The following is a 68690-nucleotide window of genomic DNA, read 5'->3' as shown; positions in this document are numbered from 1 at the left end:
CCATGTGTTCTGCCATCCAATCAGCTTCCTGCTCATGTGCTGTCCATGCATTCTCAGCCAATCACGATCTCAGTTCCAGCTGTCACTCAGCTGATTCTCTCCTCCCTCCTATCTCCTCTCAGCCCTCAGCTGATTTCCAGCGTCCAGCCTGCGGCTGTGCCTTTCCACAGGGCCTTCTGCTGAGCGTAAGCTGGGACCACTTTAACAATTATAACCCCACATCTTCCACTGGAACCCCTCCAGGTGTCTCCAGGTTACAATAGACTCTCATAACCCACAGTTTGCAAATGGTAGCCTGCAGCCATAACAAAAGGCTTGCGTGATTTCTTGATTTTGTTCAAGAAATAAATATGCAATGTGCTTTTCTCTGTGGAAAAGAAAGCGCAAAACCACAACAAACAGGAACAGACAACAACATTTGGAGATAACACTGCTAAAATAGAGACAAGTTGCAGCCTGAGGGCATTAACCTGCTTTCCCTTAAACTTCTGCTGTGTACAGTAATTGCCTACAGGATCCGTTTTGCCAAACTTTTTAGCATCCAATGATCATTAGATGGACCACATCAAACCAATGATGACCAAAGGAACTTTTATACTTTCTTCGACCTTGGCTTTCCCTGCACCATAAATGAAACCAACTTCTACCATCCATCTTTTATAAACTTACCACTTTCTCCTCTGTGTAATTTATGTATTGCACCAGGATTTTCTTTATTTCTTTTCCCCTCCAGTAAGTTTAGAAGCACTTTACAAAAGGAAGAGGCAAAGGAATAAAAGAGTGGCATCTGAGAAAGCAATAATAAAACTGGGTGGCAACTGGAAAAAAATAATCACAAAAATTAGGCAAGATTTATAGCTACTGAAAGAGAACGTGACTCCACTGACACCAACAATCTAAGAAATGTGTGCAGATATGCATTTTTCCCTTATATTGCTATTCACAGCAGCAGCACTGCTAAAGGAATCTCCTGACTTTCCACTAACACAGTGCAATTCTGTTTCTCTCATACTACCAAATACATTTATATCTAAATCATAGAATTCATTCCTTTATATTTCACTTTCTGACACATAGTCATGGCTGATTCCTAGAGTTACTTCTTCTCTCAGCAAAAACCATATTAATATCCCTGCAAGTGAATATCTAGTGAATTTATTATAAAAGGAAATGGTTAGACACATACAAACCTCAGAGCAATTGAATCCATGCATCAAAATACTTACAGTGCTGAATAAACTGAAAATGGAACGTGTGATACAGATCTGTGTTTGGAATAGAAGCAAAGAAAGACATTCAAGTAGTTTTGCTATCACAAATTAAAGTACTTAAGATTTCTTAATTTGAAGCTATAAAAAAATCCTTCCTGTGGGCACTGCAGAGCAGTACATTTCTTATAATAAGCAGCTTGAAGTTCTATCAAATCAGATTTGTTTTGGGTTTCTTTTGTCATTATCTTTTTTTCCCCCAATCAAATTAGAAATGCAATGCATTGGAGGGGAGATAGTATGCTGAGGCTTCAGTGAAGCAGCAGAGACATGCAAAAATCTTGGTTCAGAAGTGGGATGGGCTATTGATACCAGCCATCCTGAAACAATATATCATTTACTCCTTTTGAAGATGCTTAGACTTCCCCATTTTATCACAAAGTCCAAAGTGTGATCTGCTAGGATTGAGTTAAGTACAAAAAAGAGGAAAAATTAATTACAAGGTTTAAAACCTTAAACTTGCGTGCTTGAAATAGTTTTACCTTTATGAAAAAGCCCCAAGCACAGTAAAGCTGAATGACTACTCACTGAGATTTCTGAGAGACTTTCTCTGCTCTACTAAGAGCAGCTTAAATGTGCTTTTTTAGTTTTCTTTCAATGAGTCAGAAATTGTCCTTTTTATAACCTGAGGCAGCATTTACTGCTCTTTTAGGTGGTACAGCATTGTTATCTGTCTAGATATGGTGCACAAATGCCATGTCATCTACTAAGGGAGCTGTCAGCACTGTGAAGTTTGGGTTTATTTTTTACTGTAGCAAATTAGTCTTTCACATGCAGGCAAATCCCAAAGCAGGGGGTCTGGCTGCACACAGGTAATTCACTCTCAGAAATCCCAGGTCAGCACAGGAGTCTGGTATCAGCAAAGCCAGTCCCACCTCATGCCTGTGATTTAATCAGGGACTAAGGGAGAAGGAGGCTTCCCCTGCTGTTTGCTCAGCTCCCACCCCTCTGCTGTCTCAGATCCCAAACCACTGCAGTAGCTCAGTGGCAGAAGTGTCACTCAGCTCCCAGGGATGGAGCTCCTGTGCTGGGCTGCATGGTGACATTGCAGGTGACATTGCAGGTGACATTGCAGGTGACATTACAGGGGCACTGCTCATATACAGGGACTCACTATGCAGACCTGCCCATTTAAGAGAAAACTGATATGTCTTCAGGTTGCTAAAACACAGTACATTAATAACTACAATAATTAGATAATACAACCCTATTTTCAAAGGTGTGCAGCCACTATCTTTAAAGATAGCTGCTTGATATCTGCAAGTACTTAAAGCACTTTGAGGATTGGATTCTCAGTGCAGATCCACACAGCTCTTTGAAAAGTGGACAAACTGATAGTGAGCTCTCTGGATCCCTGGTGAGACACAAGATCTTTTAAAAAATTGATGCCAGATGAAAAACTGGTTTTGCCTGTAAGAAAGCTCTATTGGCAAACAAGCAGGGGAAAAAAAAAAAAGTACAAAGTACATGCACAGTACAAGTACATCCTCCTGCCTGTCTTCCCAGTTCCTTCCAGAAAGCCTGAGCAATTTCTCTGTGCTCTGAGGTAACACATCCTCATCTTAATGCAGGAATGTGAATACAACAGTGGAAATAATGGGGGTACATCCAGATAAACATTCTGGATCTGTATCAGTTCTTTGTGGATATTTTTAGCTAGTGGAAATCTATTCAACAATGTTCAAAGCAGCAGTTAATTTTGTGTTTTCTGTTATTTCTTTTCCAGAATGCAACATATTTGCATAGCATCATGAATTCTTCTGGGATTTGGTATAGAATTTTCTCCCTTCCACTTTAAATGCCTTATTGTTTGATTTTGGTTGTTGCCTTTTTTTTTTTTTTTTTTTTAAGTGAGAAGCAGAAAAATTCTTGATGGCTACAATCAGTATTCTGTTACCCTTATATTGATTCTTTAGCTTTTGCCTTCTTACAGAACTGTTACACCATGCAAGCAAAAGTAGATTTACTGGTGACAACAGTAAACCATGTTCAAATTATAGTGCAGCATTTTTCTGATGAAGAGTTTCCCATTCAAACAACACCAAGGATTTCATAGAGCTGCTGAACCTGTGCAGAGTTGCCAGACTGCAGTAGTGGCATTGCCTCTGCTCAGGACACTAGGGTGAACTGGGGAGAGCTGAGGGTGTAAAAGTTTATGTTGAGGGCTAAATACTGGATGACTTCTGTGACTATGTAAATGCAAAATGTTAATGAGCTCTCATTCCCATGAAATCATAACACAGCCTCAGCATCTGAACCAGTCCAGACACAGCTTCCAACCTCCAGCTGTTTTATTCTCTAGTGCTTTTAACATTTCTACATCTGCATATGATTTTGTGTCAAGCAATTATTAAAATTATTCTTATGAAAAAGGTGCCATATAAACCGGTCCCACTACTGTTACCATTAAAAAAGTATGAGTTGTAATTTCTTCCCTGAGGAGAATTTAATGCACAAGAAAAATACAACTTCCCTGAATGTGACTTTAAAATTTATAAGGACTGGAAAGCTTTTGTCCAAGTATCTTATATTTACAACAATGTGAGCTGTTGCCCAGTGTGATTAGCACGTACCAGATCTACAGCCCTGACAGGGCTGCTTTGTTCATTTCTTAAAGGACATAAACCATCACTAACATGTGATTAACATTCTTTATCTGTGTCCATTCCTGTGAAGTCACCCTGCATAAAATGCACTCAGCCACACAGATAGAGGGGCTTTAGTCTTCTATGGTGTTGCATTGGCAATCTAGAGGATGAGGAAAATTAAAACCCAAAATATTGATCCATGTCTGTTTTTGCATTTATACAATTCAGGGTATGAGTGCTGTGAGAGTGTTGTATTTCTTGGTATATGAATATTTAAACCAGAATAATAGCCTTTGTATGCAGAGGATTTAGTACCTGGAATTCAAATGAGAAAGCAAAATCCATTCCCATTGCATTTATTAGGTGATGAAATTGTATTGAATTATGTCAATTGCTCTTCGCTTGTTTCATTTCAAATAACATGTTCTGTTTTAAAAGGGTAAAGAAGTGTCAAATGTCCAGAACTAGCACCCACTACTGAGCAAATGGAGAGCAACAAAGTGAGTGGGCTTGAGCTGCTGGTTAGCTGTCTGGAGTAGAGGTTTCAGTTATTCCCCTTTTTAGCAAACATGTGAAAAGGATTTTGAAAAAGTTTCTCTGAAAAATGTATCTTTTTGTGCAAGTATAAACTTGCCAAAGAAAACATCAGTGTGGAAATAGGAACATGCAAATTTCCCATTTACACATGGAAAAAAACAGACTTTTTTTTTTTTTTTGCACACTTAAAAAGTGTGTATTCCTAGGAATTGTCTCACAAAGAATGAATTTGAAGTGCAGAAACAATACTATCTGATTATAAAACATAGAGGATTAACCCTTATTGGCAATCAGCTGGGAGGGTAGAATTCATTCTCACTTTCTCAGTTCACATCACTGAGAAATACATCTGCAGAAAATCAAAGCCTGTGTTGATGATGCTCAGAAAAATAGATAATTTTATTAGAGCAAATAGCTGTAAGTAGCCAAGTGATTTTCAGCCATCTACAAAAGAGGCATTACATTTTTGAACTACGTTACTCAGCTTCTCTCCCAACCCTTTCATCAAAAATCTCATCTCAATCTACAGGAATCTTTTGCTCACTGACTGCACTTTTAAATGACCAGCAATCAAGATGGTTAAGCCACATTACAAATCTAGCCTTCTGCTTATGGATTTTTAATTACTCTCAATTGCTCCTTCTCTTTTTTGATCCCTTATTACTTGTTTTTGCCAAACATGATCCCGATCCAACAGCCATTCAACTCAGCAGGAGTCATTCCATTAATGAAGTTTTGATCTGTAACAGCTTCTTTCATTTGCACTACAGACTGTCAGGATCAAATCACAGCTGAATGATGTGGTAGAGCAAATTGACTCATGAACAGTGTAAATTCTGGCTTCTAGATAACTCCTGTCCTATTACCACCCCCATCCCATTTCCCCCAATAATTCCCATTTCCCCACAGCTCTATCACAGTAGTTCTGCCCTGCATATTCCCAGTTCCCCTGCTATTATTCTCTTCTCCCACAGCAGCTCCCTCTGGTCCCCAGGCCTTTCCCTGCCACATTCTCCATCAGAGCAGCCATCCTGTCATGCTGATTGCTCTGCCCTGTGCTGTGCAGGCGAGGAGTTGGCTGAAAGGCTGTTGGTTATGTGGCTGCTATAAACTCAGCTGAGAGCAAGGGAGTGCTCCCTGTTTATTTCTCACTAAAGGCTCTTTGCCATGTAGCTAGCTTTCAATTTTAACAGAATATTTAGGAGCTTAACACCTTTCAGATCTCTCTGTGCTATGACAGTAGTGGATATTTGCAAATTTGGTTGGAGTTTGCTAAAAAAATATCAAAAGCTGCTAGGAGTAAATGACTCACAGATGGACAATGTCATCACGAGTTGTGTTCCCTTAAAAAGCCAGACTAAATGTTCTCAGAACAAGGTAACAGTCTTATAAAATCACAGACCAGGTATGAATGATAGTGCACTGGCAGCCAAATCATCCATTTTCAAGAGCAGGGTCATAAAAGAAGAGTTCGTTTACTCAAGAGAAGTAATTCTGCTATGCATTTGCAATAGAGTGAGTAAAGCTCTCAAGGTTACTGAATCTGCAATGAGGGAAGACTTATTTCCAGCTCCCAGCCTGCAGGTCACTGCAATCCCAAACAAGTGATCACAGTTAAACAGCTAATCCTGTTTATTCTAGAGTTTAGCTTGAAACAGAACAGAAAATCTCAACTACCCTTGAATTTTTTTACCTGGAAACTGAACTGAACATCACTATGTAGGCTTATGTCTTTGCAAGACTGAATTGCATTCTGAAATTTGAAATGCTCAGCTTTAGGGGCACTAATTTTTATTTTATTTTATCCACAAAGTTTACTTCCCCCTTCTGCTTTTGTATCAAAAGAAAGTGAGCTTTGCTCACCAAGAGAGCTCATGCAGAATGTCAGACCATTGTCCTCTAGCCACACATTCAACTGATGTTTACATCTGCAAGTTCCACTGGAGAAATAAAAACACTGAGCACAACGTTGCCATCAGTTAAAATACCAAGCTGCCTCTTCACAAGACAGGCCGTGCATAGCTAAGCATCAAAATATGTTCCCGGTACTGTTATTATTACGATATGACAAAGAGTGTTCACATTTTAATGATGTTATCTTCTAGAGGGATGATAATAATTTAACTTGCTTCAGTGGAGATAATAAAAATTCCTGTGCTTTTATACATCTCCCTGCTGTCAATACTGGACTTTTTCCACATATTTTTCTTTATGTGGAATGAATAACCATTTACCAAACACAAATAGCAGCTAACAAGCTGAGATAACCCCATCAAAAAATGATTACTGTAAGATCCTTGACTTTTTCCTCTCTGTCCTTCAAAGGAAAACTCTTAAAAGTTAACAAACTGAATTTTCTTTTTGACAGAAACACCAAACAATGCTTGAAATGCTGCCCACATCTGTGAAACTATAGCTAATCAAATTCACGCCTGCATTGGTTGCCTGGGTAACAATCAGACAGTTGCTCCTACAAACAAACTGCAAACAGCAGAAGGAAATGTGCTCTAACTGGAAGCACCTACTTCTCTGAGCTTGAGCCTTGTTAGTTTAAGAAATAATCATATATAATATGATCTTATTCACAAGGCAGTGGATGAATGGAGGAGGGATATTATAGACTGATTGGCTCACTCAGGAGGGTAGGAAGACAGGAAAGGTTGTGAGCAAATGAACATAAAAGCTCAGCTCCATTTTTATCATTCTCTCCTTTTATTCTCCCTAAGAAGCACAGCATGGCATTTGGATGTAACTATATGTCCCTGCATAAAAGGGTGATTCATTACTTCTTTTTCAGCACATAGCTGAAGTTATTGTCTACATTTTCCCCTCGCAGCACAGGCCCCCGATTGATGGGCTCCGCGTTAGGCTCCTCCTCATGACACACAGAAGAGATGGCTCTTAGGGACATATAGAGATGTGATAGGCACTGCAAAGGCCATCGTTTCCACAGCAACGGGGATCATGCAGGAGCTCTGAGCCAAACTTCTTCTCCACCCCATTCCTCCCCCCTTAATCTGACCACACAGGTTTCCTTCTTCACGCTCACCACGGGCGCTTCCGGGGGAATCCAGCCACGTGTGGACGGGTGAATGTCCCTCACACACTGAAATGTAGGGGCTGTATAGACAAGTGTTGGCTTCGGGGCTTACATGATTTTCAAACAAGTCAAGTTTGTTAGCTTCAAGCATTCAAAAATTACGTTTTAATAGGTAATATTTATTTATATAAAAGCTTGAGATTTGACTAATGAGTATCTTTGTGTGAGGTTTAATTTGACTTCTGGGTTATAAAACTTAAGCTTGTTTTCATACTAACGTTGGCTTGAAAGTTAGACAGGTGTTTTTCAGTGGTGTTGTTTTAAATTAAAAAAGCATAATCTGCTTCCAAAGTAAGTCATACCCAGGAAAAAAGGACCTAACAAACAATCATTATGATAATATTCATAGTGGCATGCTATAAATTAGGCGTATTGCAGCTGTCCTGTAACACTGGTTTAAAAAAGGGAAGAAAACAGAATTGTCAAAGGCCTGCTCCTTATTGAAACCTGAATAAATTACCTGCTAAAAGTAAGTACTGCAGAGGAACATGTTCTGCAGATTCCCCACACTGCTATGTACAGGCTAAAGCCGCTAAATAGTGTCTTACGTCATGAGTTGCGAGTTGGTGGGTGTAACTGCAAAACTGAAATCATCACTAAACAACAAATATAAAGATGCCAACCTGACTTCCTGGCCACAGGAGCAGAACTGGCAGAAACAAAAGTAGTGTGGGAAAGGTTCAGCAGCAGCATGGTTATTTACTTTGCCAGCAAATAAGCCTGTTGCAGCAGCAAGGATTAAATGCTGGCTGCTCCTCATGGTCAGTTTTTCCACCAGATTCACAGCTCCGCTTATTTTGGGGAGTTTGCTCTGCAAACTTTTTTTTTTTTTGGAGCAGCAGTAGCCACCCATTACCTAATGCTGGACTGGCTGTATATGGCACAGATGAACAGAAACCAGCTCTGCGATTAATGTGTTCTTCATCTTTACATTTGTCGTGTTTCTCTGGTAGAGAGATTTTGTACAAAAAGGCCTCACCCCTGTGGATGGGTTTGCAGGTGTGTGTGCACAGGTGCATTCTCACTCCATCTAGTGCAATCAGCTGGCAGGGAGCTCCAAATTCCCTTAGATTCTGGTGTAATTCCAAGTCAAAGGGAGCCACTGACCATAGGGTGTTTAAATTCCACCCAACAGAGACCTTCTAAAAGGTTGGTAAAGAAAAGCTTCTTGCTCCCTCAAGCTTTGAAGCAAGTCTGTGACTGGGCTCTGGAGGGAAAGGGGAATTTCTGTTTCCTGGTGCCTTAGTTTAAAAAAATATTTTTTAAATTAATAGCATGTTTTTAATCAGCAGAAGCTGTCCAACAACTCCTCATCTTTTTTCTCCTTCTCAGACCACAAGCTACTTATTTCTACATTAATCACATTGTAAATGGCATGCCCAGGACTGGATCATCTCCTGCAGATACTGCCAGCACTGGCCTTCCAGCTACTGCAGTTCCAGCTTTGAACAAATGTCCTGAAGCTGTTGACTCTGGTGGCTGTTGCTGATGTGCGTTTCCATATCGAGTCAGATACGGAGGAAAACGCGCCACAGAAAGTTGTGAACAAGAGCAAAGAAATAACAAATGTGCCGTAATAGCAAGAACAGCCTCAAGTCCCCAGTATTAGAGCATCCACCATATCAGCCTCTGCTGAACCTAGAGGGATTTGCTATGCAAGATGAAGAAACTGTCATACGTACTTACAGAAATTAGTAACATACTGAAGTATTGGAATTTTTAAGGACTGCTATTTGTTATCTGTTTTTTATTCCAACTCTGGAAAAATGGTGGGCAATCTTCAATTTCATAAATATTTTCCCTACAGGCTTTTACATACATATCAACCTGAAGCAGATTATCTGTTTTCAGCACTGAAAAATGAGATTCTTCCCAGTGGTTTAGCAATAAACACTTAGAAATTATTTTAAGTTTATTGCAAAGCAAAACACTTTAGTGTAGTTTGAAGAGCACTTTCTTCCTGAGAAATATATTTTTTATTCATTCCCTGCCTCCATAGTGTGGTTTTCCAGTTCTAGAAAAAGGTCACGATGATATTGATGTACTCTTTGGGAATGCATCAGGGAAATGAAAGTTGCCTATTGTGACTATTTTTGATGAGAGACCTGGATTTTTTTGTTTGTACATCTTTACTTATTGTTGAGACATTTTATAGTGTTAGCTGGGCAGAGTTTCTAAACATTTCTTGAAACCGAATGGTTAAAATGAATGAATGAATGCGTGAATGAATGAATGAATGAATGGGTGAATGAATGAATGAATGAATGAATGAATAAGACATTAACCTAGGAAGTAGAAACTGAGGCAGAATATGTGCACTCTGAAGCAATACAGAAAGAAAAAGATGCCACTAGAGTCCTAGAACTCATCATAGTGTCTGAGATGAAAAAAATCTCAACATATTAGTGCTTAATTAAAGATACCTTTAGGAAACTGCCTTATGTCGGGAATTGCGTTAAGAGATAGCATCAATAAGGAGATAGGATAGAGATAAATGATCAAAGGCATGATACATGCACATAAAGTTTTATTTTTAAAATCATATTTTTGTGGGACAGTTTACTACTTGCACTTACAATAAGGGACATTTAGTACCAATATTACAAGTTTTTCTAAACCAATTAACTCATAACCTGATAAAATATTCTTTATGAATACAAGCTTCTGTCAGCAATTAGTTGCCCCCCTCACACCTGACTTTAAATATGAAATTGGGCCATCAAAGTCTGCCATGGCCATCCAAGCCACAAACCCACAGCCATCCATCTCTACTATAGTCACAACAACTGAAAGCAGAACTTACTACAGAACACTATTTCATAAAGGTGGAAGAGCATTACTTTTATCTTTTATCTCCTGCACATATGTCCCAGGGAGATTTCACAATCTGTGCTTCCCATTTCTGGAAACAACGCACTTTACTTTGTAAACACTGGTCATATGCATCACTTAGGTATCCGTGGTTACATAGATGTAAAGAGCTCTTGAATTACATCCTACTTGTTTTTCAGCTTTTGTGCCTGTGAGGGTTGCTGCAGCAGCAAAAACCGTGGGTCTGAACCAGAGTCTACCAAGGCTGACAAGGAGATGACATTAAATATAAATCTGAATATCTGAATAAATTAGGCAGCTGGTGCAACCCTAGTTGGTCTTAATTTATATGCAGAGTAAGCAAGGAAAGAGAAGGAGGCATTAGAAACTACAAAGCGCTTTCCAAGCCCACATCATCTTTCCATGGTATCAGGTGGAAAAACCTGTTACTTGTTCTTCCAGAACACTGTGCTTCCATGGACACCAGTGACACTGCAGAGCCTGGATCCACTGGAAAGGTCATCCTGGGGCCACTCAGGTCAGTGCAGCTCTGCTGGTCCCACCAGATGCAGGAGAGGCTACCAGAGTGTCTCCACGCCAAGCCTCCCTATCCCATCCCCACGGTGAAGCAGGGCTAGGAACAGCCTCCTTGCCAGGGGCATTCCCCAATACACATCCAATGAAATTCAGGAAGATGTTCACTGCTGCCCTTTAAGTGGGTACAAAGAAAGAAGACTGGCATTTCATAGATACCCTTTGCTGCTCTCTGGGTTAAATAAAGAAACTTCACCATTCACATACCAGAGTTAATTACCCAAAAAGAATAAAGTGCTGTTCAAGAAGCTGAAATTCACTCTTTTTACGGAGGTTAATACATTCAATGGCTCATAGCATTCCAAGCTATGTTGTTCTAAAAATGAAGGTGATCTGTGTTCTGCTACCACATTTTGAAAATTGCTGTTTAGTCTTGGATCAGAGAAGAGCTTGATGACACCTTGCTGTAAGAAAAAAATGATAGATTTGGGTCTGCATTTTACAGTCCCACAACACTGATCTTTGATATTTCTTAGGCAAACTTTCTATTTGAGGTTTGGAGACGGTTTTATTGTTTTTTCTCTCCTAGAAAAGGTTTCTTGCTCATATTCAACCTCTAAAATCTCTTGCGTACTTCCTGTCATACTATTTTTCAAAAACAGCATTTGATCTTGTGAAATAAATAATATGAATATTTCATGAGAAAGACATTTTAAAGCCTAAATTCTACCCTTCCTTTCTTCCTCTTATTATTTTTTTCTTTGGCATTAAAGCTATTATAAACAGGAGCATTTTGGTAACAAGCTAGACTGCCTGTGGAGAGCAGGAGTATCGTTGGTTGGAGAAGCAAAACCACGGACAGAAAAAGACCCCTTAAATATAACACTGGAACAATAAATACTACCAGGACAGTATTGATTCAGCATACTCTTGAAATATGTTAAAGCTTTTAATTCCATGGTCTCTCACTCTTTTTCCTTAAGACCATATTACATTAAGTCACAGACCTTTCTGAAACCTTGTACTAGAGCATTTGAATGTGACTGTCAGCATTAGCAACATTCTCAGGTTTGTAAACAAAAAAACCAAAAATACTGTAAAAATATATCTTCACAAATCTGTGTTCCTAAGTTAGAAATTTGTTTCATTAATATATTTTATAAGCCATTATTTAATACTTTCTAAAAGTATGTGACATTGCAAAACCTTAAACTTACTGCATTGTTTCATGAGTGACAGACAGTGGTGATAATTTTATACCAAATTCTAATGTATTAACATCAGTTTTCAGAATCTTTCAATCCCAAAGCATGTCTGGCTGCTCTTTAATAAAAAGGAGTGGTTTTAAGGATCCATGAACAGTTCGTGTCTCCACTGGTTCATCAGAAATGCCACCAGAAGAGGAGCACACATCTGTTTTGAACACCCTACAGCACAGAGGGTGATAAGCTAGAAAAAGAGCTCACTGTACACAGCCCAGGCACAGCTGTTTCTTGGTGACAAATGGGGGAAAGCTGATGCTCCTCAGTTCTGTTCCTTGCAGGTAATTGACATAGCACCGTGGATGAATAGTTGGCGTGACACTCCTTGCAGAGAGGCTTGTACTCTCGCCTGGTCAGTCTCCAAATCTACAGACTCCCGGGGAACATCTAGTGGCCTGCAACCACTTAACTCTCCCCTCACTATCTTTGGAATCCACCTTTCATCAGGATTCCTGCTCTTACAGCTCTCCTGAAGTCATGGAAGAACACCAAGGTAAATTAGCCCATCTGTTTTCATCTGGCAGGCATTCAGCAAGACACATTTTAACAAAGTACTTAAATAAATGCTTAACCTTAAGCTCGCTATTAAAGACCTAAGGAAATACTTTCCTGGATTGAGAATGAAAACTACTGAAAAATGAAGATGTTCATTGTCTGCAGCACAGAGGCCTGACAACAGAGAGAGAGAGCTGCTTTCAGGATTGCCAAGATCTGTGTGGGATGGGACAGTCAGCAGAGATGGTGGCCATGTGTGATCACAGAGCAGGACACAGACTGTGGTGTGGAGCTTTCACCTGCCATCTTCATGAAAAAAACCCAAAAAATAGGGGGAGGATTGCACAGCACTGCTTTTTGACAGTGTTTAAGCTCTACTGGCTTGTGTCTTGGGCCATATCACCCTCCAGATACTAGAGCAGCACAAGTCCCAGGGACACACAGCAGCAAAGACCTGAATTCCCAGGGATGCAGAGATAGCTGTGCTGCCCATAGGTGCAGGGGGCAGTGCCCTGTGCTGTCACCTCACACAGCCATGGGAGGTAGAAACAAGCACCTCAAATTCTCTGTGATGATGGGGGTAGTGAAGATCCAGGTGGAAGTTCCCTACAGGTTCATAATAGCTCTCCCTTTGCAATACAAATACTGCCTGCAGGTGTTTACTCCTGCCTTTTTGCAAACTAAAATGAGACAACACGTTTGCACATGACTAATCTTTGCATAATGCATTTTACCTCCTGCAAACTGCTTATAAATGTAATTATTTTTCAAAAGACTGAGAAATCTGCCAGATCTTTATATATAGGTCCTTGTGGATGACACAATCCATCACCTTTGCAATAAAGAACCATACAAAATTAAATATTTAATAGGTGATAAATTAAATATTAACGGCCAATGCATCACAGACATCTCCAAATGTTTACATGACTATGTAAGTTAGAGTGCTTATTTTTGTAGCAGCTCAGTCTGTTCCCACCTATCTTGCCTGCTAACTGCTTCATAGGCCTCTAAGCAATCTCATGGCCCCAAAGTCACCTCTAAGTAAAAATTCCAGCTCCAGAAGTTCAAACCCAAGTTATTTCAGTTCCTCCTTCTGCATCCCTCTAATATCCCCCTACCTTACCACAGGCTTCTGGGCATCTTGGCTTGCCTGTGTCTGTCTCCATTAGCCACACTGAGTCATGGTGGCACAAACAGAAATCATTTACCCCTGCTTTCATTCACACAAGAACAAACCCAGCATCTTCCTCTGCTGGGGAATCTGCAGAGGTTCTGTGGGAAGTTTTTGGCAGAGGAGGGGAGGCTGAGGAGGCTGCTCAGACAGCTGGAAGCTGCTGTGTGAAGAGCAAAGCATCCTGCTGGGGTAATTATAGAGTTCCTACCAGATTTATTCCAAGATCAAGGCCCTAAACTTATTTAGTTATTTAACTCCCATCTCTTTGAAAAGCTGCACTTACAATACCAGACTGCAGGAGAAGTACTCTGGCAACTTGAGAGAGGAGTTTTGAAAAATTCGAAATTTTCCTCCCCAGAATTAGTTTGCTGACAAAGAGCATTATGTTGTCTTAGACAGATGCTGTCTCTCATGGAAAACAGTGGGGTTTTAAATCCTACAGTTTTTTCTCAACACCTGAAAAAGATCCCCATTGTGGCAGTTCATACAGATTCTTCACTGACTTCTCTTTAGCAAGACAAAGCAAAAGTAAAGTAAAGTTTCCATTTTTAATCCCCTTCAGCTCAGGCATGTGTGATGGAAGTAGCTGTGAGAGGTAATTGCTGTACAGTGGCCCAATTACTCACAGAGTTCAAAACAACCCAAAACTCCCACCTGCTATGAGTGAAGGACTTAAAAGGTGTGGGTTATGAAACAGATAGAAGCATCATTTCAGACCTATATAAATATCTGTTTAAATTTGTTTTTCTTTATTCTTACTACATATTATCATTAACCTAAATGTGACTGTTACCACTAACTGGTGTTCTTTGTGTGTGGTTGATTGTTTCTAACTTGAAGCTTCTGTTTCAGATGAATTAAAGCCTCCAATCTCTATAGGAAACTGAATTTTGAAAGATTTGTGTAGTTCAACTAAAACCATAAAGCCCTCCCCGCAAGGTTCATTGGGTTTTTAGAGACCTGCTGTGGTCTTCATATGCCTTAACATGGCCTGTAAAGGTTACAGACATGAAGAAATACCCAGAATAGGAAGGATTTTCTTTGTTTTTCTTGATTTTTATTTTTTTTTTACAAAAGACCCCCTCTCATTATGATCAACTGTAAACTATTCCACATAGTTTGGGTTGAGTTGGAGTCTCCTTGTTATAAGTCCAAGTAACAGAAACCCTTCTTCACCCTTAATTACAGTCGATGTGTTGGGTGGTGCGGTATTAAACTGACCTTTGGCTTTATGTTAACTGTGCTAAATAAATAAAAAAATCACAATTTCCCAGTAACAAACACAAGCATGTCTTATCATTCATAGTGTGAAGTTGTTACTACAGTGCCATCTTCAGTGCGTTACATAAAGTGGAGTTTTTCTGTGGAGGGTTTTTTCTTTGTTCTTTATGGGTTGGAAATGGATTAATAGAATTCCAACTGCAGAGGAATAAGTGAAAAAAAAGAAGATGAAAGCCTTCTCTCTTTGTTAAAAAGAGAGTGTTGTTATTGAGAAAAAACTATTATACAAGAAGCATATGTAATTATTAGACAAAGCAATCTGAATCTGGCCACCACAATAGGTTTTGAGGTAAAAAATGGGTGTCCTCATTTACTGCCAGCGACACTCAGCAATACCACATGGAAATGCAATTTTGTATGTGCACATGCATTATGTGTATCACATTACCAAACCATGAGAACTGTTAATGCAAGTTTGACTGTATCCTATTTACAGACAGGGAAAAACATGTATCTGCACACATCTGATAGAGAACCTGGGCTAGCTGTACTGTGGGGAAAATCTCATTTGTCAAACAAGTTCTTCCTACCCAGTCCCCAGAGTTTAGACTGGAGCCAGCAGTGAAGATTACTTCTCCTGCTGCAAAAGAGACCACACATTGAATAGCAGACAGCCAAGAAGAGTCTCACATTCTTGATTACAGAGATGCTGTCTTAGTTTTCATCTCTGTAATGCTAAAACAAGGATGTTACTGAGCTCTGCTACAGCCTTGTTCCTTGGCCCAAGGATGTTGTGGGACGTGGCACAGGTGTGCTCCAGAGAGTAAAGGAGAAGGCATTTTGGCAAAGGTCACTGCCATGCTTCTGATGTCTCTATCTAGCTCATGATAACTCTAGTTCCAGCTCATTGCAAGTGCCTGCAGTGGGTATGAATTCAGGTTGTTGCTTCAGCCCTGTACAGCACTGAAAAACACTCAGGCAAACTGACCTCGTCCGTGTATAATGTCAAAGGGAATACTCGTGTGGAGAAAGGAAAGCAGCTGAGGCCAGCTCCACTTCTCAATCCCACAACTTGTCAGCATAGCAAAAACGGCCAAAGGTGCCAGTGATGCTGGAAAATGGGAATGATTTTATTATTATAATGCAGATGTTCTTTTGGGAGGGAATGGATTTGCTTGTCCTTTTTATGCTTCTGTATTTTCATGTGGGTGGCTCAGAGTTGTACTGCTCTGTACAGAGTAAACAGGTCTATTTAACAGCTAAAGAAGGAAAGTCTACAAAGAGGAAAACACAGCTTATCCACTTTCAGTGATATTTCTCAGTCTGAACAATAGACCACTGTGCAGAGTACAATGGTACTTCCCTTTTGAAATGTATTGTATGCTGATAATACTCATCACTTGCATGCTGCTTTCATTTTGAAAGCACATCACCAATGTATAGGAATCCTTACCAACCCACTTTACAATTTATAATCCTTACTATCTTGGCTGTCATAAGTGGTAATTGACAATGCTACACAGACAAAATGTGTCACACTGTTGTTTTGTTGACCAATACAACAAAATCATAAAATCATGTTCACGGCACAGCTCCAACAGCTGAATTGAAACTCCAGATTCTAGGGGAAGCTAATTAAAAGATAAAACCTCTTATGGCATCCATAGCTTATATTCTTGTGAAAGGATTGAAAAATAGGGGCCTTGTTTGTTGAAACAAACCAAATTTTCCCAAATTAATTCCTAAATATTTCACTTGTACTTTCTGAATATTTTACTTTGTTAAGGCAAAAGTAATTTTCATTGGACAAAAAGAAATCTTAAATCTAGGTTATTCACGATGTTTTCCATCTTTATTTTCTTAAACAAAACCACAAGAATTAAAAGCAAAGCCTTTTTTTCTAGACATTTGGAGCCAATTTCCTGATCACATTTGTAAAACCACTGATTTATTGAACTGATCATAGAAGTAAAGATCTTCGTAAGTATAAAACAGATATTTAAGAAGGAAACTATACGAACCCCAATTATTTCAATGTGTTAACCCCATCCAAAAAAATCACCCCTTGTATGACATTTGTACTCTTGTTGCCAGCCAACTTCATCAAACTGCAGGCACAACTCAACAGGAGCTTGAGGTCTGGTCCTGAGGAACGCCTGCTGATGTAACTTCCATTAAAGCAAACAGAGAGGGAACATTCAAAACCTTGCATTTCGTTTCTACCACACAAAAGGCAGAAAGACATTGAGGATGAATCTTTTCAACTAAATTGTGCCCTGAGCTGCACATGCAAGTCCCTTGGCATCCAGGGGCATAGTCTAACCCCAGAATGGAAGCTGAAAAGTTGCATGCTAAAAATATAAACACATCTGCTTTCCTCCTCTCTCTCTTAGAAAAATACTTTAATAGTACGGATATTAACCAACAATGTGACCATTCTTTAAAATACCTGTATTTTTCTTTTTCAGTCTGGAACAACTCAAATTCATCCCATTTTGCTTTTCAGACAAAAAAAAAAAAAAAAGGAAAGGAAAAAATAAAAAAAGGAAGTTATTCTCCTACCCTTCTCCATGAAACTATTTTTGGGTATAAGCAAACACAGACTGCACATACACGAGACTGGTGACCTGGAGCCTTATTTACGGTGTATAGACAAGAAAAATACCCTGCTGAGAAGGACTCACAGGGTCTATGAAATCCTGCCAGGGAGCAAGAAAATCTGCTGTATGGTACATTCTTTCCTGCAGTTTCTTGCAGTGAAGAGCTCAAAATCTGTCAAAACACGCTGCCCTTTGTGACTCTGCTCATTGAGATGTACATCCTGTACAGTGTCTCATATTCAGATGTGAGCACTAATGCAGCACATGAGGAGAGCCCCTACCAAATTCACTGCTCAGCAAACGCTGGGCACAGACTGACCCCCAACGCAAACAGCTGCCAGTGTGCACAAAAATGTATCCACATCCCAGTTAAAAGCATCCCTGAGAAATCTGTACCATGTCTGGTTTAACCTGAGTAATTTGTGCAAGACTTTTCAGTGAACAGTGACACCAAAGCCTAGCTCAGGTAAGTGGGTGCAGATGTCTGCAGGATTTGGCCACAGTCTGTCAGGATTCAATTGACTCAATCACATTGCCTTTGCACTGCACACCTTACAGTCACGGATTGTCCAGCTTCAAAAGCCCCAGCACAAAACCCCCCAACAGAAGCTTAAACCACTTCCTACATTTCGGTTTTGGATCATACACCATCTGAGGTGACTCAGAAACCATCCAGGACAGGTTCTTTGCCTTTTTTAGCTGTTTTCTAGGAACTGAAAAATCCCACTGTCTTGTGCCTCTTTGGAAAGTGCCATCAACCCAAGCCTAGAAGAAGCTCCAGCTGTAAAGGACTGGCTCACTGACGGCGACATGAGAGCATGGAGTGGGAGGATGCTCTGGAAGGTCATATCACATTTCTGGAATTTAATGAAATTAAACCAAGAAGTAAAATCCTTGTGGATGAGGAAAACTTAGGAATATTCTTTGTTAGCCTGCTATTACAAAATGATGACTAAACCATTTAGAGATCACTTTCTGTTTTCTGGTTAAACAAAGACCAAAGAGAAGAGAGGTACTACCTGTCACCCATCAGTTGTACCACAATGTAACCACACTGTGTTAAGCCTTCACATACACACATACGAAAAATTCAGATATAGTAACAGCTAGGTCTTTTTTTTCTTACCTGATCTTTATTTGTGCTTTTGAGGAATTATTTATGGAATTATTACTTAGGTAATGGAGATTCAATATAACTCAGTATCTGTCTGTTACCAGTGACTGGTATTTTAAAAATAACAGGACAAAATGTTCTGCTTTCAGACAATGAATTAATTATCTCAAGTATTGCTAGTGAATACAAATAAAATTAGCAGTAAAACAAAGATATTTGCAATAAACTCTCTACTTAATGCAAAAAAAGAGCAGAGAAACTTTGCTCCATTACAGGGAGAAAGTAAATTGTATTGTTAAGAAAGTGTTTGTATTTTATGTGAGATCTACCCCAAGTGTATGTATAAACCAGCAAATTTATATAGTTTTGTACCCATAGTACAGCTCTGGGATGTTCACAGCTCTTGAATCATTGCAGAATTCCACTGACATCAGACACAGGACTGCACTAGGTCTGTGCTCTCCCTACAGCCATTTGAAAATAATAACAGCTTTACCACACAAATCAACAGAGTATAAAGCAAGATTATATTACATTTCAAGTCAAAAAATATTTTTTTTTATTTCAGTGATGGATAGATCTTGTACTTTCTGCTTTTTTTGTTCACTAGGATAAGATGGATTTGACTCCATTGAAGTCTGTTCAGTCTGGATTTACACTGGTAAATTTCTAAGAGTTTGTCCCTGAGCAACAAAATTCCTATTTTTGTTTTCCAACACAGCATCAATCATAGTACATAATGATAATAATAATAATAATACAAATGAATTGAAACTGGAAATAAAGACTAATAATGACAAAAAGTATTAATAGAAAACTCTCAAGTTCCTCTGCATTCAGGAAAGCAGTGCACACTTATTATCAAAACATGAATAATTCTTCGTTCTTAGGTTTTTCTTTAGAAAGAAATTATATGGAATATTATATGTAGGCCTTTCTCAACTAATGTTGTGGGTTTGTTCCTAGAAGTGAAAAAATCTGTATCAAGTCCCAATTTTCCACTCCATATCCTATTCTGATCCTCATTCACTGCCATTATAATGCATGTTAAACCCTGCACAACAGGGAATGTTTCATCTAAATGTAATTCTGTTCCTGCTCTTCTCCCTTGCCACGAAAATTTTTATGAGGCTTTGTAACCATTTTAACTACAAAATATAAATTTGGAAATTAAACTACCTAAAGATGTCTTTGCAACTTTCAGATGTAAAACTAACCTAACCAAATGAAATGGTAGATGGATTGGTCGTTTTGCTTCTTCTGAGGACAAATTAACTTTTCTTTCCTCTTAAAAATTGTTATTGAAAATGACTAATAAGAAGAGAGAAGAATCAAAGCAAATGCCCCTAACATTATATAATTGTTCCTCTAAGCACTTCTGGGTTGAAGAACTGAAAATCCAACTGAAAACTAAATTCTGCTTGTGGTAGTAATGGAAAAAAAAAAAAAAAATCAGTGACCTTGGAGGGATTATTTGCATAACAGGGGAAAGGAAGATTTTGTTGGACAACAGAAGAAGAGAAAAACTTTCTAAAATACAACAAATTGTTGAGGTGGTTAGAAAACATTACTGCATAACTGCTTTACAGATTCTCTCTCATCCATATATAAATAATCCAAAAGAGAATATCACAGGCACTTAACAAAATCTAGTTTCAGAAATACAATAGTACCAAACAATTTTATTAATATTTCATACAAATTTTGAAGTCAACACTGACTAGTATTTAGATGTTGATGAAGGCAAACAAAATTAATGAACAGTAGGTTTCTGTGTTTTACATTGGACTGGATGTCGTAAGTAATTGCCTTAATTATAAACTAACCTAAAATAGTAATGATCAAAACAGGGTAAAGCCAATACATTTTGTTTTCTTTACTTTATTTCAAAATAGAGTGATTATAAATACATTCTTGTTATATTTCCTTCCTAACTCTTTGGATGCAACCAAAAAAAAAAAAAGTCTCACTGTGCTCATTTCATACAATATCAACATACAAATCATGCAAAAGATATTATAGATATTATACCACCATCGAGTTCTGGATGTTTTTTCTTGATTCTGAAACATTTGTTAACATTATTCACAAGGCCATGCCTTTATAATTTATATCATCATTATGGCTTTAAAAAAAAAAAGCATTTAAAAATATATTTATACTAGATTGCTGCATTATTGTCAATCTTGAACACTAAATGCAAAACATAAATCACCTGTTCTTGTGTTCTTGCACCGCGGTATTTGCTTTCTGATAAAACTGCACAATGTTTTTTCTTTTTCAAGGAAACAATTACACTTTATTGATTTCATTTTAAAATGGAAACTTCTTTATAATACAATGGAGACAACAGATTATGTCAACACCTTCACTGATTTAGTTTATGGGTCTTAACAGCCATTTTACAAGCATGGCCACTCAAACCAATATAATGAACAGACAGACCCGTTAAGCCACACTCAAGAGTCACCTTCCCAGAAAGACTGACCAGAGATTTGAATGGACATCACACTAAAACTGCTGTGCAGACACATACACTGTTTCAAAACATGGAGAAAATAAACTAAGGTTGCCATTCAAAGTAACAGTTTCACAGAAAAATAGTGTTTTGCCAGCTTCTGCATTCTTCACTCACACTATTATGCCTACATATTGCACCATACATTGTAAAACACTACGGGACTATTTCTACAGGAAGGTCCAGATTGTGCAACCTTTACTGATGCTGGTGAACCTACACTCGACTGCATAACCCCAGACAAGTCTCTGGGCTCTATGGATTATATACAATGGTTCTGAGCTGGCTTGTTTTGAAGTCAGTGACAAAACTCTAGCTAAGCCCCACTCTTGGGCAGGTATCTAATTATTACCTCATGAGTAGTACCTCTGCACATGATTTATGTTGAGGTGAAATGCTTTACTGGAATTGTGGCCTCAGTGATCAGAGAACTCTGACCCAGTGTAATAGTACAGCATAACAGTTCAGTTCAGTTCTTTTGGTCAGCAAACAGAAGATGCCACACCAAAAAGCAAAAAAAAAAAAAACAAATTAAAAAAAAAATAACAAACAACAAAAAACACCCCTGAAAAAAACAGACTTAAAATCCCCAGAAAACCTCACAACACAAAATAAAGAAAAACTCATTTTTTTTTCAGCTGAGGAAGATATGATCATTTATCACTGTCCTTTTGACTCAGGGCAACACAAGTCATAAGCACATCAGTTTTACCATCACTTAGAAGTATTTAATTTCTTGCAATTTTTCATGTTTTTAGCACATTCCTCTCAGGAGGCTTGTACAGGACATGCCAGTGACAACACACTGAGTGTGTCAGACACCTCCTGCTTTGGCAAACCCCAGTGAGGTTGGACACATCCTCGAGGCCACAGAGCTCTGTGCAGAGCAGACACAGGCACCTGCCATCCTCAGCCCACCGAAGGGGCCAGCAGGGTCCTCTGCTCAGTGCATCATGGACACTCCTTAATCCACAGACAGGAAACTCACACCCTCTCACCCAAACCTTAGCCATGCATTGCATCGTTAGTCAACCAGGAACTTTTCATGCCAAAACTGCATGTGTATGCAGTATCCATGTCCTCAAAATCCCCATGACATTCTGAATTAAGTTAATTATTGTGCATGGATAGATGCAGCTTTTTGAAAGAAACTCAGCCATTAATTTATCTCTTGTAATTTTATTATCTGAAGTCACGTATTTACTTTCAGTATGGAGAAAAATAATAAAACCACCCTCTTTCTAAGCCAAAAGAGCAGAAACAAATGTGTGAAAGTAGAGAAACATTTTGTTTGCTTTGTCTTAAATAAAGAAGCAGTGCTTTTTTTGTTTTTGGTTTTTTTTTTTTCTTTTCGTCTATTTTGATAAAAATATACTGCAGGCTGTTTGCCAAGTACCATTCCAGAATAAAAATTTCAACTCAGTGTCATAAAGCCCTGAAATTAGAGGTTTATATTGGAAATAGCTGACACAGCCTTCTCCACAGTATTATTATTGAGCCTTGCTCTAATTTTTGCTAGCTTCAAATTCATGAAAAATGTTCATGTTTATATCCTACTATCTTAATTGACTTACGTATTGATTATAAAGGGTAAGGAGGGTAAAGGTTCTGAAAGCAAAGGAGATAAGAGGGTCTTATCCAAAGCTCATCAAATCAAAGAAATTTTGTTAATCTCATCGCCTAGATTTGCTGTAGGATGCTTTACCAATATATCTCCATTCTCATGTCAAAGTACCATCTCTCAGTCAGCTACAATGGGGATTTTCCATTCTACCTTTTTTCCTGGCTATTCAGATTCAGCTTTCACAAAGGCAAGCTTTTACTCTCTAGTTTTGAGCTACACAGTCCTCTGAACTGAGACCACTATATCCATTTTTCACTGTGGTTTTAGACAGGATTTGCCATATTGTTCACTGTTCTGATCAGGCTTTGCTTACTAACAGCAGCCAGAGAGATAAGACAGAAAACTTCTGGTGTACAATAAAAATATTCCCCTTAGCATGAATTCCTGTAAATACTTGTGAAAAGTATTAAGATTAAGCTGTAGAGACCTGAAAAGCAAGAAAACTGATGGTAAATTACTGCTTGGGACACAATTCTAAAAAAACAATCTATTTTAAAATGCACCATTGGTAACAAATCTGAAATAAGGTAATATGCTAATCTCACAAGAATCTTACAGAACAATTTTATTATTATTATTACTAGTATTATTGTTATATCTGATCACTTAATTCTGGACGATGCTATACATTACATCCCTGGTTGCTGTTTGGTATATTGTTCTGGTTTTATTTATACTGAATGATTAATGCATTGTGATCAGGAAAACAAGTCAGGCATATTAAATACATATTAAGGAGTACATATTTTTTCCTATGTAGTATACAAAGTATTTCATAAATATGAATTATATTACAAAAATAATTTTTGCCACGCTCACACAGTAAGCACTTTGATAATTCTGGACAACCTGTTGGGGTTGCAAAAGTTCCACATAACTGAGAAGGAACTCTGGTTTTAATTGGAGATGAGTCTTAGAACAGATTCTGCATAAATACCAAATATTTTCTTCAGATGTCACAAATACTGCAGAAGTCAGGTTGAACTATTTTCTTTCTTTTCTTTTTTTTTTTTTTTTAATTTTCTGTATAGACATGTATGCTTCAAATGGTCAGATTTATTTCATAGGTATGTAAAGCATGGTATATTTTAAATAAATATTTGCACAATTTAACATTATAATTCCAGTGGTTTCAAGATGCAGCCCATAAATGTAACCAATTTACACATACTATTGAATGTTCTCTCTTTGCATGCTTGTTACTTTCCAGATAAGCTTTAAACAGTGCCATTAGAACACCACAAATCAAAGGATTACTCCAGTTCCACCAACTTAAATCCACGTGCAGGATGAAGGACCCAGCTGAAGTACAAATATCAGTACCAGGTTTCTTGTGTTTGTTCTAACAAATCACAAGGAGACGATGGTTTGCATTTAAGATACAAAACATATATGCCTCTTGAGGTTAAACTCAGTGTAACGTGTATAAAGCATCCCTTTGGCAATAGAGTTTGCAGTATCCCTACAGGATTCCACAGGGCATGAGCTTTATGGAGTAAAATCTATTAAGGAAATTCTCCTCTACTTGACAAATCATACGCAGCTACAGTTAATCAGACACCCTTGGATACACCTGTATATACCTCTATGCCTATCAATATAATATAGTATTTGGAAGTTAAAAGTCAACAAAAGGCACTTTCATCATTAAATAAATGTCCTCTGTAGGCAATAAGATTGTATGACCTATATTTTATTCAAAGCTGTTTGTTCTTCAAGGACTTGTAGGTAGTCAGGTGAACCTTGAAGTTTAGCTTTTAGTTCAAAATACTCACTTTTTCTTTGTTCTACTACAATTTTACTATGATTACCACCTATTAGAGACTTCTTGGTTTTTTTGTCTTGCAGTTTCTCTGGGTAACGTATTTCAAAGCCACTGACCCCTATGCTGTTGTATTCTTTTTTACTTTCAAGAAAATTTTGAATAAATACATTGGAATCCCTTCCAGGGAATAACTCATCCAGTTCATCGATTGTACTAAGTCTTTTTCTGGTATCCACATGCAATAAATCTTTCTCCTTGTCATTCATATTTCTCAGAATGACTTTTTGCCCTGGTGGGTCAGCAAACGTGAAGCCTGTTTCAGACTCTTTCAAGCCACAGGTGTGACTTTTGCTCATCTGCTCAATGGTTTGAGGAATGAAGGCCTCTGCACCCAGTCCATCTTTTTTGTTTGACTTGTGATCGTGCTTTCTTAGCTGCAGTTGCATAGAACTGCACTCTTGGTTTCCAATCCCTTCGTGCTTTATGGTTGGTTTTTTGTTGCGCCGAAGCACAAAAACAAGAAGACAAAAAGCAACAAACACTGTTAAAATCAGCACAACCAATATGCTTAGGATAAGGATGGACAATGGAACTGGGCCACCAGGAGGACTCCGGACTGGTCCTGGTGGTGTTGTAAAAATAACAGCAGGCATGGGACTAGTGAACAGAGCAGATGGCTTGTTTAAAAGTTTAGGACAGAGAATCTCATTTTTCAGAGACTTAAGTTCTATGTTAGCAAACTGCACGGGCGTTTCACATTTCAATTCCTTCACCACAATACCGTCATTTAGCTTTTCAAGCCACAGTTTTAAAGCAACTAAATCACAAGTGCAGTCCCATGGATTACCTTCCAAATCTATTTGTGTAAGAGATTTTAGCTGATCAAGAACACCACTTACAGGTAAATACATGAAGTGATTGTTCCTCAGATTCAGTCTAGCAAGTGGTGCACCAGCAAAAATATATGCTGGCAAGCTTCGCAGAAGATTGTTGTTCAGGTAGAGCAACTGCAAATTTGGCATTAAGTCAAAGGTGCCTGCTAGGATTTCTTTGATAACATTGTATTCCAAATACAGATATTGCAAATTGTGGAGGCCAGCAAACATTTCTGGGCTCAGACGCTCTATCTGGTTGCCATTGAGATACAATCTCCGTAAATTTGTAAGGTTGCGGAAAACATCTCCTTTGATCACTGAAATCCGATTGCTGCCTAAATGTAGCAAATCCAGCCCCTCAAACTCAGCGAAATCTGTAGTATCCACATCCTTAATATAATTGCCATTTACATGCAGTTTCTTGGCATTTAAAGGTTTTGGTACGAGTTCAGCCATTGATTCTATATTTCTTTCTTGGCAATTTACACTTAATCCCAAGTCTGAAGGATGAGTCTTGCAAACACAAGGGACTGGACAAGGAGTTAAAGGAGGCACCCTGGTCTGGTAAGATACGATCTGACTGAGATTACGATTGGACAATGCTTTGCCTGCTACTATCCCCGAGATCTTCGAAGGATTTGTAGTCTTTGGCGGCTTTGTGACTAATCTGTGCACTGATGTTTGAGTGGTGTGGCCGTTGGGTGTGCTGTAACCGGGCTCCAGCTGCGAGGGAGGCAGGATGCGCACGTCAAAATCACTCCCTGTCCCCATGGAGCACAGCTCCTGCTTATTGGTTTCTTTCAGCAGCCTTCCATACAAGTCACTGGGTGTTTCACAGATAGCCTCTCCAATGTAGATGTTATAGGGCATGTTCTCCAGCCACGCTTTCAAAGGCAACAAATCACAGGTACAATTCCAGGGGTTGTCTTCCAGTTGCAATTCAACAATTCGCCCGATGTGTTCTAGAACTCCAATGTAGGGAAGCTTCTGTATTCGATTCCCCCGTATATCCAGATGGGTTAGAGAAGCAAATCGAAAAATATTATCGGGAAGGAATGAAATCAGATTGTCATTAAGTATCAGGACTTTCAGCTTGTGAAGCTTATTGAAGGCTCCCCGTTCAATAAACTTGATTAAATTGTAGTCAGCTTGGAGATACTCCAAGTTCTCTATGCCAAGGAAAGTGTCAGCCCGGAGAATCTTTAATTCGTTGTTGTTCAAGTGCAACTGTTTTAATGCACTAAGACCCATAAAGGCCCCTCCCTCAATGTTCTGTAATTTATTATTACCCAGTTGCAAGGACACAGCATGTGTAAAATTAAGAAAGGAATTTGGATATAGAATAATTAGCAGGTTGTTTTGAAAGTTGAGGTGGTAAAAATTAGACCATGGTGGTTTAAGCTGATTTGGTCTGTAGACTGCAACCTTCTCACAGTTGACATAGAGTACATTCTCAACTGACACACAGGAGCAAACATTGCAAATTTCCACAGATATATCAGCATCTGCAGTTGTAGAAGAAACTGGAGATGACAGAACCAGAAAGAGCCACAGAATCATCTTCTTATGATCAGCAAGCAACCTTAGGCTCCTGAACAAAGATAAAGAATCTAAGGAAGAAAAAAGGAAAGAAAAAGAAAACGTTTTTCAGTTGACATTGTTCCAAAACATAATTTGGGTTAGAAATTGTATACCACTGAGCTACTGTACCTGCCAAGGATTATAGATAAACTACAAGAACCGAATTTAAAATAACATGAAAGACTTTAACAACCAAACAAATGCACGGGAGAAGGGATGATTTCAAACATGGAATGTAAATTTCTGTAGACAAACATAGATAACTCTCAGGTCTGTCAAATGTATTTCTCTCTCTTGTACATGCCACGCAGGCATAACTAACAAAGTAAAATAACCAAAGGAGATTCCAATTTTATGCATATTTACTCCCCTCAATTGTGCACTGTTCATATGTTGCTGTGCATTTCAGGGATATTAAATACAAATGCTGATGTTATGCATGCCCAAACATCTGGGATGGGATAGCACAATACAGAAAGGATAGAGATGCTGACACAAAAAACAATGCCAAGTATATGTAAAGTATATGCATCTAAAGCAGCAACACATACAGATATATCACTATGATAAAGATACTCACCCAAGGGCTACATAGGCATGCACACACATTGTTTCTGTCACTTGTGATACCTGGTTTAAAGTTTAGCACCTTAGTCAGTGCTAAACTGACTGCAGAAATACAGCTATTCACCAAACAAGATCAGCTCTGGGTGACCAATGGAAGCACACAGACAGGGAAGAAGCATGCACAGGCATACAGCCCCATCCCCAGGAGCAACAATACACTGACTTGCAGGGCAAAACAAAGTCACAATTTGCCAGCCTGACACTATTGAAATCTGAGAACTACTTTTTCCCCCCTAAAACATTATGTAATTTACTCTTATTCTTGCATTTATAAGAACCCTTTGCATATAGTCAGGACAGCTGAGCTGCCATTTTTTTACGCAGAACTCGAGTCACGGCATTTCCTCTGAGTTACAATGCAGGTGGGCTTTTTTTTTCCTTTTTTTAACAAATCAGTCAATAACCAATACATTGTTCACACTCACACACACATTCCATCTTCCCATTACCCCTATTTCCCAACTTGTCCCTTTCATTTCCTGCTGTGGGGAGCCACTGAGTTTGCAGGAGGATGCCAGAATGAAAAGTGGAGAAAGCAGGAGCCAGCTGGAGGGATGAGAACCGGGCTGGAGGGAGACACAAAGGGACGATGTACCCGGGGAACCTGGAAGGGAGCGGAGAGGAGGGATGAGGAACGACAGCAGGATAGAGGGACAAGAGGGAGAGGGAAAGCACAGAGGAGACAAGGAAGGATGAGAGGAAGGAATGGCCGAAGGGGTCAAGGAGGACTCTTATCGGGAGAAGGGGGAAGCGGAGCAGCGGCTGCCGATGCCCGCAGGCTCCGGACCCCGGCGAGCGCCCCAGGGGCGGCCCGGTGCCCCCGCCGCTCCATCTCCCTCCCCCTGGCAGGCGCCGTCGTCCCGTATCCCTGCCTCGCCCGCTCTCCAGTCCCCTCGTCTTCCTCAGCCGCGGGCCCCCGGCCGGTGCCGAGCGGGCAGGCTGCGGGCGCTGTGCGGGGCTGGCGGCGGGGCGGCGAGCCCGGCCAGCAGTGCCGGCACTACAGCAATTTTTTGCCGCATCCGGCTCGGCTGGTGCCTGCTCCCCTCTGCCGTGGGCGCCCCGTCGCCCTCTGGCTCCCGGCGGGGGAGGGCGGCAGGGGCACGGGAGCGCTGGCAGGGCGCGCACATCCCGGCCGGGAGCGGGCACGGCTCGGCGGAGCAGCCCCGCATCCCCTCCGCCGTCCCTTCGCAACAAGGCACGGCCGTGCTCCGCCGCTGAACGCACCAACCCCCCCGCCCCGGTACCTTTGCAAAGTCCAGCCCGCAGCAGATCCACACACCCCCTTCCCCAGCCCCACTGCGCAGATCCTGCCCCCCCGTCCCTCCCACACCTCCACCGGCTTCTCCGGGCCGCCCGGCCCCGGTCCCTCCGCTCGCCCGCTCTCCCGGGAAGGATGGGAGAGGGCAGCGCTGCGCTGTTGCCGCTGGCCGGGGCTCCGGGAGGCGGCCGGCCGCGGAGAGAGGCGAGCGCGATGGCAGAGAGGCTCCGGCAGGAAGCCACTGTCGCCTCGTCGTGTGCACCCCCGCCCCCCCCCCCCCCCCCCTCCAATCCCTCGTCGTCTTTAAAACAGCACCGGTAATTATTATAGCAATGAAAACAAAACCTTCGGAATAATTAAAAGAAATTAAAACGCCAACTTGCGGGCGGCCCCGCCGTGCCCTCACCCCCGCCCGCGCTCACGCCCGCAAGCTCTCGCCGCCCTCGGTGATGCTCCCGGCGGCTCCGCGGCCAGCCCGGCACCGTCCCTACCTCGGCGCCCGGGGTCGCCGCGGCTCCGCTCGGCTGCGCTCCGCCGCTGTCCCCGCGAGGTTCGGGCTCCGGCGGCTCCGCGCACGCAGCGGGCGGCGGGGGCAGCCGGGCGCCCGCCGGGGCGAGCACCCCCGGCCCCGGGGAGCGAGGGCAAGCCCGGCGCTGCGGAACCCCGCGGGCTCCGCCGCATGCAGCAGCCGCCCGGCTGAGCCCTGCCCCGCCGCCGCGGTCCCCCGCACACATGCGGGGAGAGGATCCCTCTGCACACGGGCACCCGCTCCCATCGCACTGCTCTCGCCCACCCCCTGCACGCAGAGAGCCCCCTCCCCTCCGCCCCGCGCACACCCGCACACACACCCGCACACACACACAAAATGCACACACACACACCCGCGCAAACACACAAATAAATGCACACACACACAAATGCACACACACACAGACACTTGCACGCACGCACCGAGCGCCCGGGCGCTGCTCCGGCGGGGAGGGAGACGCCGCTCCGGGGGAGCAATCCCGGCGCATCGCCGCGGCCGGAGCCTCTCCCGCAGCCCGGAGGCGCTGCGCCGCCGGTACCTTTCCCGGGGAGCCGTCGCGCTGCGCCCCCGCGGAGCCCAGGCGGGGCGTGCGGGGCGGGAGGAGCCCCCCGGGGCGGCGGGAGCGGCGGGGCCGCGCCGGGAGCCGCGGGGCTGCCATGGGCGGGCGAGGCAGCCACAAGTGCAGCCCGCGGCCGGGACGGGGCCAGCGCGGCCCCCGAGCCCCAGGAGCCGCAGGGCAGCGCGGCTGCGAGAGCCGAGCGGGGGAAGGAGAGAGAAAGCGAGAAAGGAGTCCCCCCTCTCTTTTCTGGTGATCTCCCCTCCCGGCTTGAAACAAAAGTAGAGGTGGAAACTGAGTGGGCAGGATGGTAACATTTGCTGCATGTAATGTGAATTGCAATTATGGAGCGAAATCGCTGCGAGGAGACATACCCGGCCCGTTCTTACGACAAGGCAGCTATTTGACTATCTCATTCTTTGTGGTTAGGTGAAATTCCTTCTCTGCTTAGGTAACAGCTGCAGTCTGATGGAAAAAATCCTCAAATGTTATGCGCTGGTGCTAAACAGATTCTGCTAATTAACAACTCCTATTGACTCTACCTTTCATAATACTCTTTAAAATGGTAATGAATACCCTCAAACAAGGTGACATCTCATTCCAAAGCAGAAGAGTCAGTTAACCAAATGAAATCTTGCAAGGGGAGTTCAACTGCTTGTCCTTTACCATGAATGCTAACGTGATCCAGTTAGAAAACTGTTTATGTGCTGTACACATACCGGTTTTGAGTGCTAGTTCTGGGCAATAAACGCCAGGGAACGGAAAACAGCAACTGCTTTCTTCATTTACTGAAATGAAAGAAATAGCTTGCTCCAAAGGCTGACTGCATCTAATTGAAATAATTGCAGAATGTTATTTTGCATTATGCGGTTAGACTGATACCTGAAAACAAATGCAGCTGAGACATCAATAATTTGCATATCACAACAGAACTGAAAGTGATCTGTGATTAATATTCAGCCAATTAAAAACTGAAGACTTTAAAATGTATATTCTCTTAATTATTGAGCCATTAACAAAGTACTGTTCACATAAAAGGGGATGTGTATATAAAGGGCCCAGTTTAAAAGGATTTGCATATAGTTTAAGCTGAATTTTTCAAATGCTATTTAAATAAACTAATGAATTAGAGAGCAAAGGTCTAGAATGAAATTAATTTAGGAAGATAGCTGGTTTATAACTATTTTAGCAGCAGACACAGAAATGCAGGTGTAAAGATCAAGATGCCCATTTTGTTTAATCAGCAACCTTATCTGGATATTAAACTAATTCCTTGCTTATTTAGCAGGTGAAAGAGCATATTGGCAGTTTCAAAGAGATCGCTACTCCCACCACATGCAAGCAACTACTTAGAGACTGAATTAAACATTAAACAAGAAGCATAATAAAATATTGTATTTTAACCAAGTAAACCGTGAAATAAATATTTGAGAACTGAAATTACACTCTAAGTAAATAATTCTTGATGTTTCCATTATAAGTGGCTATTACCAATGGTGTGTTTATGGTGTTGTAGAACTTATCTGAGAAGGAAACTTAGTTATGCAGTACAATTTCATTATTAGGGTTTCAGTATGTCATATATTTATATTTCTAATTTAGAGTCACTAAAAATAACTCCTCCTCCAAATCTTAAGTTTCTAAGCTATTTTCCCTAGCCTACATCATGCCAAACTAACTAATATTTAGGCTTACATGTCAGGACCAGAGTCCAAAGCCAACTGAGGAGAATTTTAAGGTATAAAATAAGCACAAGCTAAGGTCAAGACTGGGATCCAAATGAAGATGTGCTTCAGGAATAAAACAGTTTAAAGGGTTATATCCTGGAATTTCTTGGTTGCACCCATCTTCTGAGATCCAGCTTGAAGTTCTATCAGTATCAGGAGAAATTTTCTGTATAGGCTGATGGTAGTTAGTAATTGGAAGACAGCAGAGCTAGACAGGGCAAGTTGGAGTACCTGGTCTGGCTCCCTGAAATCTGCAAGATTACTTCAGGCTTCACACCATGCCATTTAATGTCATCTCTAACCTTTTCTTAAATTTCCTACTGTGATGGAACCTCATTCATCTCCTTTGATTTTTTCCCCCTATCTGTTTGCCACAGCAGCCTGCATTTCTTCCTTCTTCAGCTTAGCAAAAGGAGAGCAAAAGCTGTCAGGCAGATAGATTCATAGCAGGATTTTCTGCAGAGAGAAGTAGCTGAAGAAAAGGTAGAAATGTGACATATACTACTTCCCACCCAAGCAGACACACTCAGGGTGGCATTCAGTGTCATAACAATTAGCCTGTTGATAATGCCATTACCATAGCTAAGTAGAAGGTCTTGGGAGAGAAAAGCACCTTTTACTCCTGGTTACTGGCATTCATCTTTAAATCTGCTCAGAAACTACAGAAGCCTGTTTGTATTTTATTTCCTTTCACATTTTTGTGATATCTTCTAAGCAATACTTTTGTTTTAAACACACAGACATGCTTGGTCACCTACCTCTCCCAATTTAATTCTAGGCTGATGCAGGAACTTGAGACTGAAATTGAGCTTTATATGTGTTCAAAGTCTGTCAGGAGAAAAAGCTCCCTGTAACAGAGTCATCAAGATGCAGAGGCCAGTTGAGATGCTGAGTCTACTGCTCACAGCAGGAAACCTTGGAGAGCATTTTCCTCAAGCCACTCAGCACACATGCAAATGGGGCTGCAGCTGAAGGCAAGGACAGCTCTGCACAATAACTTGCTTTGTTTTTTCATCCACAGTAATTTTCTGAGTGAGAGATGAACTGACAGGAAACAGGAGCTAAACATCCTACTCATTCCTGAGCACTTACAATTACAATTTAAGGTGCAGTGCCTGAAATCAGTCTGTATATGTGCACATAAGTGGCAGAGGTGTCTTCCATACATTTGCCATCATCCTACCTTTATGTTACCTGTGGATTTGTGTGCATCCCAAACACTTTCTCCGGAGGCACTGCCTTGCACTTTTCTGCTCTCTCTCCAGTTTGTCTGTGGTCATCCTGAAAATCAAATAAGAATTAGTCCTCAGGAGTGAGGACTAACCAAAGATGCCTATGACCCACATACCCCTGGCTCTTGAAATCAGAAGGCCAAGAAGAGAAATTGCAATTGCTGTGAGCAGCAGGGGAACACTCTCCTTGGTCATGTGCCAGCATCTCTACTGGCCAGCAGTGAGCAAGGCTTGTGTATCCAGATGGCAAAAACACACCTGGGAGAGAAGCAGTGTGCATACATATGTATTTGGGTTGTTCTGTTTGAAAAAGTACATGCCAGGAGTAGAAATTCTTATAAAAGTTATCCAGAAATTAATATGAATCCATTTGGATTAGACTCTGTAATTTTATGTAAACACTACATGTTGCATCTTCCTTTTCCCAAATAATGGTAAGAATAGCCCAAGAGTTAGTATTTTGGTCCTTCACACAAGGCCCAGGTAAAGAACAAACTGTTTTGATTAAACATGTGGGCAGCTGGTTAATAATTCTTTGAATAGGAAAGAAAAGGTTTGAATGGGCTGTGTGTTGCTGGGGTTTCCATGGTTAAGCAATTTCAGTTTAATAGGTCTACAACAAGTTTCTTCTTTCATATAGATCAGTAACAATGGTTATGCTCAGCAAACAACATCCAACGCAGAAGAATACAGAAATGACCGTGCAGTCTTCTAATAAGGCTTCAATTAATAGGTCATAACCTTTTGAGGAGGAGAAAAACCTCTAAAATCAACCAGTAACTCCACTGAATGTCCACATCTTGTCTATAATTTGCCAGACTGTCAGTCAAAACTGGGGGAGGAAGAGCATCCTTGAAAGCTCTGTACACACTGGAGTGGGTCCCAGCATGTACATCCTTTTAAAGACACATTTCTTTAGGATGTGATAGGAAACAGTGCAAAGCTGCAATAGACCAAAGTCAGAAGCACTGTGAGAGAGCACAGTGCTAAATAAAGTGGAAGAAACTGTCAGATATATGTCTCTGCCTGTCTCTATATTATTTCCACCTAACTTCCTCTATTTAATCCAGGGCCTCACCTCAATATGCAACAAGTAACCCATCACCTGCATCCAGGAAACCTGAGGAATCACTGATATGCATGCATCCCTTCCATAGGGATTGCTGGGGGAGGGGGGTAATCCCATCACTTGTTATTCTTTTGCAATAAATCATTGTCTTAAATGCTTGATCAAATGGCCATCATGCTGGTAGTGGGTTCTCTCAGCAGTTCTCTTTGTACTCAGCCCGTGGGATTGTCCAGCTCCCTAACACTGTGCTTGCCAGTGTTCCATAACTGCTGTCAGAGCACAGTGGGCAGGGGTTTAATTTCACTAAGCTGCAAGATGTCCTGGGCTTTACTTACTTTGTTTCTCTGTGCTCATTTACCCAGGGGTTGTTCACCCTCCAGCTCACTGTCAGAGGCTAAACCCAAGCTTGGCCTATTCTCTTGGAACAACCAAAATTGTGAAATCAGGAGGCAGAGAAAATTTAGGAAAATAATTGGTAAAGAACTTACAGGGGATATTTTTCTGTAAGGTTTTATGATATAAGGTTAAATACAAAACCTACAAGCAACTGGTCTTGTCCTACTCACCTCATGTAGAACTGGTCACTAAATGATTTCTCAAGATGAGAAATATATTTAAAATAAGGATCCTGTGCTAGAAAACTCTGACATTATTGAATACACCAAATCATGAAATAACACTTCATTCTCTCTGAGACAGCCTATTAACCAAATAAAATAACTGCAGAGAAAATTTAAAGAACTTTGACGAGGCTGGAGATGTTAGAGGATAAGAAGGGAAGAAAATGTATTGTGCTACGAGATTTGTTTCTTTCTTTGCTCCTAATAAATTTGTCTTCAACAGTGGAGCGAGGGAAATCTTTTATGCCATGAATACCATGCCTGCTATGCTTGTAGTCAGGACTGGGTGGGTTGAGGCCATTTGACATTAACAGAATATGAATTTAGAATGTTCTAATTTAAATCCTTACTCCTCCATGTTTTTCTCACACATGAGACTGTTTCCTATCACCTTCTGGAATTCCACAGACCTAAGTGGGGCTTCTCACGTGCTTAAAGGTTGATGGAATAGCTCCATCATAAAGCTACATGCAAGCAGAAAGGTGCCTTACTTTACTTTACTTATTTCCTGGACAGCTGAAGAATAAAGCTTACAAGAAATAAAATCAAATAGTTGTCATTCAGTCTTTAGACTGAAAAATAAAGATTCTGTTTTTGCTGAAGTTTAGGCTGATGCTGTCTCCTGGATGAAGAGCTTCAAGCTGTGACCTTGTGGAATGGGGAATAAGCACAGAGCAACTTGCCAGCTACTCCTGTGTCTCAGCACACTGGGAGATTCACTCCCAGCTACTGCAGTGCCTGTGCTCATCAGCTGAAGGACCACTGAGTAGAACTAATAAGCATCTGCAGAAGAAACCATGTGCTTTAGACTTGTTGCTTGATTTGGGGAAAAAGTTACACCAAAGGGGAAACATCTGAAGCAAAATTAAGTTATTGCATAGGTTTGCTCATTGCTCTACTTTAATCTGCTTTTGCTTCTGGGGTTTCTTTTGCAGCTGCCCTAATTTCCTCTACTTTTGCATTTTCTATTAATTTCAATTAAAGCCTCCGTAGGCTCATGAGCTAACAGATGATTTATTATTGTTTTTAAAAAGCAGGGCAATACTGGCTTACCTGTTGCCTCTAGACTATTGCAAAGGACTGTAGGAATATGATCTTTCAAGAAAGAAACTGCAGCTATTTCAGTAACCAAGCTGTGACTTTTTTTAACCTAAAGATTAAAGAAAGACCAGTTCTGGTCTGATGTAAAATGTCTTCAGGAAAGGGATGCTGAACCTGTAGTTGAGATGTTTGCTTTTAACAACAAATATTTTGATACTGTATCAAAATGATCATGGAACAATTGAATATCCTGCATTGTAAGGGACCCACAAGAATCATCAAAGAGCATCTTGTGGTCCTTCACAGCAGAGCCCCAGGAATCACACCATGTTTTTTCCAAATGCTTCTTGAATTCTGGTGGGCTGGTGCTCTGTTCACTTCCCTGGGGAGCCTTCCAGTGTCCAAACACCCTCTGGATGGAGAACCTTCTCCTAACATCCAACCTAAATCTCCCCTGACACATCTTCTCTTCCCAGGAATGACTGTATTTGAGATGGATGTCTCACCCTCTTTGTGAATTTCAGCCCCATCTGGGTGCAGGGAGGAATGTCCTCTCGTTACCTGTCTGCCTCATGTAATTGTCACTGAGGCATGAACAGAGAGTTCAGACTGTTCCAAAAGCAGGTTAAAATGAAATCTTCCTCACCTTAGCAAAGGCTTAAGCACAGCAATATGTACAGGCAGCTCTGCTGCATTCCACTGGGTGGACACACCATGGGACAGGAGGTGGACCATCAGAATGAAAGACAGAAAAAACCCAGAAATATCTTTAAGAAATTTAAAGTTAGATTTCATGGTGTGTAAAATAATTTTTCAGAGCAGTGAAGTTTTCCAAATGACAAGTCAAAGAGTCTTTTCAAATTCTCATATCATTTCTGGCATTTATTGGAGTTTCTTTGCACCGGCTGACCAGGCCCAAATAACCCCTTTTTACTTCTCTAGATTGGGTGAATTTTTAAATTAGTGAACTGAGCTGACTTGTAAAGTACTCCAGCTTGTGGTGTAGCTGGTGTTTGATTAGTGGTGTGAGCATCCAGACATTTATGGGCTGACAGAGAGATGGGACAAGCTCTGAAAGGAGAACGAGCTGGACTCAAAACACAGGAATAGCATATGTCAAATGTTTTACAATGCCTATTGCAGCTCACAGTCATATAAATTTAATTTTAATCAAAGTTTAGATGGAAAATTAAAGAAAAATAAACTTATGTAGAGTTTTCTCACTTCAACAGAAAAAAGTCTGTATTTTCTCACACTTGTGCCTTTTAACATTTAAAAAGGAAAAATATCTTTTCTTCCCACATGTCCATGAAATCTCATTTTCAGAAGAAACATTTATGCATATTTACAAAATAATGAAAGAATCAAACACAGATTAATGTGAAAAGTCTAAACTGGTGCCTGAATGATTGAAACCTTGTAGTCTAAAGGCAAAATCTAGCATAATTGGAATCCTTTTAAGCCAAGAGGAGGATATACTTGTAGACACAGAGCATAGCAAAAAAGATAAAAAAACAATGTCTTGCCTAATCTCAAGATCTAGACCCTGAATACTGGTGTGACATACAACATTTCAGGGCTTCTCCAAGGTGAGAAGTGTTACCTACCTCCCAGACTGAAAATCTGAAACCAGCATGCTCGAAATGTAAGGGCAAATGAATTTCATTAAAAGAGTGATTGATAAATCAATGAAGATATTCAGATATCCACATACCAATAAAGTAAGCCAGAAGCATTGCAGAAGGTGTTAAAAACTGAAGTGCTGTAACAAGAGGAGCCTTGCAGGGAACGTGCTAAAGAGCTGAAGAGCAGTTTGAGGGACTGGAGAGAAGCAGCAGAGGAATGGTTTTAGAAGGCTTGTGCAGAGTTTGGGAGGCTGGCCAGGAGTGCATGAGTAATATCCAGAGACACCTTTATCCACTAATGGAACTGACAGAAGCTGACAATTATGACAATGGTAATGAACCTGTCTTATCTATTTTAAGACACCTTGTATGAAGAATTCAGTGAGAAAGAAAAAGAAGATTATTCTTTGGTTGGTTAAAATACCATGACTTCAAGGGATTCCCTTTCTGTTAGCTTTGCATGGAAAATATACAAAAGTACCATAATTGCAGAACATTTAAATAGGTCATTTAAAATAGATCCTACAAAGTGAGAGAAAAAGTCCACCCTACTTTAAAGTAACTTTTTTTAACAAAAAAGAAAGAGAACTTGCTTTTATCTTTTATTCTTCTATTATCTTCCATACCTTAGAAGGCCAAGAAAGCCTCCTAAAACCATTCATAAACCTAAAACCTTTTCCTTTAGATAGCCTGTAGATTTATTTTATAAGTCTGCTTTGCCTTGAGATTAGCCCAAGTGTGATGTCTTCTTGATGTTTACAGATGCCAAGGGATCTGAGACATCTCGTTTTTCCCTCTTCTCAATTTGTTCTGAAAACATGCTGTATTGACTTTGTGCCTTTTTCTTATGTTTGCGGGGCTTTTTTGTGCTGTTTATATCTAAGATGATTGCTTGTATTGAAGGAAAATTTCATTGGCATTTCAGAGGATTTTCTTGGTAGAATTCCTTCTAGTAACCCTGTGGTTTTCATTGAGGCTGTGAAGTAATTTTTGGACAAAGTCAAGCTATAATGCATCTTTTAGTAAAGACAGTCAGAGCAAGCTTCCTTTAAAATAAAGGGTTTTGATGCTTTCCTATTTCAGGTTGTAAATTATTTCAGTGTGTAATGTCTTTCAAAAATAACTTCCATGTGCAAATCAGCATTAGCTCACACTACAGGTTCAAAAACCAGTTATCTAACACCATGAAATGTTATTTAAGCACTGTTTTCTTTCTCAGGTCGTAACTTGTTAGTGTTGACAGGTGCACAGTGACATATAATAGAAGCTGAAAAGGTCTTTATCTGTATCCCTTTGGCTCTTTAAATCTGATTTATGGCTGGCAGGCCAACATGGCTACATGCATCCAGTGGTCCAAGTTTCAGCTGAGGTCAGAGGTCAGTGGCATTGGGGCTGCCAGTCAGGTTCTGCTTTAGCATCTCATTTTTTTGGAACTGCTTACCAGCATTTTAATAGCATTTCTCTACCTGTACCCAAACATGGTTAGGCTTTCAAAAGTACAGTTTGGGAAGCAGTCTGTAAAATGATGAAGTCAATCTCATGCTGCTCAGTCAGACTATTTCTTATCCAGTTTTGGGAAGCAGTCACTCACATTATTGCTCTGCTTAGTGCAAGCCTTGAGTCCGTTTCTCATCAACATCAATTTATGTTCGTGTTCTCGTGCTTGTTTTCTAAAATCATGAAAAAGGAATATTTCAGTTCTAGAGATTCACTGAGGAAGTGTTAGAATGGGGAAATTCTTGAACATTCCAGACCCAGTTTTATTACTGTAGGCAGAGCTGAGAATCAGTATTCCCCAAGGGCATCTTAGAGGCAAACAGCTGATTTTTGTGGCCTTTATTCTGTCAACTTCTGTCAGCTCTGGATTTCTTTCAAGAAGTGACATCTCTATCATATGAAAAATCCCTACCCAACATTTAATCATTTTGTTGTATTTCCCCGATGATTTAATTTTTAATTAAAAAAAAAGTATATTTAAAAAGATTGTTATTTTTTAAAAGCTAATTCTCAGCAATACGTAATGTTAAGCAGAGCTGATAATCCTAAAGTTGAAATGTCAGATATGAAGTACAGGAGAACACAGTGAGGAAATTTACCCCAGAACATTTATCCTGTGACTTTTTCATTGCAGTGGCATCACTAGACAGTTCTCTGAAAATAAAAAACATTAAAGATGAGATTTTCATATTCTTTCTCTAGACTAAGGCATAACAAAGCCACCACATATGAATGGAAAATCTACCATTTTGCTGGCTTTATAAATTCTAAGAACTTCATGCACCTAAAAGGAACTGAGAAAACAAATGGATAAACATAAATTGGAGCAAGCAAGCAAACCAAATTCAGAAAACACTGACAGTTTCGAATCTGCATTTGCAAAAAATCATAAACATTTGAAAGTTAGCCAAGGTTCATAGCTGGAATTTAAATTTTAGAAAACATTTCCACTTGCTCTGACAACAAATATTACACATGATATAACATTAATCTCAGCTGATAATGTTCCTTATAACACATTTTATGAATCATCACACTTCTCTGTTTTTAACACCCCATCACTTGTGAGAAGGAAAAAACGGATGAAAAGAGAATGAGCCTATTTTTTTAAATCAGGAGTAAGAACATCCTTAATGCAATGGTCTTTGGAGCAGACTGATCTATGAAGGTCTCTAGTTGCTGAACTTTTATTCAAGTAATAAAAATTAGATATGTGGAGTTTTTTCCTTGATTGCCTTATTTGTATAAATAAACATGGATATAGTGGTATAATCTGATCAGGGATTTCAGCTCTCAAATTCCTATCAATGCTTTGTTTAAGCCACAGTTCCTGTAAGGTTTGCCTTTGTGCTGGTCTATCTGACTAGAAATATCATATCACATTCTCTTGTGAACTACTTTGAGTGCTTCAAATGACAAAAACCAGGAACTTTAATCCTTCTTTTTCCAAACAATTTGTAAATCAGAACCATCAAAACACACGTGCAGTGAGGGAGTGCAGCCTGTGGTTTTAAGGATGTTGTGGTTCACTGCATCTCTGAAGTGCTTTGAGCTCATCTGTCCTATGATTTTATTTCAACACTTCTCTTATATTCTCTCCAGCCTGTTTCTCAAGAGTGAGGCAGCAAATACAGATATACAGAAGAGCACCTGGTAAGGCCATTTGTTAAGTGAAATTCTCATCTCCATTACAATCTTGCAGCTTCCTATCATTATGTCTAGGTTAATCAAAGATAATTACAGAGCCCCAATGAAGCTGGCAGAGATGTATTTGGATGCACAGCAGAAGTCCATGTTGATATACACCACAGCTAGTTATGCATCCTTTGACATAATTATTTTCCCTGCAATGGATGGTAGCAAAATCAGGGTCTGAGAAAGGGCAAGCAGTGATTTCTTTGGTGAGTTATTGTTTCCTTAATAGCTTCTTAAAAACGCTAAGTTTTTCACGCTGCAGAAATTAACCTGCCCTTGTACTTCGTAGTGAATTAATATTACAGCAGTCTGCAAAATGTCCTACAGCATTGCACTCATCTGCAAACCAGGGTGGGTGTCTGTGTGTCACCACCCAGGGGTGGCCCTGACACCCCCTGTGACCCAAATGTGGCAGTGAGCTCTGGCTGTGCATTGCAAGAGCAAGAGCCAGCTGCTTCAAGGTGCACAGTGCCTGTGCAGGGCACCCAGGTGGGTAGGAGGTGATGGGGAAAGGAAGCTCCTGGTACATTTTGCTCCTGGTGCAGGCAGAGCTGTTCCAGTTTTACATCTGCTGAATCCCTTACCCTGACACTTGAACACCACGGCAGAAGAACACAACCTGAGCTCTTAGATCTGAGGCAATGAAAGCTCTGTGTCTGCTTCCAGCAGCTTGGGTTTGCTCCTCACTCTTGTACAGGATCAGTCAACATGCATGGCCTGGGATTGCGTTCTGACTCACCTTAAGCTCCTGCTGACAACAGGAGCTACTTAATATTAGAAACCCATTTCCCATCTCCCTCCCAGCTCCACTTTAAATCATTTCTTAAGTCTTGGTGTTATGTTTTTGGTTTTGGGATTTTTGTTTGTTTGCTTTTAGACTTGTTTAAGAGAAGAGGAGAGAACTGTATGTACAAGAATCAGTCTGAACAAACAAAAATCTCTTGGTTAAAATTGGAGTCTACAGTGCTTGTGCAGATCACAGATTCAACTAATGCAACACTGTGCTATTTGTAAACACCTTCTCATTGCCTGCAAAAATGGAATGGAACATACCAGGCTGCCAAGGACCGGGTAAAAACATTACCTGCAAATACTTTATCCTGTCACCTCTGAGAAATAGAGGAATTGTGCTGGGAGGCAGATGAAGTGAATGCAAATATCTGTCCTTTCCATCTGAAGAGCCTTTAGTGCTGTTCCAGATTTTATTGCCATAAAGTCAATAGCCTAATGCTATTATTCCCTGCTTTGTACAGATACTGGTTGAAGGTCTGGAATATCTCTGGAAGAGATGTTGTGAATTTGGGACACAAATTGTTTCCCAGTTTAAGATTCCAATCATACGTTTCAGGTTGGACTCAGAAAGTGAACAAGCTCATGTCACAATCACATGAATAAATCTTTTTTTAGCAGCCACCTCTGTTTGGGATGCTAGGCTTTTTCAGGAGTCCATGCTCCACAATTCCTGGAAAGCCTTGAGCAACATGCCAGCACTCATGGACCACTGGACTCGAACACTGAGTCAGAGATCATCACAGATCTACCCTGAAACCTTGTCTGGAATTTAAGAATGGGATAAGCTGCCTGTGTAAAATATATGAAAAGCGTTTATGGGCATTAACTGCTAATCCAAAATGCTAGCAAGATTCTTACTCTTAAAAGTCCCTCATTCAAAAATGCAACTTCTGTGATTTGATTATTGTCTATTTTACTCATGCATTAATTCACATGAAGGAATATGCATCATTTACTGTGGCAATCTCCTCTTTCATTTTCTATGGTGGAGTAGCAGCTGGATCAAACCCATACTTTGTTTCATCAAGGAAAGGGAATTTACTGATTGTTGAAAAGGGCCACCTTCTGTAGTTTCACCAAGGAAGAACAATCCTTGGGTACTTTCATTGTTTCTTCTCCTGGGGCTGAAAAACTGAGGAATGCTTAAAGCATCAGTGTTTTCTAAAGAGGTTTTTTATGAATTGTGCATTAAGTTTCAAAAATTCTGAGTCCAGAATAAGGTGGTGGCATTTCAATGTATTAATCACTCAGGTTATCAAAACAAATGACTGGTTTGCCAAGACAGCTAGCATTGCTTCTAAGTTGCTCTAAAAAAATTGAGAGCGTTTCAAATAGGACTATTATAGCTAATTAGATAGGAACTTGTAAGAAGGCAGCAATGAAATTAAAATAATAGCTTGGTAGCTTGGTCTAACATACTCGAAAGTCCAGATGTTAATAGCTGATTGGGAGGAGCTCTGAATTACACTGAGGCAAGTTCCAGAATTGGCTTGTTATTCAGCAGGCAATCTGTATGCAATATTTAACAAATCAGGCATTTGATGAATAATTGTTGACAGATCCTGTCTGCTTCACTGCTTTTCACAGAACTGCATCAGTGAGACTACACACAGCATATGTCTAAGAGGTTCCACAAACTTTTTTACCATTTTATGTATACCCAGTTTCTGAAATCCATAAAAGAGCTATTAATATTGTCCCTTCTACAAAATCAATAGTTAACAGGTCTGGAAAACCCAGTAATCTGCTAAAGAGCTACCTGGTACTGCTGGATGGAGTGGTTAGGAGAGATCCACATTTGATTTAAGAGCATATGTCAAAACTTGCTCTCAGCAAGAACAAATTAATGATCATCTGAAAGAATTGAACGCACATGATGTAAATAGAAGTAGAAACTACTCCTATTAATAAGAAGGGAGAAAAGCAACTATTTGCCACTTCAGCTATAATTTTTCATTCATGAACACAATGAACAGCCTATTTTTCAAGAGTACAGCCTTTATATATTTTTCAGTGTTCAGTAACTTTCTGTGGATCCATCTGATAAGAACCTACTAATCTTCAATTTGCTCAGATCTTGCAGAGTGTCTTCAGTCAAGAATTGGGCTCTAGGACAGAAAACAACATGCTTCTGTCACAGACTGATGTCCCTGCAGCTAATGGACTTTACATTGCAGGGACCTTTTGGCAGATAAATAACAGGTTACTGCAGGGACAGAACTGGGAATGGTGGCTAATGCAGCAGTGGAAAACAGGCTTTGCTCAAGTCAATTTTCAAGCAGGAACTGCCTGGTTCTACAACCTAAACCAAACAGTCCTTGGCCTCACAGTCCTTGCTGTGAGCTAGATATTCGCCCTTGAAAGAGCTTGGAGATCTAGCACAGGAATTCTAGTTTTTGCAGATTTGCTTGAATCCAAGGCCTTCTCTTTACTGTGGAATGGGAGAACACATAAAACATTTCGCTCTCCTTGTAAGTGCAGAGATAGATCACTGCCCATGAGCTGACTGGCACGGCTGCCCTTGCTGCTGGCCAAGGGAAGAACTGGCCTGGCTTTGGGTGAGGGCCTTGTTTCTGTCCTCAGTGAATCAGGTGAATATTTTACAGCTTAAAGTCATGGAAAAGGCATACAACATAAAACTGCACAGCACTTCTTCAGTTTTCACTTGAAATTCTTCTGAATTAGGAGCAAGTCACCCGGCTTGGTTTAGCAAATTAGGCTACTCTGCTTTGTTTACGCTGCACTTTGCTTTGTAGTGAGATTAATTTGATAAGTTTCACCAGGAACCTGAGAACTTCAGTGACTAAAACTGTAGTGCCCTTATTTCTCACAGGCCAATCTGTTTGTCCTTCTTTCAACAACAGTTTAAGCCAAAAGAAGCCCGGGTGCACTGGCTGGCTCTGTTTGGCATCTGAGAGTTCAGGCAGATGACAGAGATGGGCCTGTAGACTGCACAAGGTGTAATTTTCTCCCTACTCCAGGTTTTTAAGGACGCTTTCCATAGAGCACAAGAGCTCTCAATCCCCAGGCACAAGAAATCAGGTAAGGAAGGGAAGAGACTGACATGGCTGAGGAGGGAACTGCTGGTCAAACTAAAGGGAAAGAAGAAATGCACAGGCAGTGGGAGCAGGCCCAGAAGGAGCAGCCAGGGAAGTGTGGGGACATTTTTGCCTGGGTAGGAATGGGGTGCAGGAGGTCAAGGCATGGATGCGACCACAGATAAAATATGAGCAGAGCATCAGATTTCAAGTTATGGTTTAGCTGTTTACTGGAGCTGGCCAGCATTTAGAGGGAGCAGAGCAATCCATGTGTGTGTTTGTGATACTGTAGAGAGAGTTTATTGAATGCTATGGTATGGCAATTCATCTCTTTTTTAAAACCTAATTTATGGACAGATTGCACAGAAATATGCCTTAAATTTTTTATCATCTATTAATAGGCAGGCAATACTGATTTTGTCTCTATTTCAAAACTGGATTAAAACATAAGCTCCAGGAATGTTCTTAATCATTCAGACTTTCTCTAAATATAAGTTGTGACTGATCTTTACTGACATGTGAAATATTATAATTAACATACCATGATAAAAATGGTGCATTTTCCACTGTGGGAAATTGTTCTCTATTAATAAGCCAACCAAGTGAATATCTACTACATATTACCACCAGCATAATTCAGAATAATACACTCCAGGGAAATATATGCTTGGATTCCACTGGTGCTGTTGTCTGGCACACTCCCAGTAGTGTTGTTGCTGTGTATCAGGAGGGAAGAAGTGTCAAAAACCACCAATGTTTCTGCATGCAGCTTGCTGTCCTGGGTCATATTTGTACACCATAATTGATTTTCTTCCAACCAGTGGAGAAAAGACAGGTCCATGCTTTATTCTGAGTACAGGTCTTTATCCACGAGATGGCACTCTACTTGCCACTGCAGTGCTAGACATGACTGAACTAGTACAATAGAAAATGAACCCAGCTATAGAACACGGAAAAATATTGATCGTCATCCTTAATTTATTCAAATAAAATCTAATTTCTCATCATTTTCATAGCTCTGTATTTCACCTATATAAGACTCACCTTATAAGGAACTAAAGGGGACATTTTTCTTCAGTCTCAGTGCAGATACATTTACATATCCAAATTTTTCCCAAAGCTGTGCATTCACATTCATTGTTGATTGGGCACAATTTCCACATAAAACCACAAATGATACAGGCTGATTCAAAAGTTGCTGAAACTTCACAAAACTTTCAGCAGAGCTGGCAACTTGCACAGTTTGATAACAATCAGAGGTAGATGTATGTCACATTAGTCTGGGTTGGAAGAAAGATATTTTGGAATTTATTATAAGATACAGATATTACAGAAGTCTCCTCAGGACACAGCAAAAGAAATGTCATTAAATGACTCAAAGACACTGGTGACATGTGCCCACTGAATCAAATGCTACACAAGACCAATTTAGAATCATTGCTACAGCAATTTTCTTTGAAGTAGTAACACAGAATGTGATGGACCATACTAATTAATAATTTTAAGCCTAGGTTTTGCAACAAGGAGCAAAAGGACCCTTTAAAAAAGTGTCAAATCCTGACTGCTTGATAATATAATAGCTAAATATAATATACATGTGTTTATATGTATAAAATAAAGTGTTTTGTACTACATTTGGGACAGTTGACACAAAAGATCAGCCACTATAGAGCTAGATCTCTTATAAAAAATCTCTAAAAGCTGTGATCCCCAGGCAAGGGGTGTTCTTGCCAGGCCCCAGGGACACAGTGGTTCCCAGGCAGGTCAAACCCAGCTGAGCTGGGCAGCTGTGCTGCAGCACCCAGCAGAGGGTTTGGGCAGCAGGCAAGTGCTGCTCTCTCAGGAATGATGATTGTTGCCAGGCTAAAATGTCACATTGTGATTTCCTGGAGGAAGATGCCTCACACAGATTGCTCCCAGGACAGTCTGTGCCCAGAGGGTGGGGAGGAAGCCCCAGACCCTGCAGTTTGCCCACGGCTCAGCAGCTCAGACCTGGCTGGACAGGGGGGCCAGTGATGAGGACCTGGTGGCTGCTGCCACAGGATGGGATTGAGGGGCTGGGTGGGGTTCTGAAATGGGAATTCTGGGGCAGGGGCTTGGAGAGGGATGGGGAGGGATGGGGATGAGGACTGGGATGGAGTAGGACACAGAAAACAGCCAGCCCCCTGCACACTGTGACGTTCCCACTGCTGACAGAGCAGCTGCCAGGCCTTGGCTCCAGGCTTTGGCACAGGGAAGATGCCAAAGCAAAGGGCCAGCTCACTGCCCCCTGAGTGGATGCCCAAGCCCTGGTGCCCTCTGTACCACAGCTCACCATTTACAGAGCACAGCACTGTAGTGATGGACACATCTCTACCTGTACCTGGGCTCAAAGTGGAGAGGTTTCTCAAGAGGAAATAAAATGTCAGAAACTGTGACTTGTTCAGACAGCAGATCAGAAACTTATAAGGTGCTGCTGCAGCTGAGCATGAGCTGGGAGCAGATACAGGCTGTGCAAAACATGGATGCACCCTAAATATCACAGCTCAGAAAGGATGCACCCTAAATATCACAGTCCTTTCTCTGAGCAGAGCCCATGGTAGAGCTATATGAATATCTGCAGTGTGATAAAGAGGAGACAAGCATTTGCTGCAAGGCTAAATATAATATAATATAAGGCTACCCACACTTCTTGAACTTATTTAAGCCTTTGATGTGGGATTTTTTGTTAGTTTGTAGGGATATTTTTGTGTGTATGGAGGTCATCTACATGAGGCTTAAAAGCTAAGAGGAAGCAGACAGACATTAGGAGCAGGTGTAAAGACAATAAAGACAGAAATACTTTTATTTTCCAGGAACCAACCTATATATCTCTTATCAATTGCTTCTTTATGTATTTAACTGATAATTGATCCACATTGATAACTGAACCTCTTCTGGAGATGGAAACAAGATATATTTACGGCTGACTAAGGGGATATGAGGGTAAGCAGAGAAGTAATATGGAGGGGAAGTTTCAGGTGTGGGACACTGAAACAAGGGCTGTCATCAAAGCAAAGACACATGAGACAGGAACATAAGTGTGAGGATCTTGGGGCTAGGGGTTGTCCCTTTTCTTTTGTTCTTGGTCAGCTATTGGCAAGTGATGGAATGTGGGTAAGCCCCTGTCAAGTAGCAGCCAAACTGGTTCAATGGCTGCAAAGCAGGAGGGTTTCTCACACCAAGATTAAACAGTGGGAGCTGGGGAGAAAATCACCACCATGTCATCTGAATTACAGCTGAGCCTAAAGCCAGGAGGTGCTCTGGAAAGAACCAGTGTTTTTTCTCCACACTGTGGCAGGGAGGTCCCAAAAACTCTCTCAGGTCCCCCTGTGGCAGGAGCAGTTGTACCCATGTCAGGTTGACATGGGAAGTGACATGGCATGACAGTGGCAGGAGCAGCATAAATATAAATTAGGTTATGCAGCTCACATGTATTTAGTATAAACTGACTTTCAGAATTATGCTGATGTAATTAATTTTTCACAATTGCTGTAAAAGCATGTAACCCACACATTTAACACCTTCAGTTATATCCTAAACTTCCTCTTCATCTCCCCCTAATATTCTGAGGAAAAGCCCTGACTTAACTAAGGCTATTAAGTTACAGCTATTCTCATCCAAAGAATGAAGTTTGTGCTCTGAAAGCTTTTCAGCATCCATTTTCAGTTCAATGTTTTTTTTGAGTCAAAAATCAAATAAATTTTCTTTCAAAGAACTGTTCTGATGTATGATTTAAACAAATCTTACTAACTAATCATTGCTCCCTAATGGCTGAGATTAGGCACAAGGAGCAGTTGTTTTTGCTGTGGAGATTCCAATTCCTTGAGACTTTGTAGTTTGCTTCCTCCCACTCTGCTCCAACTTTGACTTCTGGAGTCCAATGCCGCACTGAGCTCTGTTTTAGCTTGTGGCAAGGGATATTTTTCTAAAAAAATTTAGTCTGCTACATTTGTGTCTTCTAAAAGAAATGAAATACAAAAGTGGTTGGAAGAAAGAATATGAGAACCTGACTTCAGCTGGGAGCTGAAAATCACTCGACATTCTTGTTAGATTGTTTTTCAACTTCATTTTTCCATGCTAGTCTGCATAGGAACCAATAAAGTATCCTATAAGAGCCCCTGTAATCCCAAACCTACCCTCTCTTCCACAATACTAATAAAAAAGGAAAAATATTGCTTTTTATATTTAGTAGCTTACATTATATTCCTTCCCTGGAGGTACCATGGAAGTTTGCACTGGAGTACAATATTTTGCATCTTTGCTTTTCTCAACATTTTTCTCCTGCTTACAGACAATTAGTAAGAGAAAATTCCTCCAAGCAGGTTGAATTCAAATGTTCTGCACCTTGAACTCTGACTTCACTCTGTGCTGAAAATGTATATTCTAGACTTGAGGCTTCAGAACACCCCTTGTTTGCTTCTTGCTGTACAGAATTCCTGCTGCAATTCTGGTGGACTAGCTGTCAGAGGCATATACTTTGTTTGATATTTTAATGCTAATGAGGGTCTCAAAATTAGAACAAGCCCTTTATGGTGACATTGAGTGATGACTCACCATATAAAAAAGTCTCCTAGACAGATAATTATTTAGGCATGAATTTCAGCAGATCATCTGTTGGGTGTCTCAGAGGAAGAGATTATTTTTTTATCAACAGGAAGAAAAGACAGTAAGTTAAATTACCTTGTAGGCAATACTGACTCAGGAGGGGTAATGGGAAGTTATTTGAGAGCTATACACACGTCCTGCCTAAATCTGGCCCTTCTGATGTAGCATGTGGCATTTGGAGCTTGCTAATTGTCAATATTTCCTTGAGCATTTCTGTGTCTGACAATATCCACAAGGCCTGAATTGAGTATTTGTTGCTTAAGGGATGAGTGGTGATGGTCAGCAGTGATTGTGATGTGACATTGATCCCACCTTGGGAAGAATTATGGTTACAAGCTCAGAGGGGCTATTGTGGGTGACCTGGCCTTGGCTGCCATCAGTCCTGGCTACAACCTCTGTTAACAAAGCACCCAAAGTAGACCTCAGTTGTATTTTAATTTCTTTTTATTCTGAAAGAAAATATCACAGGCTGAAGGAAACTCATGATGCTTTTGAGGTCCTTGAAGAGACAGGTTTTAAATAGTTCTATTAAAATTGTAGCCTGAGTGACTTGAGCATCCAAGTGACCATATTCCTTTTAGATGAGCTCTTTGTAACATGACAGGGCTTTTCACAGGGAGTCAAACTTTGTGTGCTGTAGGAGCTCTGGGTCCCACCCACTGCAGCAGCACTCAGGGGTGTTTACCTGGGGGAGCTCTGGAGGCTGCCAAGGAGAATTTATGCTGCCTCGAGCTGGGAAGTTATAGTCCAAAATGTGAGGAGCTATAAACACATAGAGCACGAGGATTCCTCATCCCTAAGGGCAAGCATTATGCATTTTCAAATACCTGATGAAAATTTCCTTTTTCCCAAGGATGCTTATGAAGTATTTTTCTCTTAAATCTTGTATCTATATTATCTTACCTTTGTGTCTTTTCCCAGAATTAATCTTGCTAAAGAAGTCTGGTAGGTCAGATATCATATCTTAACCTCAGTTATAATTAAAATATTTATAATTGCTGCTGCATCAAGTTGCTGCATCAATTATTTCCCCTTGCCTCTGAACTTGTGCTCTGCCAGGTCCTCCACAGAGCATTTCCCTAGAGACCAGTGCCATAAAATGAACCATTGAGAACAACCATGGGAGAGAAGGAAAAACAGCAGTTTAATGTGAGAAGAATGAACAACTTTGTTCCTTTTCAGCTGTCTTGAGCAAATGCTGCTGTTCTGACAAGAGGGTTAGTAGGTGGTTTTCAGGTGGTGTTTGTAGCACCCACTGTAAATTGTGGATGTCCAGCTGAAAAATCACATATTCCTTAATCACCCCATGCCTGTGGTTTCTTAAAATTACTATCCTGTTGTAATTTTTACATTAACAAAGGCACAAAAACACTCTTCATAGGGAACTAGACCCATTAGATAAGACCCTTCATATTTGGAAAAATGACTGTACCCTTTTTAAAATAGGAAAATAATGGAGAACTTCATAGAAATGTGAAAATTAATGGCATTCCCTTATGCAGTCTTTGATACAGACTTACTCTGTCTGTGTTAATTTGAATTAATTTTAAATGCTTGCTTGATCCCATATTTTCAATTTCTTTATCTAGTATTCACATATTTTCCCAACTATTTTTTTTTTATGCAAGGAATCTTGCTTAGGCCCAAATAGCTGCACAAAATAGCTCACATTTGAAAATAAAAACACATTTATTTTCAAAGACAATGCCAATAATTGGAGCAATTATATAACAGGCAATGCTGGTATGTGAAGACAGCTATCCCAGATAAAACCCAGGAGCTTCACTGCAGAAAATTCACTTTGCACTGTGAGGTAGCAGGCAACCAAACTGATGTATTAGGAATGGATGAGAAAAAGAGGAAGGAGGAAAACCGTGCAGCAGTGCAGTCCCTAAACACAGCGGTTAGATTGGTACAAATGCCACCTGTGCTATGGTTTGGTGCACACACAAGTGTGTGGTGGATCCAGCTTATAGTTAAACAGATAGAACCTTGTTTTAAAATGCCAGGCTGCTGGTTCTGTTTGGGGCCTGAGACAGCTGAGACAGACTGAGCAGATCTCCCATCGTTACCTGGACACGTTCATGTGCCGGTCCCTGCCGCACTCCTGGCTGTTGCTGAAAGCACTGTGAATAGCAAACACAGCAAGTGCCACTCAGCAAATAAGGGTTTTTCTGTCTGGCAACCCTTTGCAATCCATAATGTCCTATTTGACTATTTCTCTTACAAAAATTGAGTTACCTGGCTATGTGCATTTTTGATTAAAAAAGCCAAGTAAACTAAAACAAACCAAAACCATGTTTGTTCTCATGGAACCAGCTTTTTCACATACTTTAAAAATCAATATGTTACTGCTTTTCTGTTATTATTTGTATTGAAAATATCAATACATATTTCTATTTCTCCCTTGGCTGTGGATGTATTCTGGGGCTGGATTTAACTTCTGTGGAAAGTAACTTCTATTTTCTCCTATTTATGTAGTTTTAGTTTAGTATACAGCCATGAATCTTCAGTTGCTATGGCTAAAACCAGCAAATCACATTATCATTTGTCCATCTTCCTGTTGGAGAAAGAAATGTAAACAGCCTTTTTCTCTAGGAATTAAACAATGAAAAAAGCTGCACAGAATTGCTATTAAAGCATAAATCCAGAGTGAGAGTAGCAGCAATAACTACCACTTTCCTAATGTAATGATTTTCATATCCTCTTCAAAAGTGCTTGAAAACCCACAGGATTTGTCTGAATATAGATGGGTTGACTATTATATGAGTTTAGTGCTTGATCCAGGCCGACTCTTTGTCAGTCATGATTCAAAAGAAATGGGATAATGGTCTGCTTGCCTAAAATCAGCTGCATCATTTGGATGTTCAAATCTCTTCTTAAGAAGAACCCTTGAAAGGAGTCTTCAGTATTAATAGCAAAATGAGATTATAAAGAGTAAAAATACCACATTGCACAAAAACATCTATTTTTAGCAAGAGCAAAAACCTAAATACAGGAAGGCTGTTCTATATTTCCAGATTTGGAAATTTTTATCTAAATTCAGAGGCTGTGAATTTTTGTAAGTGAATTAAAAATGTCATTAGAATGGAATAGGACAGACTATTTCAGTTGGAAGGGACTTGCAACAACCATCTAGTCCTGCCTGACCAGTTTGGGGCTGACCAACAGCTAGAGCATGTTGTTAAGGGCATTGTCCAAATGCCTCTTAAACACTGACACTCTGGGGCATCAACCACCTCTCTAGGAAGCTGTTCCAGGGTTCAAACACCACCCTCTCTGTACAGAAATGCTTCCCAATGTCCAGTCTGAACCTCCCCTGGCACGGCTTTGAACCATTCCTGTGCATCCCAGCACTGGATAGCAGGGAGAAGGGATTTAATTCAACCAAAGAAAGATCACATGAAATAATTATCACTTGCCAATTGAATTTAGTCTGCAAGATCATTCTAACTTGGCAAGAAAGTTTAAGCAATCAGGTTCTTCCAGCTCATTTCTCTACCTTCTATGTGTCTTGTTTTTATGATGTAGGTTACCATAAAATAAATGTAGAACTGTTGCAAATTTAGAAGCAGAAGATAAAAATAATTCAGTGCTGTACCTGACAAACCACAAGACTTGTTTGCATCACTTTATTTCAGCTGTTCTGTAATATTCCAGACAACATATGCATCCTAATGCTTAACTGGATGACCATGAAGTCAAAGCTGAACAATTAATTTCTTGTGTTTCTTTTCATTTAACTTCACTTATCCTTGCAAAACATACTCTGAAACCATGCCAGAAATGGAAGAGGAAAATGCCAATGTAATCAGCCGCCAGAAAGGCATTTGAACACAGTGTGAAAATGTCCTTGAGCCTAAATAGAGGCACATCAATAAGTGTGCACATGACAAGAGATGCAGGACTTGGTGAACACTGTATTATTTCCCTGCAGTAAGCAAAAACTTTTTTGTAAGATGTATAGTGAGAGAAGAAAAAAAATACTACACATTTAAAGAAATGTTGAGCATTATTTGTGTATTGTGCTGCCAGGCATTGTGAAGACATCCCTGCTGGAATGCTCACAAATGATCAAAATGTTGTGGGAGGAGCATGTTCCCTGCTAGAATTGAAATGAGAAATTCATCTCTCTGCCCTAACACACTAAGGCCCCACTCCTGCTATCTGGGAACTCAATCAGAATTTCAGATACAGTCCTCCTAAATACAAGGAATAAAATTCTCAATTTGATGAACAGGTTTTTTTTAAGGAAATTTCTCACATACTATTCTCATGTGTTCACCAAACCTTTGGCTTGACATCACAGGCAAGAATTATTTTGTAACAAGTTGATGATAATTTTAATTGAGTAAAATATGTAACATCTTAAATGAGGAAAAAAGTCTTCAGAAATCCCATAAGAGAAACAAAATTTCTTCTCTAATTTCTTTTGCTGGAAGCCTGGTGCATTAACACCTGTTAAAAGCAAATGTACTAACAGGAGTTCTAAAAATAAAAAGTAAATATAACACCCACATTAGATTGCCATAACAGTTGACTGTTTTATCAATGTTCTTTGTACACAGTGATGCAGTTCTGCATCATGCAAATGTTAAGAAAGACAGTCTTTCCAAAAGGCTGAATCACGTAATGAAGTGAACATTTCCTATAATTTCCCCTTATGTGCTCTTATATAAACATCTGGTAAAACTTCCTTAATAAAATTAAAAATCTTTTCTATCTGGGAAGCCTAGTTTCTTAACAATTGATTTGAAAGGAGCTGAGGGATAATTGGGTGATAACAACAGCTGAGCTATGTGAAGAACTAATTATGTTAAACTAATCTTGTGCTTCTTGTCACTGTAACCAATATGCAGTGTAGTGGATAAGAAGGAAGAAGTGATAAAAATGGCCTTTTATTCATTAGTGATATCTTAAAACAAATAGTAGGAAATGTATTTGGGTGAAATTACCATTCTGTAAGTGTACAAGGAAAAGAAAATAATTATAGTATCAGAATAGTGTAGACTGGAAAAAGCCTTTAAGGTTATCAAATACAACCATTAACCCAGCACTGCTAAGTCCATCACTAAAACATGTCCCTGAACACCACATCTACACATATTTATTTAAAATCTATATTTAAAATCTACTATCAGTCACAAATCTCATGGTTTGAAGGCTGCCAATTTTTAAAATGGTCCTTTGTGTTAGGATTTGAGTGACATATGCTATAAAAAGAACCCCTTACTTTAAATTTACTGTGGGTTTTTGTTGTCCAGAATTACTCTTAGATAAGTGAGACTTGTTTCTTACGTCAGCTGTCTAAAGCAATGGAAATAAAACAGCTCTCATAATGATTGGCTTTCTCCTGGCATTTTAAGGAAATCACAGTTTGTGATGTGATAATGGACCAGACAGAAATCACTGTCATCTCTAACTGCAGATACTTGTTTTCTTCCACTTGGAAAGAACCACGAATCTGGCAGCCTTGCCCAAGTGAGGAGGTGAAGAGAGGGTACCACAAAAGTGATGGGTTTTGGTCTGCACAGGGCAGAAATTCAACAGAAATATGCAGCTATTTCCTGCTATGTATTCCTGCAAAATTTAATGTTATTTGTAACGTGAATGGGAAAAATAAAATATAATTTGTTGGAACAAAGTCTCTCACTGTGTTTGAAACAGGATATATTGTACTCCAACAGTAATGGTGCTGATGAGGCTGAAATTATAATCTCTGTCTCTGTGACTTTTAGGATTATTGATAAAACTTTAATTTCACAATAGTTTTTCAGAGTATGATGCTAGAGTTTTTTTTTTATAGAGACAGAAATAATGAATGAATATTGCATGGCTGGGACATTCTTCAAAGTTAATTTAATGCAGCTACTCATTAAACAAGTCATTTTAGCAAGCGAGTGAGATTCATTTTGCAGAAAGTTATGGCATTTGCTAGATCCTGAAGAATAATATCAACAAGCATGAGCAAAAACACTGGGTAAAATCCACTGTGTTGTGATCTGAAATGAATAAATATTTCCAGTCCAATATTTAGATTTCCTTTGTGTTCTGAACTTTTGAGTCTCAACCTCAAAGTAAACACAGGGGATGTAATATCTTTTCAAATGAAACTAAAAAAGATTTCAACCTCTTTCAGACAAATTGGAAAATGTGGACAGTTGCCTGTTTTTTTGGTTTTTTTTATCATTTAAGCTCTTAGGGGAACTCTGTTCTCTACAATGACAAAATATAGAAACTTTTCACCTTTGTATTTTAGAACAAAATTCTTCTTTGGTATAGATTATTTTTAGATAATAGAATATTAGTTAGTGTGAACTCTTTGCATATTTTTTGGTTTTATATAGATACATTTAGTACTGCAGTTAAATATTTTAGGCAGTAGAAAATTAATAATTTAGTGTTTAATGCAAACTGAGTAAACTTTCTCTCATGTGGCTGAATTTTGTTTGCCTTACCTTCAGCTATCAAACTACTGTTTTATTCCATTGTGTCTTAATTAGTGGCTTACAGCCACCAAGTGACTAATCACAGATTGATAGAATAAGGGTTGAAACAAACAAATCTAATGAAGGATGTGTTCACATGTGAGATAAAAGCTCAGCAGGGCCATTCAGAACCTGGCTGACTTTCCCAGAAACTTACACCAAACATATTTGCTAATATTGAGCATTCTCACAGTAATGCAGAATAGGCCGTATAATGTATTTTAGTGTATGCAGAAGTTAAGGGGAAAACCTTTGGATCTGAGTTACCCAATACATACAGTGTGTCTTTCTTAGCCTTTCTCAGACTAGAATTATCATCAAAACATTATTATCAAAACAAACTATTAACAAACTCTTGAGGGTTATTAAAAAACTCAAACTTATGGAGGGTTTGTATAGAAAGACTGTTGACTGTCATCTTCATTACTTACAGAAAATATTTCAAAGGTGAGCAACATTCAAATTTGCTGGAAGTTCCAGTATTCACCTGAGGTTTTCCAAATAACCTGGGGTTCTGCAAACAAAATTTCTTGAGTTTGGAGAACATCTTTGGAATTTTCACAGAATAGACACTTTTCCTGTGACTTGCCTCCTGTTTTATGCTCAAGACTAAACTATACTTTTCATTGGGAGAGTTAGACTTGTTTTTAAAGGTGGTGGAAACTTGAGGACATTTTAAGATCTTTTTCCTAACAAAGTGAGATTACCCAGGGTAGATGCCCATCTGCATATCAGTCTGTGCCTACAACACAAGCCCTACATCCCTCATCCCACCTCATCGGGATCTGACAGAGATACAGAGGTCTCCTTGCTTAAACCCCTCCATGGAAATGCAGCTCACAGGAGCAGTAGGACCCATGACCACCCTGCAGTCAGGATCAGTTGTTTTTTCAGCTTTCTCTTCCCCTGGAGTTAGCAGGGAGCCTGTCAGCACCATCCTGGCCTGTGATCAGCAGGCTCCCTGCATAGGGGAGGGTGGGCAGGGAGGTTTGGGGTAGAGAATATGCTTGTCAAGGGAAAAAGATTGAAGAGAATGTGGTTAAAGGGAGCCTGGAAGAGAGATGCTTTATTATGATGAGAAAAAGTAGTAAGTGAATCAGTAAGAAATCAGATTTGATTAGTTCAGTGAGAAGCTTGTCTGTTTCTCCAAGCTGTTTTGCTCCATGAAGCCAGCTGTGAGCTGCAGCAGCAGTGACAGTGTGTGCACCACAGGGACATGCATGAACAGCCCTGCTGGACATTTCCACACCACAACTCGAGTACATCTACCCGTGGAAATGCACCAATCACTCACACCTCATCTCTCATCATCTCGGGATTTGCTCTGTCACTGGCCTTTTTTTACCCCTTTGAGTGCATGGCCCATGCTTCACACACTTTGCAGATCACAGCCATGGCATTTCTTCTCTGCCTGCAGAGTGTGATGCCAAAGGCCAGGAGGGATCCGCAGCCTGTCTGTCTATCTCTCACTCTGTCCAGCTTCTGGTAACAAAACTAGCACTTCAGCAGCATTTGGGGCCTCTGTGGCCTTTGAAACCAGGAAGATTTTTCCTCAAATAAATGGATTTAGAACATTTAGTTGCTCTACCTACTAGATATCCAAATTACCTATGGGAAACTAAGGTATTTTAAAAGCTGATCTGCTACACTGTGGATTCCGACAGCACTGAACTACTGTTATGCCTGAGCCTTTCAGCATTGTGCTGGGGAATTTGCTTGCATTGATAATGTAATCATTAGCCTGTGGGGATTTCTGGATTTCTTGGTTTGTTATTTTTTTTCCTGAGAACCGTCCACAGTGAAAAGTGCTTGATATTATTATACAAACATAAAATAAGACCTCAAATTTGCATTTCATTCCTGTGATCTCTTATCTTTAGAGTAGGATTAAAAGCTAAGCTTCTTTACCAAAATCACTGAACATATTAATTATACACCATATAAATAATTTAATTGCACACAGAGAATTGACTTTCTGAAAGTTTCATACATACTTCTTTTTATATGATGGAAATTATTATAAAGCAATTTTTCTTTTAATACTTTTCATGGTTAAAATCTATCCTACTTAACTGTAATTTATAATTTGGTAATAGACAACAGAATTTGCTAATACTCACAATGTATAGGAATGGGAAATTCTATTAAAGGTTGAGAATAGCAGAGAGATTATGATCCTTATGTGCCTCTTTTTGGACGATAAGCTCAGACCATCAACTGCTTTACTCTGACTCCAGTAAAGGGAATGTGGCTTCATCCATCTGCCAGCACTGGAGCTTGCTCACAACATTGCCTGGGTCACAATAAAAAAAACTTCCTGAGAAAAGCTTGTCCCTTTCAAGTCTTGCACCCCTTAAACACAGCACCAGCATATCCCAAATATCTGGAGAAATGTGTTAAAGATGTCAGAGTTGGGGGAGAAGAAGCATGTACAAATCTCAAGATGGATAAACTCCGTCAGAGTGTTACTTGCATAAGAATCTGTCTTCAGATTTGTGTGTTCCTATTTTCTGTATTTTTGTTATTTTAGTTTTGCAGACTCAAGTCACTTTGATTTAAAGAAAAAGTTGCTACAAGGAATATCTTGTTATAAGGAGTGGAAGGAAGAACCCAGCATATTGATAAAATCCCAACTGGAAATTCCATTATACATTAATTAACTCATACACACTGCCTACTTAGCCTCAAAGGAATTTCATTACTCACTTAGGGTCACCTCTCTGGTAGAACATCTTATTTACCTGTCTCAGCAGAGATTTATAAGCCTGACTGTAACATTTGTCCTTGAGGTTTCCTTTCCCCCTGTCTGTGTTAGATGACTTTTCCCTGGAGTGCAAATCTCCCACAGTCATTGTCACTGGAAGGAGGTAGAAGAAAAGAGACAGCTGGGACAGATTCTTCTCAAGATTGTGCCAATTTTACAGAAGCACACTGCTGCTGACCTCAGTGCAGTTCATTGCAGCTATTGACTTTAGTGCCATTGACTTCAGCAGGCCCAGTTTAGTGTTGGGAGGTTAAGTGAGGGCAGATACATTATTCTGTGAGAGAGGAGGACCCCTGGATCCTACTGTTGCTGACTCATTTCAAAGTGGATACCAGAGATACTTATTTAGGAGTTTTGGCTGCCATGTGCAAATTCCTTTCATGTTTCCAAACAGAGGCTGTCAGGTTCTCACCCAACCCCAAAGTTAGAATTTCCACTCTGAAACTTGCCCACAATAACTAAACTAGGTAGGCAAGAGACATGTAAGCATGAAAAGAAACAGTTTTTCTGAGTGCTAATTGAAAATTAAAAAACTTAGACTCCTATACCTAAGTGCTTTTATGCTCGTGCTGGGTTTGTGATTGGAAAAGCACAATAGACACCAAAGGGCAAATTTTCCTGTGGAGCTTCCTTTGACAATCAAGGGCAACATTCACTCCAATAGAGAAGCATATTGATGTATATTCATATAAGTAAATTAGCACAAAGATGGCTGTTTTCCTTTTCTCCTGAGAAGACTCCTGCTCTTTGCAGATGTAGATACTAAATTTTCTTCTGTGAATGTCTCATTAAAAAGGACCATGACAGGTCAAAGAGTAAGATGGAAGCTGTCCATGAGCCAGTCCCAAAGCTTTGTGTCATCTCAGCTGAGATATAGGGTCATAGCTCTACACTCTTGAAGCTGTGAAAGATAATTTTTAATTTTTAGCACAAAGAAAATTTAGACTTCTGGCCATATTAAATCTCAGATATGCATATTCAGATTAACTAAAGACATTTGGCAGTTCCAATCAAAACACTTATTTCCTGGCCCTGACTAAAAGTGCAATAGCTGTGTAGTACTGAACAGCTGTTGAGTTTCATAAAAAATGGATGATAGCTGTCTGTGTAAACATGTCCTCTCTTTCATTGGTTACTGAAATTGGGATGTAAATATGAGATTTGTTATCAATAAACAGCAATTTCCCAATTTTTATGATCCCATTCATTCCTATGTCTTTGTCAAAAACGTGAAAATGATCTATCATTTCATCAAAGATCAAAAAAAATATATAAAAAAAAGAACTGCCAATAGGAGCAGAGCTGCTAAAAATCACAGGGAAACAAGATCCTCAAAATAGAACAATGATAATAAATTTTTCCTTTTACAAGACATTTGTAAAGGATGTATTCTCATTGTAATTTTTACAAGTGTAACTCTCAGTCTCTTCAAGGTCCTCTAGTGATCATAAAATTATTTTCCTTCATGTCATTTTGAATGATTTCCTATCTAGTTTATTGTTAATGCCTGCACAGAAGTGTGAAGTATGGGCTTATGATTTCTCTCTATAAAAATGTAATGGATCTTCTCCTGGTAACAATTCTCTCCAGTAAATGGCTTAGTGTGGCTGCTGCATTCTTATAACACCATACCCATAAAGCCTAAGCACATCTGATTTTGTATTCTGATGCTTTGCATAGTATACAAAAGAATAAATACAAATCTGCTTATTGTGCAATATACGCAGGATCTAATCCAAATCAATACAGACTTCAGAAAGAGGGAGATAAAGTTTTTGTCACATTCTTTCAGACCCTTCAGTTTTCCTACTAGATGCCCATGAATTAAAAAAAGGTATTTTCTTCATACTAAGCACAGTACCTTCCATGCCAAACAACAGCCTGTAATTCTAAACAGATCTGTGTACAATGATTATTCTTCTTCATTCTTTGCAAGAATGTGATTGTTCAATTTTTTGTATTGCTGCAATTTTTAAAAATGATACTGGTTTGAAAATTAGGTTGCCCATTTACTGTTGAGCCATTTCAGTATTATTAGTCTCATTTGCCTGAATAGCACTTTATCAGTCAATGAAAAGACCTCTATGGATTTTTTGATCTGTATTTTGTTCCAGGTATTTTGTGCAACAGAGCAAAGAAAGATAAAAATGATTACACTGGGTAAGACATGTTATCCATCTGATACCAGTGTTCTGCCTCTGAGATAATTTTACAATGCCTTGAGTGTGAGCACTTTTGGGCCATGCTTCCTGAACTGCTAAGGGAGGACTGAGTTCTCCTACCACAACAATCCTCATAACTTCTGGGAGACAGCTGGGCTTGACACACCAGGTATATGACGTAGCAAGAACTAATCTTTCACTCTTCTCACACATAAAAGATCATTTCCATTCATGGCCTGCATAACTTTTTTGCACAAGTCAGCAAAAGCAGTATATGTGAAGGAAAATAATGCTGAGAATATCATAAAGTATTATTTTGTAGTTATACTTTTATAAGCACTTAAAAGGCAGTAAAGTATTTGAGATCCATCTCATCTTTCCAGAGGAAGAAAAATCAGAATAATTTTTATTTTTTTCTCAGGGTAGATAATAATATTCAAGGTTTCAAATAGAATGAAGAGTGATGTGACTTTACAGCACATATAAAGTCTTTATAGCAGTGTGGATGGAAGGAATGGCACCTTCCTGTAAGTTTTCCATGACCAATTTGGTCTCATGAAGGCAGTACCTCAAGGGAAGATGAAAAGCAGGCAGGAGCCATGAAAAAAATCTCTTTTCATACCACCCATGCCTGCAATGAAGAACCCTCAGTTTTCAGCCATGAAAGGGTTAAAAACATCACAGATAAGGTCAAAGGATGTATTTTGAAATCTTTTCGAGATTTGAGTGAAATATTTGGAGAACTTGAAGTATAGGTTTTGGAAGTTTCAGTATAATAAGAAAACAAAGCGAACAGAAGCATACAAAACATCACTTTCCTGCAAAAATATTGCTCAGATTTCTCCCTATTGTTTCTCTTAAATCAGTATCTTTTCCTCACCAAGAAGCCTCACTCTCAGTCTAATAACCATGAGCTTGTCTGAGCAGAGGGTGTTGATTTCTATGTTCCTGTAAAATAATGTGATGAATATAATGAGTGTTACTGAGTAATAGGAAGAAAATTCCTTTGATAGGAAGCTCAAAGCTGAGATTTGATCAAAATTTTACTCATTAGAATGGTATTATTGACTTCAGTGACCAAGTCATATTTACAGACTTGCTCCTTGGAAAACTGATGATCTTAACATTTTAAGTATTCATCTCACTGCACTGCACTAGCTGATTATTTATTTTTTTAGGAGTGCATTTTTTTCCTCATTGTTTATTGGACTGTCCCTACCACAGACAAGCACAATCAATGACCCTGTGGATTAGAACTGAACAAATGGAAATGGAAGGTATGATAAAAGGCCAAATTTTAACAATGTGCTTGCAGTTTTAGAAGTTAGTGCTTTTAGATTAGAGGCAATCCACATGTCACAGCTCTGGATTCACTTTTAATGCCAGCATAGAAATCATACATTTGGTCACCTGTGACAAACCATACAGTTAGTTCTATTCTTATTTTTATCTTTTATCTCCTCTGTATAAGAGATGCCATCAAATGGGCTCAGGCTGCAATTACTTTAGTAAGCAGAGTCCACCGTTGATCCGAATGCATTTTTTAAGTCTGACAAGTTCAGAATTTTTATTATTGCTTTTGCTTCCTAAATCTCTTTCCTACTCCTGCTTTGTTGTGGGCATAGGGTACTGTTAACTATGATTCAGTGAATTTTTCCAGAATACAATAACACTGCACTGTCTCATTCAATAACTGCATCCAGTTTATTCTGGGATAATGAAAATGTCTTTTATGATTCATTACAACTTCCCTTTGTTCTTTATATGATATCAAACCATTAGATGGAAATTATCTGAAACTATTGCCTGCCAGCAACTTGGTGATCACTGAGGAAAGGCAAGAAATGTAATGCACATCCTGTATGGTGAGTGTCTGTAACTATCCTTATAGACCTCTGCCAGATTATTAAAATACAAAGTAATTAATGTTTATGACTTAAATTTAGCAACATGAAATCTCATGGATGAGAATAGGCTGCATCTGAACCCTCATAGAGAGAGAAATATAGGAGTGACTACACTGAATTAAACAGGGGAGCTGAACTTTTCTAGCTAGATCTATTAAGTCATGTGAGTCAATTTACAGAGTCAGATGTCCTAAGATTTAGTGGTGATTTTCCACCTAAGTATTATTTTTTGGAATGTGTACTTCCTCAAAAGAATTGTTTTCTATATTTTCATAAAATGATAAAATATCACAAATGCCAAATTAAGTAAGAACTGATTGAAAAGCAAGACTAGAGGGGTGAGATTTCAGAATAACTCGAATTAAAATATTTAAATTTCTTGAACTAAACCAAAAATTCTGGCTCTGTGCCTCCTCATGGTACCATAATTTCTCATGTATTTTGTAATCTGAGTTAATGACTATTCTCCTGGGGCTCAGACTTCCCTCTGCTCATGTAGAACATGCTTTGCTGTTTGCTACTTCACAGGGATTGCATGTGCTGGCAATGTCTGTTAAGACTGACATGCATTGGGATTGTATTCATTCTTTGGGAACACCTGTGATAATATGTCAGTAATTTTGGGGTACAATGCAGCTTAATATTATGTGGAGCAAACTCAAAAACTTCCCCAAAAAAGAATTGCAGATAGTCTTACCAAGTCTGCATGAGTCAAATTCCCTTTGGAGTAGGTATTGAATTCTTATTTGTTACCTTGAAAAGAGCCGTATTTAAAGTATTTCAAAAGCTGTTTAACACAAATAAGATTTTTCTGCTGTACTTTGGGGTGTACTTTATGTTGCTTTTAAAACTGCATTTTTTTTAAGGAAATGTAACATCTCATGAAAAGGACCTCAGAAGAGAATTAGACTTTTGAATGAGTTGACTGAACACGAAGCACTTCTGACTCTAGCAAGAATCAAAGGAAAGTGTGGTGTGGAGGCAGGACTGCTGAAATCAGTAGCAAAGTTTTCTATTTTAATGGAGTCAGGATTTCACCTTGTGTTTTTATTGCCTCTTTTCTAAGCACAGTCTGGAAAACTATGGTAAATAATTGTTGTAACTGCCAGGAGGAGAAACTAAAGTGGGCACTAAACATGGGAGCGCATATATTCTTCAAAACAGTCCTTGCCCATAAAAATGTGTAATAAAATCTCTTGGAAGTACTCAATACTGCAAATGAATTTGATTCATTTTCCATAAGTAGTGAGGATCAGGGAAGTAAAGAAGTCAGGCATTAGGTTGAAACAAAGACAAAATATTTTATAAAAGAAGTCTCAGAGTGATTCTGTTGAAACATTTCTTTTGAACTTGGTGTTGCATTCTTTATGCCCAAGAAAATCTCAGTGATCTCAGCAGAAGTGTGGCAGTGGAGTGCAGGACTGAGATCTGGAGTGGTGAACCCAAAATAGTCAAGCCTTCATTCTTTAAGCTTAGTCTAAACTCATCAGATGTTCAATAGCCAAATGTCAGGAATATGACCAATACATCTTCATTTTGGCACTTAAGCATCCAGTTTTCCTAGTGTTTCAGCAGGCATCCATGACTACTTCTAAAATGAATTATAAATCTTCACATTTCCATTTGTGAGATAATGTAGACTCTAAACTCATTTTTCAGCCCTGGCTGTGGTGCTCCACTGGGAGCACACACATCTTGTTCTCAGTACTGCTTTGACTTGGGCCCATCCCTTACATCATCTGATCCACCTGAGGGCTGTGATAATAAATGTACAGATGTCTTTGTGAGTGTCATCTCACATGGTAATGGTGAAGGATTTTTAGGTATGCCAAATATTAATAATACCCAAGAAAACATTACAAAAGGTATCTTCCTCCCATCTAAATCTGCCATGCAATGTCCAGGTCTTGCAGAAAGAAGATTCTGTGCTAGAGCCATCATTCGAGAAGGACCATAACCATGACCAGGGAAGATGTTTTAAGGTGTTCTTGTGGTGGTGAGAAGATCCAAATTCTATATTCCAGGTGGTAAGACAGAATAGTATCTTGAAATAATTCACAGCTTTGAAAAACATTTGCATTTTTTCTCTTTTAGTTTTGGCATATGCATATTAATAGCAGACACTGGATACCACAGCTTCTGCTGCTGAAGATAACAACTCCTCAAGGTATTCTGAAAGCACCAGTAACTTTATTTTGTGGTTTGGGGGTTTGGGGGCTTTTGTTTGTTTGTTTTGTTGCCTTTGTTTATTTATTTGTTTCAAATAAATTATGGTGGCATGTATAATCTGCTAAGGACAGGATGAGAAGGTACTCAGTAGAACAGCATTTCTTCCTATCCATAGGCAAAATAAAGTATAAACACAACAACACAAACACAGTCTTCTATGAAATGAACCATGTAATGGCTGCAAATAGAATCTGTGTGTGAACGAGATGTCTGGTAATCGGTTGTAGAAATGAGTAAATTTAACCTGTTTCCACTCTGTATGAGTGATGTAATCAAGGCAGGTTAACACTTAATTGCCAAGTTATGAAGCTAAGAAATTAAAATGCCTGAGAGAGTTTTGTTCTAGTTGGTTTGACAGCTGTGCTCCTTTGTGACTACAAAACAAGCTGCAGGAAAACAACACACTTTGTGTGATGTATCAGATATAAGACTGGAATAAATCTTACACGTGAATGTGAAAGTAGTCATGGATGCCTGCTGAAACACTAGGAAAACTGGATGCTTAAGTGCCAAAATGAAGATGTATTGGTCATGTGTTGTTAGGTGGCCTTAAGTCAATTCTGCTGGTACATTCAACTTACATGTAGTGTTTGAAAAATTATGCTAAATCCTGATATAAAGCCTGGTGAATATTAATCCTGTGTGACCACAGAGGATCAGGAGTCATTTTTCTAGTATTGGGGGAGGGGTGGTGTTTAAAAAAAACCAACAAAACACCTCTAAGTCACCATAAAGGTCATAAAATAAATGTAATTTATCTTATAGAAATAGAACAGTTTCTTCCAAAGAACATAGAAATCTACATTCTCTATCCAGATTTTGGGTAATGGATGCAACCTTGTACAACCTCGCTGCTTCTCCTGAGAGTTTGATTGATCAGTGTGTTTTGTTATAAATTTATTTCACTACTATATCTGGAAGATGTCAGTACTGCCTGAAGTCAAAATGGGGAGACCTCTTTCAAAATCCTCTGCAGCTGTTCTGCAAATATCTCACCTCTTGGTTCTTCTGAATTCAGTATGGCTTTTCTAGGGGTAAGATACATCTCCCCATAAGCAGATCTTCATGAGCATGAAGAGAGCAGAAAGAAGTAGCATTTTGAATTGAATATATATTAGATTTCATTTAAGTGTCAGAATCAAGACTATTCTGAAATACTGTTAGAAAACCACAACCTAAAACACACAGAGGTTCTTTCTGTGGCACTGTCCTCCATAAAAAGGAATAAGTGCAGATGGGAATGTAGGAGGTATCATATAAACCCTCTCCAAAACTGCACAGCCTGAGGTTATATTCTGTGCAGCCTGCATTGCAAGTGAAAATATAATGAGTAGGATAAGGAGGTTTTTATCAGAAGGTGACCGTACCAAATCGAGTCCAGCTTTGCAGACCACAACCCAAATGCCCTATGATCTAAAAGTATTTTATATTGGGTGTTCATTTATAAAACTTCTGCTCCCTGGCACTATATCTCTGCTATACTAATGCAGCAGCACAGATTGAAGAATTGCTCCCAGTGATCCCACTGGAAAAGTAGAAGGCACTACACCCACAGCTGGTGGCCTGAAGGGCTGAAGCAGCACAGATCATCAGGCATTGTTCAAACAGAAGAACCCTCAAAAATTTGAAATAGAAAAATGGGGGGGAGAAAAAGACTTTGAAATATTAAGATATTAAAAGTGAAACTTCTACGAATCTTTACAGAAAAATAAAAACCTAGAAGAAATTATGAGATTTTTTTGCAATAATCTTGCTTTCAGCACCCTTTAAATTCATTGCATTCTGCTTTCACATCAATGTACAGGAACAAGCAATGTATCATATTTTACTGTTATTATTGTGCCAGGATTATGAAATGTAAGAAAACTGAATGAAAGGCTTTATCAAACATATTTTTGCGTTACAAATTCATGAGTTTGACAAAATATTGCAGTCTGCAAGACTTAAACAGCTACATGTAGCAAATGGAGTTTTAATTTAAAAGAGGTTGAAAAATCTGTTCCTAGATAATGGCTGTGAGGGGGCACTTAATATCTTAAGTCTTGTTAAGGGACACCTTTCTTCACCTCAAGGATCCATTCTCCTACTGAGCCTGCTGTCTCTGAGGTTGCCTGCAAGGCAGAAGGTCAGCATCATTTCCTTGATGTGTTGTTCTTCCTTCCCCAAAGGACATGCTGAAGGATTTAGCACCACAGGAATGACCAGACTTTTCACACTGTGGGGCACTCAAGCACATCAAGCCCTTTAGGAAAGCCTCTAATTGGGCTTCCTACCTGCAAGGCTCTAACTCTAGACCATAACTTGCAGGTAAAGTCATCAGGAATGGACTTCTAGACACAGAGAATCGTGCTTATCAAGCTTCATGCAGCTTTAAATTATTATTTAGGAGCCAAATAAAAAGACTGGAACTCATTTTAAAGAAAACCAACTAAAAAAAGGAAGAAAGTTGCATCAAGACCTGTGTCAGGAAATAAGAATGTTCTGATTATTCATCCAAGAGGTTCAGGGCTTCTTTCAGTCCAATGCTCAACCTATGCAATGTCATGTGTATGCCATTACTTATAGTCCTTATAAATGTTTATTCATCTCCTCTGATTAATTTTTATTCTCCCCCAGTCAATTGGGCCTCACACAAAGGACTGAGTAGATTTTCTATGAAACTACAAAGAAACATTTTTTATTATAGAGAAGTGTATCATTAATTGGTCCTCTGAATCTCTTTGGTGGAGAAGAGATGATGGCAATTTTAAAGCTTTTTCCAATGGTGCTGCTATTTCTGTTTAAATAAAAAGAATAAAATGTATGATAGCAATAAAAGAAAAATTACTTAATTAGCACTATAAAAAGCACTTCTTTGTTGGGAGAAAGAGCCTAAGAGATAAAGGCCTTGTGAAATAAAGAAATCTTCAAATAATCACAGGTGGAATTGATCACCCAGTTGCTCAGATAGTTATACAGGCTGTGCTGTTGCAAGAAAAGCCACAGTTCAGAAATGATTCCTTAGATGAAGGCATTGCTGTTGGTTGGGTACTGTGGCAATGTTTCTTATGATGCTAAAACCATATTTTTTAAACACATGTTAATGGTGAACCTTATTTATTATTTTTTGCTGCTATTTTTGTCTTTGATCCTATTTTTTCATGCTCACTGAAATATTCACTTTAGATTTCTCCAGTCAAGTGCTCAAATTTTTAACCTTTCAAACAGTCAGTGAACAGTATAGAAGTGAACAGTTTAGAACTGAACTTCTAAATGCTGTTCTCTCCCTTTCCAAATTAAAATGCTCACATCCACACTAATCCAGTGGGTTGTCAAGCAGTCTGGCTATTCCATTTGTGACACTGGACATCCAAGGACATCCAAGCTCAGAGCTAGAGCAAATCATGTGGCAGGGTTGGGAGGGAGATTATCAAATCCTGCAATCTGTACAAGACCTGGAGTACAAGGTAAATGAAGGAGTTGTTCTGCTGTGAGGGACAGGTAGTCCTGAAATAGTGATCAGAAAAACAACAACAATGATGACAGCCCAAAAAAACCCCAAACCAACCAACCAACCAAAACAATCAACCAAAAAAAAAAACCCCAAAAAACCCCAAACCCTGCAGCACACCTCTATTTATAGGGAAGCAACTTTCTGAGGAGACCTGACAAAAATGCAGGTGTTTTTACTACTGCATGGAGCTTGGTCTAAGGTGGGTAAGAGGTGCTATGGGATTTGCAAGGACAGGAAACATTTTGAATGGACTGTACCATGAGCAATTGGATTATTTTTGGCTGACTGAAAAAAGTACACTGATTTTATATATAAATATATGCAATATGGAAAACAGTGTAGTTAGAAGTTAATACTGTATGAGCTAGTCTGGGTAATGAGAGCTGCACAGCCATGACAAAGTGGAGATCAGGAAGATTAATTTAACCTGACCTTGGCAAGGACTCCCAGTATCCAAGACAGCTCATTTAAAACCCAGATATGGCTACAGTACACTTGAGTCTGCAGTGTAGACACTTTTTCTGATGTTACTTTAATGAAGGACAGAAAATGGAATTGTTATTGAACTTAGTTAATTGCACAGTGGCAGATTCTCCATCTTGCAGAAGTTGCAGTTCAGAATTAGACAAGTCAGTGTTAGTTTAC

General features: G+C 39.6%; 1 protein-coding gene across 4 annotated transcripts; it reads right to left on the bottom strand.

Moving 5' to 3' along the window:
• Nucleotides 1-22520: 22520 nt before the first annotated feature.
• SLITRK4 (SLIT and NTRK like family member 4) lies at nt 22521-30029 on the bottom strand. Of its 4 annotated transcripts, none has more exons than XM_015626859.3 (2): nt 29907-30029; nt 22521-27099 (listed from the first exon to the last, which is right to left on the bottom strand). In XM_015626859.3, exon 2 carries the CDS (start codon nt 27047-27049, stop codon nt 24536-24538), a length of 2514 nt encoding a protein of 837 aa, XP_015482345.1. In that variant the 5' UTR covers nt 27050-27099; nt 29907-30029; the 3' UTR covers nt 22521-24535. The 4 variants fall into 4 exon arrangements, with proteins under 4 accessions (XP_015482345.1, XP_015482341.1, XP_015482343.1 ...); XM_015626855.3 differs by lacking the exon at nt 29907-30029 and adding an exon at nt 29447-29490; XM_015626857.2 differs by lacking the exon at nt 29907-30029 and adding an exon at nt 29028-29180.
• Nucleotides 30030-68690: the final 38661 nt, after the last annotated feature.

The sequence above is a fragment of the Parus major genome, chromosome 4A (genome assembly GCF_001522545.3).
Source record: "Parus major isolate Abel chromosome 4A, Parus_major1.1, whole genome shotgun sequence".
Lineage (NCBI taxonomy): Eukaryota > Metazoa > Chordata > Aves > Passeriformes > Paridae > Parus > Parus major.
The sequence above is the reverse complement of the archived record's forward strand: the minus strand, read 5'-3'. Positions and strand labels throughout refer to the sequence as shown.

Excerpts from the sequence above, each read along its gene's own strand:
- SLITRK4 (XM_015626859.3), bottom strand. The coding sequence starts at position 27,049 with ATGATTCTGTGGCTCTTTCTGGTTCTGTCATCTCCAGTTTCTTCTACA.